Source organism: Henckelia pumila, chromosome 3 (assembly GCF_033568475.1).
Source record: "Henckelia pumila isolate YLH828 chromosome 3, ASM3356847v2, whole genome shotgun sequence".
Classification (NCBI taxonomy): Eukaryota; Viridiplantae; Streptophyta; class Magnoliopsida; order Lamiales; family Gesneriaceae; genus Henckelia; species Henckelia pumila.
The window spans coordinates 144,603,492-144,675,580 of record NC_133122.1 but is presented as its reverse complement, the minus strand read 5'-3'; the positions used below and the strand labels follow the sequence as shown (position 1 = coordinate 144,675,580).

Below are 72,089 nucleotides of genomic sequence, written 5' to 3'. Positions count from 1 at the left end.
ACTATAATAATTATATACTATAAATATATGTATAAATTTATAATAAAGTCATATATATTATTTAGACAATAGCGTGGCTCTGCCGGTTGTTCTAAATAATATATTGTGATTGATCCAACATTTACTTTCTCGCAACTAACATTTACTTTCCACAATTAACATTTACTTTCCGCAACTAACATTTACATTTTCGCAACTAACATTTACTTTATCACATCTAACATAAAAAAGTCATATATTTTATTTAGACGATAGCGTGGCTCTGCCGGTTGTTCTAAATGAAATATGGTGATTTGATCTAACATTTACTTTTATGTAAATTTATATTTATGCACTTATATATATATTATGGGTACCATATATTAATTATCGGTTAATCTGATATTAATATAGTGGGAACTATATTATATGATATATTTGTTTAAATATTTAATTGTTCTTTTATGTTTATATTTATGCATTTATATATACTAGTAAAAGCGACGTGCGTTGCACGTGGGGATGCTTTTTATTATCGATAAATATTGTTAAATAAATGAGTTGAGATGAGAAGAGATAAATATGCAGTTAGTTAATAATTTTCATGATATTTAGTAAATAGTAAATTTAATGTAATATGATATTTACAACATGTATTATAAAATGAGTGCGAAGAATCTTTGTTGCAAGATTTTATATGTTACAAGTTTAATTGAATTTATAGACGTTGTTGCAAATAATAGTTGTAACAAATACTATAATTTTGTATAAATTAGACATTAAGGAAAATATATAATTTTTTTAAAAAAAATATATAATTTGATGTCGTGACATATTTAATAAATAAAATTTAAGAAAAAATATATCAAATAATATATAGTTTTGAAAAATTATTTTACAACTACTGGTTTTGAGAAAATAATAATAATACAAATAATGCATTCTAAATTTTAAATTAAATTACAATGTCTTTTCTTATTTACATAACAATTTTTTTCCTTCTTTCACGATTTTTTGTTTACAGTCCATTTATAAAAAAATTAATTTTCTCATCATCTTTGATAATAATTTTTGTGATATTTGTAATAATATAGAGTACAGAGAGTTTGCTGTTTTACCAAAAGTTATAACTGACGGTGTTGAATCCGATATTTTGGTGATAACAAACAACAACTCATTGTATAGGAATGTGCTGCCAACCATTGTATTTCAGGAATCTACTACAACTTCTACCGGAAGCTTGTCAACCGCCTTTGTCTCTCGACCGGCTGAAGTCACAAGCCTATCGACTGGCTATCAAAACCAGCAGAGGATAAATCTATCTACCGGAAGCTTGTCAACCGCCTTTGTCTCTCGACCGGTTGAAGTCACAAGCTTATCGACTGGTTATTCAAACCAGCAGAGGACAAATATCTCTACAGGTAGAATGCCAACTGCCTATCAGGATATCTCAAGACAAGTACCTGTGACAAGATGTTCTTTGCAAGATCTTTTATTAAAAGCAGAACCGGCGTATCAGAAGATATGTTGACTCCTGCAATCGAGACAACAGGTTGCACCAAAATGGCAAAAACACAGAATGACTACAGATAAAGCATTCGACCGTTTATTCCAGTTTTGGACCCTGGAAGTTGTCTGCAGTGTACGATCTTCATGCAGAATCATCAATGCATTTATGAGCATTAAATGTGCATTCAATGCAGCATCAGAACGTTCAAAATAAAGACGTTGATGATTGACCTATATAAAGGGAAGATTGCTCAAAAAAAGGGGGGTAGACAACAAAGAGAGACAAGCAATTCAGAAAAATCTCAATCAACTCAATCACTTGAATAATATCAGAAGTCCTCATCTGATATACTTGAGCACACTTACAAGATCATTCATTTGCTGCTCAAATAAACCCTCGCCTACAGTTCACATATCTGATCGTCAAGGATCATCCTAGGGTTTTCAAGCCTCTCGACCGCTCTGCAGTTTGAGAAGCTCAACTCAACTATACTCATTGTTGAAGAGAATTGAAGCTACTCTGAAAGCTTCCACCAGTCTGATAAGAACTGAGAATCTTATCTGTGTAAATCTAGGAGTTTCGGATTAGGCATTGGATAAGTCCTAAGTCTGAAGTGGGTATATTACAAGACGTTGTAATAACCAAAGTCTTCTAGTGAATTCCTTCCTAAGTGGAAGAAGGGGAGACGTAGAAGGATTAAGCCTTCGAACTTCCATAAATCGTGCCTTAGTCTTTACTGCTATTTATCTTACATTTTGCTCATACATTGCATTATAAACTTTGCATCACTAAAACCTCTGAACTATTTCCGCACTATTTAATTTGTTCAAACCGTTTTAGAAGTTGAGAAAACAGATTAAGTGAACTAAACCTCACTTGATCATTTTGAAGAAGAAGAAGAAAAGTTTCAGAGTGTATTCACCCCCCCTCTACCCTCTGAACCGATCCCAACAAGTGGTATCAGAGCGGGTTCCTTTCTCAACTGCTGATCTGAAGTTTTAAAATCATGACTTCTTTCAACAGAATTCCTATGTTTTCTAAAGAAGAGTATGATGATTGGAAAATTCGCATGCAGGCACATCTTGCAGCACAGGATGATGACATGCTATATGTCATAACAGACGGTCCTATCAAAATTATGAAGGTCAACCCAGCTCTAGCCGATGGTGCAGGACAAATGATTGAGAAACCAAGAGCTGAGTGGACCACTGAGGACAAAAAGAAGGCCAATCTTGACAATGTGGCCCGGGACATCCTATACAAAACACTGGATAAGAATATGTTCAGCAAAATCAAGTCATGTTCCACAGCAAAGGAGATTTGGGAGAAGCTCACTCAGCTATGTGAAGGGAATGACCAGACAAAGGAAAACAAGCTCACTTTGGCCATTCAAAAATATGACAACGCCAAAATGAAGCCAGGGGAAACCATGGCTGAATTTGATGAACGGTTCAGTAGTATCATCTGTGATCTTATTGCTTTAGGTAAAACTTATACTAACCGTGAAATTGCTGTGAAGGTTATGAGAGCTTTACCCAAAGAATGGGAGATCAAGACAGTGGCCATGAGAGAGTCAAAAGACTTAAGCAAGGTTGAACTGCATGATCTCTTTGCAGATCTCAAAGCCTACGAGTTCGAGCTCAACATGAGAACAGAAGATGAACCATCTACTTCTCAACCAACCAAGGCCTTAACCTCAACCGTGATATGTCCACCGGTCGAGGAAGCTCCAAAGAGATCAGCTGAGCAAATCAGCAATGAAGCCATGACACTCTTTGTCAAGAAATTTGGTAGATTTATGCGTAAAAACAATTCTAAATTTAAAAATTATCATAAATCGGACCATACAAAGGATGGTCCTACTTGTTTTAACTGTGGCAAGTCAGGCCACTTCATTGCAGACTGCACCAAGCCTAAGAACAATGATCAGAAGCAATTCTCCGAAAGAAGAAGGGGTAAGGAGGATAAAAGGACGTTTAGAAAAGGAAGAGACCAAAGGGTTCTAGTAGCAGACGAAAGCAAAAGCAAGTGGGCTGAGTCTGACTCTGACAACTCCAATACCGGAAGCTCTTCAGATGACAGCGATGATGAAAAAGTGGAATGCCTTATGGCCGACATCGAAGAAGAAGCTGAGGAGGTATTTGACTTTGGCTCACCTGAATTTACTCACAGTGATTTAGTTACTGCTTTACACGAAATGGATAATGAATACAAAGCATTATCCAAGGAGTTCGAGGAAGTAAAGGCAGAAAGAGCTGACCTAAAAGATAAGTCGAGCAAATCAAGCTGCATGCAGCAAAAAGAGCTTGATGGTCTTAGGGTCAAGCTAAGTCTGCTGGCTACTGAGAACGACACCTTGAAAAGAGTATTCCAAGCTACCTTGATTGAGAATAAAAAACTACTTGAAACCATTAAGGCTTGGAATAAATCTTCTGTAACCATTGACAAGATTCAAGAAATCCAAAGACCGGTACATGATAAAACCGGTCTAGGGTTTGGAACAAATGAACAGTCTATGGAATCCTGTATTCAGTCAAGCCTGGACAAAGGCAATCTTAACAAAATAAGATTTGTCAGGTCCAGCACGATATATGAACACGATAAGTGCAGCTTTGACAAAAATCAGAAAGTATCTAACGAACGAAGCTCTAAGCATAGAGGGCTGGGATATGTGGATCCCCAGACCTCTAATCAAAGAGGAACTTGGATCAAACCAAAACCTAATGAAAGAAGAAAGGGAAACCAATCTAATTTCAAAAGGCCATGGAATGAGTCTAACTACTCTAAGAAAAGATGGTCAAAGGAGAAGCCTTACCAGTACTTTAATTGCAGGCCAGTTCAAAAGAGGTACAGGCTAACTGATGAAAATCAAAAAGGCAAGCAGCACACAGCAACCTCACAAGCACACACATTTACTGCCTATCGACCGCACAGATTTCTGGACACACACACGGGCAAACCTGTAAGGGTGTTCCAGGTGTGGGTCCCGAAAGGGCTAATCCGACCTGGACCCTACTAGATATGGGTACCAAAAGTTCTTCACTCTTTGCAGGTACTAAAAGTCCAAACGGGCGAGAAAACCACTTCTATCAAGGACACTACCTGGTATTTAGATAGCGGTTGCTCACGACACATGACAGGGAATCCAGAACTTCTAACAGAAGTGGTGTTGTGCAAAGGACCAAAGATCAGCTTTGGAGACAACTCCAAAGGTAAAACCGTGGGTAAGGGTAAGATTATCCATGGTAACATCATTATTAAAGATGTGTTACTTGTTGACAAACTATGCTATAATTTGATAAGTATTAGTCAACTATGTGACAATGATCATTCGGTCGAGTTTCACAAACACACTTGCCTCATAAAAAATGACAAAGGTGAGACTCTTATGACCGGTGTACGAGACCTAAACACCTACAAGGTAAACTGGTCTTGCTCACATATTTCTTCGCCTACTTGTCTTACTGCTCATCATGATAAACATTGGTTGTGGCATAAGCGGTTAAATCATCTAAATTTTAAGTCCATTTTTAACTTGAGGAAGCATGATTTGGTTTCTGGTCTGCCCGAAGGAGATTTTATAAAAGACAAAGTTTGTCCTGCTTGTCAACTAGGAAAGCAGGTGAGAGCAACCTTTAAAAATAAAGGGTGTATGTCTTCTTCCAAATGTTTAGACTTACTTCACATGGACCTATTTGGTCCTATACCAGTAAGAAGCATAGGGGGAATGAGATATGCTCTTGTTGTTATTGATGACTTTTCTCGATTTACTTGGGTCATCTTTCTCTCTTCAAAAGATCAAACTGCACCTCACCTGATTAAGCTTTTTAAACGCTTGCAAAATGAACAATCTACTGTGATAGATAGAATCAGGAGTGATAGAGGGACTAAATTTTTAAACACCACTCTTATTACTTATCTAGATGATCAGGGAATCAAGCATGAGTTGTCAGCTGCTAGATCCCCACAGCAAAATGGGGTGGCTGAAAGAAGGAACCGTACTTTAAAAGAAGCAGCCAGAACTATGATTTCTGATTCAAATGTTTCTCAAAGACTTTGGGCAGAAGCAGTTAACACAGCTTGCTATACTCAAAACAGATCTATGATTAATAAACGATTTAACAAAACTCCATATGAGATCTGGAATGGCACAAAACCTGATATTTCATACTTCAAAATTTTTGGGTGCAAATGCTTTATCCACAACAATGGCAAAAACCATTTGACAGCCTTCGATGCCAAAGCAGACGAAGGAAATTTTATTGGTTACTCAGCCGTTAGCAGAGCTTATCGAGTGTTCAATCAAAGATCACTAACGGTCGAGGAAACCATTCATGTTGTTTTTGATGAATCTACTCTTTGTACAGAACAAACTCAAGGGAGCATAAATGATCTGAGTCATAGACTGGAAAACACAAATCTACAGGAAGAAAGTGACAGTGATCCATATCCTCAAAAGAAGGATGATCCAGTTCCCTCTACCATGTGTGATCAAACAAGGCCAGAAGAGGATCCACCGGTTGATAACGATCCTCCTGCCAATAATGATCCAGTAAACGAGGACGTTCGTCAACCAATTGATGACAACCCTTTAGGGAATTATTTTAGGTGGAACAAAGATCATCCACCTGGGTTGGTCATAGGTGACCCTTCTGCTCCTCGAAAAACACGTGGTCAAATGATTAATGAATTCTTGCATGCAGCTTTCATATCTCAGGTAGAGCCCAAAAAGATAGATGAAGCTCTATCAGATGCCAGCTGGATTGAAGCTATGCAAGAAGAGTTGAATCAATTCACCCGCAACAATGTTTGGCATCTAGTTCCTCGACCGGAAAATCAAAATGTGATTGGAACTAGATGGGTGTTTCGTAACAAGCTCGATGAACATGGCACTGTTGTGCGTAACAAAGCTCGACTTGTTGCCCAAGGATTCAGACAAGAAAAAGGCATAGACTTTGAGGAATCCTTCGCGCCAGCTGCAAGACTAGAAGCAATCCGCATCTTTCTTGCTTATGCAGCCTTCAAGAATTTTAAAGTTTATCAAATGGATGTGAAGTCTGCATTCCTCAATGGTCTACTTCAAGAAGAGGTGTACGTTGAACAACCACCAGGTTTTGTCAATCCTACTCATCCTCAATATATCTATAAACTTGACAAAGCTCTCTATGGATTAAAACAAGCACCGCGTGCTTGGTATGACACATTACTAAAATTTTTACTGGAACATGATTTCCAAATTGGAACGGTCGATAAGACCCTGTTTAAATTTGTAAAAGGTGATCATGTGTTACTAGTACAAATTTATGTTGATGACATTATATTTGGGTCAACTAACCCCAAGTTGTGCTCAAAGTTCTCTAAACTGATGAAGGAGAAGTTTGAAATGAGCATGATGGGCGAGCTAAACTTCTTTCTTGGACTTCAAGTGAAGCAACTTGAAACTGGAATATTCATCAATCAGTCCAAGTATGCCAAGGAATTGGTAAAGAAGTTTGGAATGGAACAATGCTCAACTGTATCTACCCCCATGAGTACATCAATTAAGCTTGATAAAGATAAAGGGGGAATTCCGGTCGAGGTAACCATGTATCGAGGCCTTATTGGTTCACTGCTCTATTTGACTGCCAGTCGACCGGATATCATGTATTCAGTTTGTTTATGTGCTAGATTTCAAGCTGCACCTAAGCAATCTCATTTCATTGCTACCAAACGAATACTTAAATATATTAAAGGAACTACTAATGTGGGTCTTTGGTATCCCAAAGATTCAAATCTCAATCTTATTGGCTATTCAGATGCAGATTATGCAGGTTGTAGAATTGATCGCAAAAGTACAAGTGGCACATGTCAATTCCTTGGAGATAGACTAATTTCGTGGTCAAGTAAGAAGCAGACATCAATTGCTACCTCGACCGCCGAAGCAAAATACCTTGCTGCTGGCAGCTGTTGTGCTCAAATACTCTGGATTCAACAGCATCTTAATGATTATGGGATTCGATCGAGTGAAGCTCCAATCTACTGTGACAATACAAGTGCCATAGCCATCACTCACAATCCAGTGATGCACTCTAGGACAAAGCACATTGATGTCAGGCATCACTTTATCCGAGATCATGTCTTAAAGAAGGAAATCAGGCTGGAATACATCTCTACCGATCAGCAAGCAGCAGACATATTCACCAAGCCTCTACCGGACGCTAAGTTTTCATATTTTCGAAATATTCTTGGCTTAGTAGATTTAAGTTAGTATGCATGTGTTTAGGGGGAATGATTGTCAATATGACATTAATAGATTAGCTGTTACGTTGCCATAAATATTGGCATATCATCCGCCTTTAACTAGTCTCTGACAGGCTTCGTACTAGCAGCTTGGTGCTTTGAACCAAATGACATTAATTGGGCGCCGTGATTATGCTCTTCAAAACTTTTTGAATTTCAAAAATACTTTTCATGACATCACCCTATGGCCCATAGGTTCCTATATATACTTCTTTACACTCGTATATCAATCTTTCACCTTTGCTAAAAGCTTTCATATTGTATTAAACGCATCATCGAATTACTCTCTAGATTTTGCTTACTCTCTGCTCGAGTTCTTATCTACAGCTATCATGTCGATCCAGAAGACTTGCCTCGCAATCAACTTTGATTCCGTTGTTAAGGCAAACAACGCAGGAATATCTGAGGTCTTCACCATGCTTGAAGCCTCTGGACTGAAGAAATTTCTGGAATGCAGCGCCATCTGCGATTTGCCTGTTTTGAAGGAGTTCTTCGCAACCGCTCAAATCGAGCATGGGACTATCAAATGCTTGATCAAGACAGAGGTCTACTCCTTCAATCAGAAGTTCTTCGCCAGCACATTTGATCTGCCCTCCAGGGGTTTGACAAAATGCACGGATCTTCCAGATGGTAACTGCTCTTATTGGTTGAAGGAGTTCTCAACTACTGATGCTCCGATCAAACTGCCGGCCCAGAAGACATCTCTCAAAGCTCCATTCAGGCTACTGACTAATATCGTGGCCAAGAATCTTCTGGCCAAGGCTGGATCTTACGACAAGGTGACGCTGGAGAAATTTCAATACATGGCTTGTATTGCCTCCAAGATCAACATAAACTGGTCAGACATTCTGTTCAATATTCTATGTGAAATGATCAGGGGCAAAGGGCAATCCGAGGGATTTGCTTTGCAAATCTGCCACATCTTGGGCGTCCTTGGAGTGGACTTTTCCAAGACTGAGCCTCTGCATCCCACCAAATGGCTCAACAAGTCTACGATTCTCAAATTCCTGAACAAGAAAGAGACTGCGGTCGACACCTTGCCCTCAACCGCAAAGGTTATTGCTATCCCTCAACCGCTTTCAACGGTTCCGGTCGTGGCCAAACCAGTCCATACCAAAAAGTCTGCCAAGCGTCAACTGATCATCGAATCTGACTCTGAAGATGAATCACGTGAGAATGTTCCACTGATTCAAGCTTTCAGCAAGTCATCCCCTTCGGTCTCCAAAGCAGCTGTGTCATCCACGCCTGCAGGCGAGAAGAAGAGGCAGCACAAGAAGCTAAAGTCTCTTTCTGGACTTGCTCCTACCCTGCCAACGGTCGAGACTACTACCGTTGTTGCTTCTACTGCTCCTCGTCCTACAAAGGGTGTGATAATCCGGGAAGGTGCCTCATCAGCTCCTGAGGTCACTCTAGCTAATCCCAAAGACAAAGGGAAAGGTGTGATGATCTACACACCCAAGGCTCAACCAGCAGCTACGATAGAACTCAATATGATCATCTCTCACGTGCTCCGTACTGTCAAGCGTCATCTACAACGTTTTGACAGATGGCATCACTCCCGCACTCACTTGACACTCGCTCAAATATTTCCTAAATGGAAATCTCTAAACGTCATTGAGCAGAAGATGCTTCTATTTGCTGATACTGAAGACATCGTGGAGGCTCTGGGAAGAAGACATCTCATAGACTTGAAGCTTCGAGGAAGCCTGCTATCTCTGCTAATTAATGAGCGTGTCAAGAATTTCAAATCCAAGAGTCCTACCGCTGCCGATGACTTTGTGATTTTGACTGGACTACAGGATAGTCTACGTCAAATCACTCAACTACTTCAGCACTTCCAAGCTCTCAACAATGTCAAAACACCAGCTTCAGCAGCCTGTTTACAAGCTTATGTGCTGGAAGCACAAGTGATGATGAAAACCTTTCTCACTCAAGATCAGGGTGAAGAAGACGTCTATGCTCTCCCTTCTTCAGATGGGATTCTGACCGATCTCATCACTGCTGACCTCTTTCAATCATCTGCTCTAAGATCGAATGTGGCAGCATCTTCATCGGTCGACCCCTCCTCAACCGCAGTCCAAGCAGTTACTCAACCGGAAGCAGTTGTGATTGCTCACTCCTCTCCAGTGACGACCGCTCACACTTCTCCCGGTCATTCACAAGATGTTTTAGAAGTGGTTGCACAAGAGATACCTGTCACCTCTGTGACAGAGGCTCCTTGCAGTAGTGAAGCAACAGTGCCCCCAACGGAGATATCAAGCACTATTGTATCACCTGCATCTCCAGAACAGCAAGTGACTGATGCTGTTCCAGCACTTCAACCGTCTCCATCTACTGAAAAGTTTATGGAAGATCTCATTATGGATGAACCAAGTGCTGATCCTGGTACTCCACCAACCATATTGGCTGCAGTCGAAACTATTACATCTCCAACTGTACCATTATTGGAAGGTCCATCGGGTAGCTCTCCAGCCAGTTCACCCGCACCACATCATCGTGAGTCTAGCCCGGTTTCACCAAGAAATGACCCAGAAGGGCAAATGCTTCAGACTGATGATTCTTTAATTGAAGCCATGGCCGCAGCTCTAGATCATACCTTGATAAATCGGCTTCATGAGCTCATGCAAACGGTTAGGTCCTTCTCTCAAGACATAACAAACTCATCCTTATCGGTCGATAATTCACGCTAGACGATGATTCGGCATTTCGAGACCGTGTCTCGAGACCTTGCTCGTCTGTCCACAGAGATCACTAATCATCATCGCACTCAAATCAACATGCTCTCTACCGTCTCCGAACAAGTTATCCGATCCGAAAACCGCCTTCATAAGCAGTTGAATGATCGGATGGACACTATGCAAGCCACTCTACTTGCTCAAATCGATGCAAAAATAGACACTATGCAAGCCTGCCTTGGGACTCAACTCACTGAGGTCATCCTTCGACTCAACCAAGGTGATGCCAAAAAGGGGGAAGAAGAGCAACGTAGAGCAGCAGAGGCAAGAAGACGTGAAGAAGAGTCCAGAAGAAAAGAAGAAGCCGACAGAAGAAGAAGAGAAGGCGATAGGTCAGGAGGAGCCAGTTGGTTCAAAAGATGAACAACTTATCTCTTCTTTACTTATCGCAGCTGCATCTTATTTTTTGTCTGTAGGTGTAATAAAAATGCTTATTGTACTTAATGAAATTCATTCTCTCAATGAAGTTCATTTTAATGCTTTCATATTGTTCTTGGAGCACTTAAGTTTTGTCATCACCAAAAAGGGGGAAATTGTTGAATCCGATATTTTGGTGATAACAAACAACAACTCATTGTATAGGAATGTGCTGCCAACCATTGTATTTCAGGAATCTACTACAACTTCTACCGGAAGCTTGTCAACCGCCTTTGTCTCTCGACCGGCTAAAGTCACAAGCCTATCGACTGGCTATCAAAACCAGCAGAGGATAAATCTATCTACCGGAAGCTTGTCAACCACCTTTGTCTCTCGACCGGTTGAAGTCACAAGCTTATCGACTGGTTATTCAAACCAGCAGAGGACAAATATCTCTACAGGTAGAATGCCAACTGCCTATCAGGATATCTCAAGACAAGTACCTGTGACAAGATGTTCTTTGCAAGATCTTTTATTAAAAGCAGAACCGGCGTGTCAGAAGATATGTTGACTCCTGCAATCGAGACAACAGGTTGCACCAAAATGGCAAAAACACAGAATGACTACAGATAAAGCATTCGACCGTTTATTCCAGTTTTGGACCCTGGAAGTTGTCTGCAGTGTACGATCTTCATGCAGAATCATCAATGCATTTATGAGCATTAAATGTGTATTCAATGCAGCATCAGAACGTTCAAAATAAAGACGTTGATGATTGACCTATATAAAGGGAAGATTGCTCAAAAAAAGGGGGGTAGACAACAAAGAGAGACAAGCAATTCAGAAAAATCTCAATCAACTCAATCACTTGAATAATATCAGAAGTCCTCATCTGATATACTTGAGCACACTTACAAGATCATTCATTTGCTGCTCAAATAAACCCTCGCCTACAGTTCACATATCTGATCGTCAAGGATCATCCTAGGGTTTTCAAGCCTCTCGACCGCTCTGCAGTTTGAGAAGCTCAACTCAACTATACTCATTGTTGAAGAGAATTGAAGCTACTCTGAAAGCTTCCACCAGTCTGATAAGAACTGAGAATCTTATCTGTGTAAATCTAGGAGTTTCGGATTAGGCATTGGACAAGTCCTAAGTCTGAAGTGGGTGTATTACAAGACGTTGTAATAACCAAAGTCTTCTAGTGAATTCCTTCCTAAGTGGAAGAAGGGGAGACGTAGAAGGATTAAGCCTTCGAACTTCCATAAATCGTGCCTTAGTCTTTACTGCTATTTATCTTACATTCTGCTCATACATTGCATTATAAACTTTGCATCACTAAAACCTCTGAACTATTTCCGCACTATTTAAGTTGTTCAAACCATTTTAGAAGTTGAGAAAACAGATTAAGTGAACTAAACCTCACTTGATCATTTTGAAGAAGAAGAAGAAAAGTTTCAGAGTGTATTCACCCCCCCTCTACCCTCTGAACCGATCCCAACAGACGGTAATAATGCAACTCAAATATTTTAAACCGCACAACAATCAAGCGTCATGGTTTGATTGTTTTACACAGCAAGGACAATTATTGCACTCAACAATCTTCATTTCACTTCTTGTAATCAATGAGAATCGAACACATGACCTTATGAATTTGGTGTTTCAATATTTTAAGAAACTGAATAGTATTTAATTAAGATTTTTGTGAATTTTTTTTAAAAATATTTGTGAAAAAATATATTCATTTTATCTACAAGAAAATAAAAAATAAAGTCTTTTGATATTTTAATTTTTTTGAAAAATGAATTTTTATATAATATTGCACATATTTTTTCAATTTTGATCTTATCATGATAATCGATTTTTCTTATAAATATTGATCACTTTATCTACAAGAAAATAAAAAAACAAAGTATTTAAGTATTTCAATCTTTTTGGAAACTGAATCCTTATCTAATTTGCACACACCTTGTCAATTTTGACATTATCATAATAATCTATTTTACATATAATATAATATTGATTTACGTTTATGTCATATAACTAAAGTGTTGTTTTTACTTTTATAACCCTATATATTTTTATATGATTTTACTTATAGTGTAAATAAAGGACAACATTGTTATTTCACAATGGTAAAACTTTGACCTTTTATTCACTCTTTTATATAGGTATAGATATTATGGGTACCATGTATTAAATATCGGTTAATCTGAATTTAATATAGTGGGAACTATATTATATGATATATTTGTTTAAATATTTAATTGTTCTTTTATGTTTATATTTATGCATTTATATATATATTATGGGTACCATGTATTAAATATCGGTTAATCTGAATTTAATATAGTGGGAACTATATTATATGATATATTTGTTTAAATATTTCATTGTTCTTTTATGTTTATTCTTATTTTAGTTTCTTTTATTTATTTTTGTTAAGCAATCTTAAATAAACCAACAATGAACCTTTGAAGCCTTGACAATTTTATAATTTGTGTATTTGAAGTTTTATAATAATATTTCCATCTATAATATATCATTGCTAAAATTAAACTTACAGCATCCTCTCCGTGGATCGATCTCATACTCACGAGTATATTACTTACAGACAACCTACACTTGGGTGAATTACAATTTAAATTGTAGCAACAACTAAAAATTAAAAGCAATTAAAATTAAATTTTATCACTAACATGCAAGATTAAAAACTTATAGCGAAGAAATCAATTAAAAACAAGCCTTGGTATCGGTCGACTACACCCTTGAAATTATTCTTTCGATCATCGATTACCTAAAAATAATTAATCCTAATTGAATATTCATCATTGAAAATTTAATTTCTGTTTCACCTTAATCTTAGTTAACTAGACACAAGCGTTCTAAATTAATCCTTACCAATGAATCAACCCAATACAAGCGATTAGATTTAAACTCAAGGCAGCATGCAAACGAGTAAAACTGATGAATCTATACAACACATACACAAGCGGATGTATTTAATCTAGTCAATTGTTGTTCCTACGAATTAACAATTTCACAAGCGGAAGAAATATCAATCGTAGTTGCTTCGCAAATTAGTTGATTCAAACAATTACGGATTTGAATTCTAATTTAGCAGTAGCTTGTATAGCGAAATCCTAGGGTGATCAGTCCAAAAATCTCACATACAAGCATAAAATAATCCAAAACATCTTTTGATACTCAATAATATTTAAATACTGAAAATTCGAATCTCACAAACAAATAAAATCAAGGGCTTGTCTTCCTCAACCAAGTTCTAGAAACTAACCACAACGATTCTTAAAAAAAATGAAAGAAAAATAAAAAAAAGAGAAGAAATCTAAGAAAATTTGGAATAAAACCTAGCCGCCAAACCTTCTTCACGTCTAAGTCTGATAAAAGATACTGAAAATCGGAATTAAAAGACTTAAATATAGACTAGAGTCCTCAAAATAAAAATTTCCTTTTCTTCTAAATTTTTTTCCCGAACTGCGCGGCTCGCTTGATCGGTAGAAGTTGACGGATCGAGCGAGCAATTCTCTGTTCAACTTATCCGCAATTTTTCTTCCCACTGCTCGATCGGTTGAAGTTGGCGGATCGAGCGGCCAAATCTCTGTTCTTAATTCTTCCTTGCTTCAACTCCCTCGCTCGATCGGTAGAGTTTGACGGATCGAGCGACAAAATCTCTGTCCAGATGTTCTTTAAAATGCCACATCCTACAAAATAAACCGGGGAACATGTAATGTAGACACAATATATGAAATACAAACAAAATGTCTAATTAAAACATCTAAATGCATGCAAAACCATGATAAAATGAAAGTAAAATATGCAACACAAACACGACTATCAGGTAGTCTTCCCCGCCAGACTCTAAAGCACGATAGACTCTCAGATCAAAAACCACTGGCATCGGGGGTCGCGCTCCCTCACCATAAAAATACAACGCATCCCCTTCCTCGGGGCAAAACTAGACAAACCGCTGGTAGCAATCCACTACAGTTCTATAGGCAGTCAGAAGGTCGATCCCGATGATGCAATCAAAATCATCCATCGCTAAAACCATCAGGTTAGCACTCAATTGATGACTCTCAAAACCCAAAACACAACCTACCACTAGACGCTTAACCAGACTTTCTGCCCCATCGGAGTTGAAACAGATAACAACACATCTAGGGGAACATATGATAGTGTAAATTTCTTAACGAATTGAGCTGATATGAAAAATGGGATGCACCAGTATCGATAAAACGCATGCAGGAAAACTGCACAAAAAAAGTAACCTGAAATAATGCACTCGTTGTGTAACGCCCGAAATTATTTAATTTTAATCCGAGAATATTTAATTTGGGAATATTTGAAGTTTTGATTTAAATTCTAATATTCTTAAATTATTTAGGATTGAAATTGAATTATTTGATTGAGTATGGACTGAATTGCAAATAAGCAAGATTTGAGGGGCCAAGGTGCAATTTTCATATTTTAATTGGACACTTGTCTTGCACATGAGTTTGAACGTGTATGCTACTCATTTCTATCAGAAAAATCAGAGAAGAACCGAGAGAGAAAGAGGAAAGGAAACTCAAGTTTCATCTTCATCTTCAAATGCCAATATTGTGAGTTCCAGTTATCCGATTTCGATTCCGAAAAGTGTTCTGGAATCCTTACAACGAGGCCTTCAATTTGATGTAAGTTTTATTTTGGTTCATCATGTTTTGAGAATTCGAAAATGGCTGAGATCAGTACGTTGTGTTTTGTTTGAAGTTTTTGAAGTGTTATATCTTGTTATAGTGAAGATGGATTCAGAAATGGTGATTGTATGCTATTGTGATGATTTAGCAGCTTTAATACGACATGCTTAGCATCTGATATGCTGGGTTTTAGTGGTATACAGCTGATATATGTTGTATATGATTGTGAGTTTAGGTAGCTTTGAGTTTCGGTTGCCGACTTTATGCCGTTACGCCGCCGGACTTGTGATTGTGAACTGTTTTGCTATCTTCTTTTATTGAGTTGGGATATGATTGAATTGTATTGATGTTGTTGGATGTATATACTTCATTTCAGATTGTGGTTGAAGTATTTTCAGTTCAAGAACGTCAACGTCAAACCGGGAACGAGTTGAAGCAAGGTTTGGAGTCTATTTTTCCAATAGAATTGGATTGAACTTGAGGGCAGATTTTGATACAGATTTAGTTATGTTGTTGTTCAGATTTGGATAGCTTTTAAGACACCTTGAAACCTCACAATTGAAAGGTAAAAGTGGACTACTACTTGAATGAGATTAAAACTCGAGATGGTTTGTATCGAGTTCCCTAAATCACATACTTAATTGTTACTTGCTCTTATGTGAATTATTGAATGAATTTATGATGTTAATGGATGCTATATTGATGTTTTATGTTGCATTCATCTTGTGAGACTTGTTCTTTGATTTTGAAATGAACGAAAACGTTCGAATAGACGATTTGAGGAACTATATGTGTATGGCCTGGGTGGTTGAGATAGCCTAGCGTCTGATTTACATGTATGGTGGCTTCAAAGTCTAGAGAAGCAAGATAAGTAGCCCCACATCGATCGGGAGAGTCGGTGGTTTAGTTATGATATCTTCTTCTCGGGATCCCAACCGACGAAATGAGAGATTTCTTGAGAGAAGCCTATTTTAAATCATGCATTGTATTTTATTTCTTATCATGAGTTTGATAATTATAATTTGCTATGCATGTTAGTTGCTTTTACTGAGAAATATGTTTCTCACCGGAGTTATCCGGCTGTTGTCGTGTTTGTATGTGTGCATGGCAACAGGTGGTTCAGGAACAGGGCAAAGACGGGCTTGATGAGTCGAGACTTAAGAGATTAGTGTGATGATCCGGTTTAGATGTGTTGTTGTTGTCAAGTTATGCTAAGAACAAGAGTTGGAGTTGTTTAGTTTAGACTTGAACTTGTAATCACATTTGATATTTATGTGTTTACTCTAGACTTGATGTATTAAAGGATATGTTATGGTCTTAGTAATGACTCTTCTACCTTGTTGAATGATGTTTCTTGAACTTGGAAAGGTTGTAGATGGGTCAAGGATAGTATTTAGCAGCAGCTGAGCACCCCTGAATTTTCTAGACGAATAGCCTGCATGCGGGCGAGCCTCTTGCTCGTGCGCGCGCGAGCCACTCGGCCAGGGTGCTGGTTCATTGGCCTGCGCCCGCGCGAGGGGTGAGCTCGCGCGCGCAGGGCAATTTCTTAAAAAAAAAAATTCTTTGTTTGGTTTAGGCTTTTGATACTTAGCCTTGAATATTGAATGTTGTTGTATTAATTGAGATTAAGAACCGGGTCGTCACAACAGGTGGTATCAGAGAAAGAAAAATATGGACTACGATAGATAGTGAGTGGGGTAGATCGAGTCTTCTTCCTTGCTTACTTATTTGATCATGCTATGATTTATTACATGATTGAATTACATGTTGTAAATGCTAGCATGTTTTACTTTCAAGTATTTGATTATATGATTTTGTAATTTTATTTGAAAGTATGGTTTACGATTGTTAAAGACGCATGCTTACTGGAATATCTGAAACGATTGGAGGCATGTGTTCTGTTGTTCTTGACATGCTTACCCGACTATCTTAATTGATTGGAAGCATGTTTGATATCCGTATATTTATTCTTTATTTAAGATTGAATTAGAACCGAGTCTTGATCAGAGGTAAGATGATCAGAGGAGGACTGAGATATATTTGGTATCCTAACCATTTTGATAATCAGATATGTCTCGACGACCAGGACGACCACCTTTTAGACCGCAAGCTCCTACTCCTCTGCCAGAACAGACAGTTGTAGCACCGATAGTGCCACCAACTACAGAAATTCCTAGCAATGAACAAGGAAGTACTTCTAGAGACATGACAGATATGACCGCCACTCCAATGGAAACATTACTGAAAAGATTTCAATCCTATAAGCCGCCAACACTAAAAGGTATTGAGAATGCGGTTGAGTGTGAAGGTTGGCTTGATGATATGGAGATGTTATTTGATTCACTTGATTATGTTGATGAACGAAGAGTCAGACTGATATGGCACCCGTTGCATGACGTTGCAAAGAGTTGGTGGTTCACAACAAAGAAAGCTCTGGAGCGTAGAGGAACAGTACTCACCTAGAACATCTTCAAAACTGAATTCTACCAACGCTTCTTTCCAGTGTTGTACCGCAAAGACAAGGGTGCTGAATTTGCTAATCTGAAGCAGGGAAACTTAAACATTGAAGAATATGTTGCAAAGTTTTCTACCTTGCTACGCTTTGCTCCACATGTTGCTGATAGTGACGAGGCAATGGCTGATCAGTTCATTAATGGACTGCATCCAGATGTATTTACTTTGGTGAATACAAAGCGACCGAATACTTTTGTTGAGGCCTTGAATAATGCTAAAGGAGCGGAAACTGGTTTGATACAACAACGAGGAGCTTCGTATGCCGCTCAGCCTCCGAGGCAGTCACAACCTCCGGTTCAGGTTCCGTAACAACCTCCTCAATTTGAAAGTGGTAGTAGCAGTGGTAAGAAAGGATGTTTGCAAGATCGAGGGAAATAGTTTAAAAAGTCAGGTAGCAGTTCATCTAGTTCCAGTGGCTCAAAACCGAAGTCAGGAATGTTTTGTAACAGTTGTGGTGGAAGTCATCCGACCGATCAGTGCCGAGGTGTATCTGGGAGTTGCCATATATGCCATCAGCCTGGCCATTTTGCTAGGGTGTGTCCTCAAAGAGGTTTTGGAAGATCACGAGGTACAAAGTCATCACGATCAGTGGCTCAACCTGAAAGGCAAGTCTCTTCTGTTCATTCCTTCCAACCATCACATCCACAGCAACAGACAAGGCCGGGAGGGATTCAGACAGGTAGTCAGCCTTCGAGACAACAGGCTCACGTCTTTGCACTGACAGAGGAACAGGCATAGGGAGCACCAGATGATGTGATTGCAGGTAACTGTTCTCTTTATGGTTATCTTGCCTATGTATTAATAGATACAGGTGCATCTCATACGTTTATCTCTGAACGATTTGCATTATTACATGTTGTGCCTGTTGAATCATTACCTGTTGTAGTATCTGTCACTTCACCTTTGGGGAGAGGTCTTATATCCATGCAGATAGTTAAGAATTGTTCGCTACAGTTTGATGGTAATGGAATAGAGATAGACTGTATTGTGCTTGGTTTGTCTGATTTTGATTGCATTATCGGGATTGATATGCTAACCAAGTACAGAGCTACCATAGACTGTTTTCAGAAAGTGGTGAGGTTCAGACCCGAGATGGCTGGAGAATGGAAATTCTATGGTAAGGGTTCTCGTGCTAAGATTTCTCTGATTTTGGTATTATCTATGACTCGACTTTTGCAGAAAGGAGCAGAGGGATTTATTGTCTATACAGTTGATGTTCTGAAAACTAGCCCGAACCTGGCTGATTTGCCAGTGGTTAGTGAATTTGCTGACGTCTTCCCCGATGAAATTCCGGGATTACCTCATTATCGTGAGATTGATTTCAGCATAGAACTGATGCCAGGTACTGTACCAATTTCTAAAGCACCTTATCGAATGGCACCAGTGGAATTGAAAGAATTGAAAGAACAATTGGAAGATTTACTGGCCAAGGGATACATTCGACCCAGTGTTTCTCCTTGGGGTGCTCCAGTATTATTTGTCAGAAAGAAAGACGGTTCCATGAGACTTTGTATCGACTACCGGCAACTGAACAAGGCAACGGTAAAGAACAAATATCATTTTCCTCGTATTGATGATTTGTTTGATCAGTTGCAGGGTTCTGCTGTTTATTCCAAGATCGATCTGAGATCTGGGTATCATCAGCTGCGAGTCAGAGATTCTGATATTCCGAAAACTGCTTTCAGAACCAGATATGGCCACTATGAGTTTATAGTTATGCCGTTTGGTCTGACGAATGCTCCAGCTATGTTTATGGCTTTGATGAACCGTGTTTTTCAGAAATATCTTGATGACTTCGTTATAATTTTTATTGATGATATTCTGATATACTCGAAGAATCTGATCGATCATTCAGAACATTTGAGAACTGTGTTAAAGACTCTGAGAGCTGAGAAACTGTATGCTAAATTGTCGAAATGTGAGTTTTGGCTAAAACAGGTTTTTTTTCTTGGACATATTATATCCGGAGATGGTATATCTGTTGATCCAAGCAAAGTCGAGGCTGTGATTAACTGATCTAGACCAACATCTGTTCCTGAGATACGTAGTATTATGGGTTTGGCTGGGTATTATCGCCGATTCATTAAAGATTTTTCTAGTATTGCAAAGCCAATTACTCAGTTAACACAGAAGAATGCTCCATTTATCTGGTCTGAAGCTTGTGAATCCAGTTTTCTTGAATTGAAGAAACGACTGACCAGTGCACCAGTCTTGACGATTCCTTCAGGTACTGGTGGTTTTACTGTTTATTGTGATGCATCTCATCGAGGCTTGGGATGTGTATTGATGCAGCGAGGGCATGTGATTGCTTATGCCTCGAGACAATTGAAGCCTCACGAGACCAGATACCCGATTCATGATCTTGAATTGGCCGCCATTGTATTTGCTTTGAAGATTTGGCGACATTATCTGTACGGGGAACAGTTTGAGATTTATTCTGATCACAAGAGTCTGAAATATTTGTTTTCACATTCAGAATTGAATATGAGACAGTGCAAATGGCTTGATTTGCTTAAAGATTTTGATTGTGAGATTAAATACTACCCGGGAAAATCTAATGCAGTTGCTGATGCACTGAGTCGAAAGGTATGTTCTCTATCTTTATCGACAATTGGTGTATCCCATTTGATTGAAGAATGTTGTCTTTCTGGATTAGTATTTGACACGAATTGTCAGCCTCTTCGACTTTATCACATTCAAGTTGAACCAGTGTTATTGTTGCGAATTAAAGATGCTCAGAAACTTGATCAGAATGTGCAGAATTCAATTGAGAAAGTCTGATCAGGGCATGTATCTGAATACCAGGTTCGAGATGATCTTTTATATGTAAACAATCGCCTTGTAGTGCCTGATATTTCTGATGTGCGACAACAACTACTGAAAGAGGCGCATTGTAGTCTTTATAGCATTCATCCTGGTGGTAGGAAGATGTACAATGATCTAAAGACTCAATATTGGTGGAAACAAATGAAGTCAGATATCACTGATTTTGTGTCTCGATGTCTTAACTGCCAACAGGTGAAGGCTGAAAGAAAGAAACCGCCTGGTTTGTTGCATAGTTTATCAGTGCCTGAATGGAAATGGGATCATATTTCCATGGACTTCGTTACCAAGTTACCTCGATCTTCTAGAGGATTCGATGCTATCTGGGTGATTATCGACAGATTGACAAAGTCAGCGTGTTTTATTCCTTATCGTATGACTTATAGACACGACCAGATGGCAGAGATTAATGTCCGATAAGTTGTCAGATTACATGGAGTGTCGAAGTCTATTGTATCAGATCGCGATCCTCGATTCACATCACACTTCTGGCACAGCTTACAGAGTGCTTTAGGTACTCAGCTACACCTGAGCACAGCATATCATCCACAGACAGACGGACAGTCTGAGCATACCATTCAGACCTTGGAGGACATGTTGAGAGTTGTAGTGCTTGATTTTGGCACTAGTTGGCAAGATTCACTGTCACTTTGTGAATTCTCGTACAACAACAGCTATCAATCGAGTATTGAAATGGCTCCGTTTGAAGCTTTGTACGGTAAAAGGTGTAGATCTCCTCTTTACTGGGATGATATTTCAGAGGTACTTGATGTTGGGCCTGACATGATTCGAGATATGACTGACAAGGTGAAGTTATTCAGAAAAGAATGAAGACAGCTCAGAACAGACAAGCTAAGTATGCCAATATTCGACGTCGACCTTTGTCTTTTGAACAGGGGGATAGGGTGTTTCTGAAGATTTCTCCGTTCAGAGGCACTGTACGATTTGGCAAGCGAGGGAAGTTGTCTCCACGCTATATTGGTCCATATGAAGTTCTTGAGAAAATAGGCAATCTTGCCTATCGATTAGCTCTTCCTCCATCCTTATCCGGAATACATGATGTCTTTCATGTATCGATGCTTCGGAAATATCTTGCTGATGAATCTCATGTGATTCAATCTGATGAGGCTGAACTCGATGAAACCTTGAGTTATTTTAAAAAGCCAATTCAGATTCTTGATCGTAAGGAGAAGCAACTTCGGACGAATACTATTCCGCTTGTGAAAGTTCAGTGGAGTCGTCATGGTATTGAAGAAGCAATCTGGGAGACGGAATCGGACATGCGACAAAGATTTCCAGAGATGTTTCAATGATGTGAGTATCTTCTTCAGTCTTTCTGTTATTCGTTTTATATGATATGCTGATAGTACTTGAGATTTCGAGGACGAAATCGTGTCTTAGTGGGGGAGAATTGTAACGCCCGGAATTATTTAATTTTAATCCGAGAATATTTAATTTGGGAATATTTAGAGTTTTGATTTAAATTCTAATATTCTTAAATTATTTAGGATTGAAATTAAATTATTTGATTGAGTATGGACTGAATTACAAATAAGCAATATTTGAGGGGCCAAGGTGCAATTTTTAGATTTTAATTGGACACTTGTCTTGCACATGAGTTTGAACGTGTATGCTACTCATTTCTATCAGAAAAAATCAGAGAAGAACCGAGAGAGAAAGAGGAAAGGAAACTCAAGTTTCATCTTCATCTTCAAATGCCAATATTGTGAGTTCAAGTTATCCGATTTTGATTCCGAAAAGTGTTCTGGAATCCTTACAATAAGGCCTTCGATTTGGTGTAAGTTTTATTTTGGTTCATCATGTTTTGAGAATTCGAAAATGGCAGAGATCAGTACGTTGTGTTTTGTTTGAAGTTTTTGAAGTGTTATATCTTGTTATAGTGAAGATGGATTCAGAAATGGTGATTGTATGCTATTGTGATGATTTAGCAGCTTTAATGTGACATGCTTAGCATCTGATATGCTGGGTTTTAGTGGTATACAGCTGATATATGTTGTATATGATTGTGAGTTTAGGTAGCTTTGAGTTTCGGTTGCCGACTTTATGCCGTTACGCCGCCGGACTTGTGATTGTTAACTGTTTTGCTATCTTCTTTTATTGAGTTGGGATATGATTGAAATGTATTGATGTTGTTGGATGTATATACTTCATTTCAGATTGTGGTTGAAGTATTTTGAGTTCAAGAACGTAAACGTCAAACCAGGAACGAGTTGAAGCAAGGTTTGGAGTCTATTTTGCCAATAGAATTGGATTGAACTTGAGGGCAGATTTTGATACAGATTTAGTTATGTTGTTGTTCAGATTTGGATAGCTTTTAAGACACCTTGAAACCTCACAATTGAAAGGTAAAAGTGGACTACTACTTGAATGGGATTAAAACTCGAGATGGTTTGTATCGAGTTTCCTAAATCACATACTTAATTGTTACTTGCTCTTATGTGAATTATTGAATGAATTTATGATGTTAATGGATGCTATATTGATGTTATATGTTGCATTCATCTTGTGAGACTTGTTCTTTGATTTTGAAATGAACGAAAACGTTCGAATAGACGATTTGAGGAACTATATGTGTATGGCCTGGGTGGTTGAGATAGCCTAGCGTCTGATTTACATGTATGGTGGCTTCAAAGTCTAGAGAAGCAAGATAAGTAGCCCCATATCGATCGGGAGAGTCGGTGGTTTAGTTATGATATCTTTTTCTCGGGATCCCAACCGACGAAATGAGAGAATTCTTGAGAGAAACCTATTTTAAATCATGCATTGTATTTTATTTCTTATCATGAGTTTGATAATTATAATTTTCTATGCATGTTAGTTGGTTTTACTGAGAAATATGTTTCCCACCTGAGTTATCCGGCTGTTGTCGTGTTTGTATGTGTGCATGGCAACAGGTGGTTCAGGAACAGGGCAAAGACGGGCTTGATGAGTCGAGACTTAAGAGATTAGTGTGATGATCCGGTTTAGATGTGTTGTTGCTGTCAAGTTATGCTAAGAACAAGAGTTGGAGTTGTTTAGTTTAGACTTGAACTTGTAATCACATTTGATATTTATGTGTTTACTCTAGACTTGATGTATTGAAGGATATGTTATGGTCTTAGTAATGACTCTTCTACCTTGTTGAATGATGTTTCTTGAACTTGGAAAGGTTGTAGATGGGTCAAGGATAGTATTTAGCAGCAGCTGAGCACCCCTGAATTTTCTGGACGAATAGCCTGCGCGCGGGCAAGCCTCCTGCTCGAGACGTGCGAGCCACTCGGCCAGGGTGCTGGTTCATTGGCATGCGCCCGCACGAGGGGAGAGCTCGCGCGCGCAGGGCAATTTCTTAAAAAAAAAAATTCTTTGTTTGGTTTAGGCTTTTGATATTTAGCCTTGACTATTGAATGTTGTTGTATTAATTGAGATTAAGAACCGGGTCGTCACACGTTGTCAGCCTGAGCCTGCTCCTAGTTAAGCTCAAACACTTGCCTTTGGACACAAGGGCGCAAAGTAGAATGACCACGAGAAGAAGTCTGAGAATATTGTTGCTACAACTGTTGCTGCTGAACGATAGCCTAAGAACCTCTGCCACTAACAGAACCACTCTCTTCCCCAACACGGTTAAGATAGTCTCTCTTCAAATGTCTCATATATATGACCATAGAGAAAACAAATGCCAGAAGAACAACAACACTGGCCTGAAGGGTGTCTCCTCCTACACTGCTCACAAGGAGCCTCGCCCTTTTAACGACCAAAATGGAATACACCGCCAGATCCAGAATAAGAAGAGGAAGTAGCATCCTGCTTCTTAAAATACTGAGCACGCGAACCCAAGAAACTCGAAGGTCGAGAAAACTGCAACTCCCTTGCTTGTCTCAAACTGATATCAGCTTGGAGACAATGTGTAGTGATCCGCACCGTGATCACCTACTAATCAGAAGCTTAAGCATGAAATTAAACAATAAATAATATTAATCAGAGTAACTGCAAAATCTTAAAATAAAAGTATACCAGGTAAGCAAAACCTAGTAGTCAACCCTGCTATCCAGCCTTGTTCACCACCTAATCTCCCTGTCCCCATGAGAACTACATGCATCTGCCCCATGGAAATAGGGCATCCAGCCAACATAAAACAACCGAAAGTGAGCCTAACACGCTCAGTATAAGAGTATGAGTATGCACTATTATATGCGCATGAATGCAAATGAACTGGGTACCAAGACACTCAGGTCAAGAAACTAGCTCATAGACCGGGTCCAGGGTATATAACACGCTGCGCCGTCGCCTCAGGAGGTGGCTCCTATACCCAGTGGATAATGGTGACCTGATACTAGTACAAGTGTCCAAACATCATGGTGACTTGACACAGGACTTACGTATCCAACCATCCACAAACTTGTAGGGTGAGCACCCTACCACAGGATATCTCAAGGATATGAAAATCAATATGCTCATGTATGCAACATACAGTCGTGTCATGATGTATATAAAGGCATATAAAACATGCAATCACATAATCCATGAAACACATAATACATACATACTCAATCTGGATATCTCGAATAATACTTCCGTACCTTACTAAGGCAGATCCTAGAAGCTCTTCCTCTAGATCCTCGGTTCGGACGGTCCGATCTCTGCATGATATCCACTTTGCATGCATGCAAGTTCGAACGGTCCGATCCCTCTTTGGATCGTTTGATCTCTTACGTCTGATACACATGTACAACCCTTCTTGCCACTTGTCCTGGTGACACATCGGACGGTCCGATCTTTGCCTTCGGATCGTCCGATCCAGCCATGTGGCATCAGCCATGACGTCATCTCATACACGAGATTGAGACACCTGTCCCTGGGTGAGTCGGACCGTCCGATCCCAAGATCGGATCATTCGATCTCACCAACCTCCAAACTCCATACGTGTCTCCAAAGTCCCTTGGGTGCGGACCCTCCGAACTGCCTGAGCCCAAATAATCCCATTAAGCTTTTCCAGGTATTCTGGACTCAATTCCTTGGTTCGGCTGATCGTATTCAAATCTCTTAATCATATCTAAATATGATTATCAACTTAATCTTGTAAAATGGAACCGGGCTACTACACAACGGTTCACCAAGCCCGTATAGTACGTAGGAACGTCGCAAACAGTGACTCTGTCAAAGATATTCTGGTTCAGACCTTGGAGAAAGTGGCCATACTTCGCCTCGAAACTGGCACCAATATGTGGACAATAGGAAATTAGATGGAGGAAAATACAACTGACGGAACAACTTGCAAAAATCGACCCACGAAACATTACCTTGCACCTGAAGAGTCTGAGCAGACACAGATCTTCACCATTTACGAGCTCGGCGCTCCTACAGGAATGTAGCGGCCTCCATCTTTTGCTCCTCCGAACAGTCAAAAGCATGGAAACGTACAGTACTCCATCCGCTCGAGCCAATCCTCTGTTGCCTCAGGAGTCTCACCTAGGGGTGTGCAATTGGTCAAAACCGAACCGACCAAACCGAAATTAACAAAACTGAACCGACCGAAATCTTTTTTTGAACAACCGAACTGATCGATATTTAGCATGAAAACCGAATTAACCAAACCGATTAAACATAGGTTATTTTGGTCGATGACCGTAATAACCGATGTTTTTTAAAAAAAAATTAAAAACACTTTGAAAATTCGATGTAATCCTCAAATCCATTCTTTCAAATTATTGATGCTTCGACTTTCCCACAATTAAGAGTGCACCACACATCAATAATGCCACTGGGTAAGCCACATCATGAACTAAATCGATAAGAAACAGTTGGTTTGAAGATGGAGAAGATTTACCTCTTTTCGAAAAACAAAAATCGATTTACCTATTTTCGAAAAACAAAAACGGATTTACCTCTAACCTTTTGAGTCCATTGGTTCAAAGAGGAAGAAGTTGGATGAACACTTTGACTATGACCGAGCTAGTGTTTAGATTCGGTTTGGTTGAGCCAGAATCCGTGGTACTGGTCAGGACTCCGCTCTGTTTGAACGAACCGGAGTTGGAAGTGGCCGGTTCTTGGGAAGACGGTGGTGGTGTGACGACCAGGACCGGGTCGTGTGTGCATGTTTGTGAAAGACAAAGGGGCTAGACTCCTGGAGTGCACTCACGCAGACATAATGAGAGAAGAAGATGACGCCACGATGCAATTGGGGTTGGGCTAAGGTGAGTTATCTTTTTTGGTTTTTGATATAATGTTTAAAGCCCACTAGCCCAGTATAAATAATCTTCATTCAAAGGTAAAATCAGGTTCAATAATAATTTTTTATAAAAAAATATTATATTAAATCGGTTTAATCGGTTTAACCGATGTTTTAAAATTCAAAATCGAAATCTAACCGACTAAACCGAATTGACCAAATTTTTTTTAAAAAAATATCGATCAAACGATCAAACCGAACTGAATTGCCGATTTAATTCGGTTCGGCGGTTATTTCGGTTAAACCGATATTTTCCTCACCCCTAGGCTCACCTCCCACCAAAGGCTTAGGCCCGGTCTGAACAAACTCATGCAATTTGAATTGACGTCTACCCTCTCTAAGATGGCGATGCGCTCGCTGACGTCTCGGAGGCTCCTCATCACCCCTAGAGCCATCAAAACGGGTCGGGCCCGTCGGGCCAGCCCGCCTCATCATGAAAAATTGACGGGTTGGGTTGAGATTTTATTGGCCCGTTTGGAGACGGGCCCAAATGGGCCAACCCAAACGGGCCGCAGATTGAGGTGGGGTGGGGTGCCAGTTTTTTAAAAAAAAATATTTTTAGTTTTTTTTTTAATTCTGGGCATAAAAATAATTATTTTTAAATTATGTGGTTTTAAAATTTTAAAACTAGTATTTGAAATATTTTTAATATCTTAAATTATTATTTTTTATGGTTAAATATCTATTTATATTATTCATATTATTTGAAAATGCGATTTTTTATCCGAAATACAATAGTTAATATCAAAATTTTATATGATTTGTTTAATTGTCATTTATTATTTGTTATTGTTTAATATTGTTGATATATTTTTCTCAATCTCAAATACTAATTTTAATTTTTGAATTTTTTTATATTTTAAAATTTTTGGCGGCTTAGCCTGCAACCCGGGGCGGGGCGGGGCGGGTTGGGGTTTTTATGGCCCATTTGGAGGCGGGCCTAAACGGGCCAACCCAAATGGATCGCGGGTCATGGCAGGGCGGGCTGGTCCGTCTGACAGCTCTATTCACCCCAACGTCAAACGCTACCCTGACTCTCGAAGTCTCTATCAACAATGTGAAAGAATTAAGGTACATTAAAACCCAAAGAGCCAAACCTAAATCTCAAGAATATACTATTGATAAGTGTGTTTAGTATGCATTATTTTATGTCATTTTATATTTATTTTGCATGCATTTATTTTATTTTTGTGAGTTTTATTAGTGTTTTATTTTATGTGTATGCATTATACTCTCCTGGTTGAATTTTGTAGGAAATAAGAAATTTTTGGGAATTTCTGTGCGGACAAGCCCCGCGCGCGCGAGCCTCTTGCTCGCGCGTGCGCAGAAGGAATCTCCGGTGGCAAACAGGCCAATGCGCGCGCGGGCGAGCTCCTACCCCGCGCGCGCGCAGAAGAATTGTCCAGAGAAGTTGCAGGGAAGTCGCGCGCGACCAGGCCAATGCACGCGCGGGCGAGCTCCTACCCCGCGTGCGCGCAGAAGAATTGTCCAGAGAAGTTGCAGGGAAGTCGCGCGCGCGCGAGGCGTTCTAGAGGACACTGATTTTTAAAGCTACGCGCGCGCAAGCTATGCCATGCGCGCGCGCGTGTTCGTGAGATGCAATATTCGAGAATTTGAGTTTTACAAGGATTCTAATTGGCGCGGACCTATAAATAGAAATTTTATGCTTTTTTTACAGACTTTTTTTCTTTTTGAGTACGCGCGAAGCATACGGCGGCTGTGGAACAAATTTCTTCAGATTTTCTTCTACTCTCGTATTTTCTTTAGTTTATGATTTTAGACTTGGTTTAATTAATTATGTTTATTAGTGAGTAGTAGTTTTTACTCGATCAAGGCCGCGTGATTGGGCCAGACAATTTATATATAAAACTTGATTTGTTTATTTGAGATTTTCAGACTTGATTTTATTTTATTGATCGTTGAATTTATATTTGTCTTGTGAATTTCGTGGCCAGTTATTTGCTTGTATGTTAATTGATTCCAATTCGACAGAGGAGGTTTCGATTTTTATCGCTTCAATAATCAACATAGTGTAAAACTGACTAGAAATAGAATTCGGTTTCATTATGCGATTTAGGTGTTTACTGAATTTTCACAGTTATTCATGCATTCAAATTTGATTAGAATTACGAAAGATTAGTTCATCAATATTTGAATAGGTTTGATTGTTCTAGAAATAGTCCTTCGAACAAATTAGGAAAATTCTCGTGAATTAAGATTAAGTATAATGTCTTAGATCGACTGCTTGTTACATGAATTGTCTGGTACCTACGTGAGTCCTTGATCGAGCTTTTCCCAAATTTGATTTAAATCTAAATTTTCCAGCTGCGTTTTATTTAATTTAATTTTAATTACAACTTTTTATTATTAGTTAAAATCTGAAATCACTATTTTTGATTAGTCTAGAATAAGTAGAAATAAATATATTCTGGTAGTCATAATTATACAGTCCCTGTGGGTTCGACATTCGAATTTTATTCACTATCTATTATTTGACATGGTACGCTTGCCAGTTGATTTTTAATCACACCGATTTAGCCGGTCAAGTTTTTGGCGCCGTTGCCGGGGACTGTTTGATATCAGAATTTTTATTTCTCTTGAGATTAGACCTTATTTATTTTCTTAATTTCTGACTATAATTTCTTGGTGATTTTCAGGTACCTTCTGTTGTGCATGCATAACATTCGATCAAGGAAATTACTACCACTTGATTTGGAGATCGAACACACGCTTAACAGGATCCGAAAAGCCAATAAATTTATCAATCTTGAACTAGAGTCAGAATCTGAATCTGAAATAGATATGGAAGACAACCGTATTGTTTGGGATATTATCCGTCCGCCAACTGAAGGCTATGGATCTAGCATAGTTCGCCCCGCTGTTGAGGCAAACAATTTTGAGCTAAAACCCTCTACTATTCAACTGATTCAATTGCAAGCTAGATTTGGGGGTACATCTGTGGAAGACCCCTACGCTCATCTGGAGTGTTTTTTGTCGATCTGCAACACGTTCAAGGTGAATGGGATAACATCTGATGCAGTGCAACTGCGATTATTCCCATTCTCTCTACAAGGAGAATCTGTTGAGTGGCTAGACGATTTTCCTGCTGGATCAATTACTACATGGGATCAACTTGTTCAGACCTTTCTGAATAAGTATTTTCCCCCTATAAAGATGGCTAAACTGTTCTCCGATATCATCTCATTCAGGCATAAGGAAGCTGAATCTTTACATGCTGCTTGGACTCGATTCAAAAAGATGTTGAGGATGTGTCCTCAACATAATCTTACTCAGAGCCAGCAGACTCAGACTTTCTACAATGGGGCTTATCAATCTGTTCGATCCATGTTGGATGCCGCTGCTAATGGAAGCCTATTCAGGAAAACACCGGTAGAGGCATGGGAAATCATTGGAAATATGGCTGAAAGCAACATTGGATGGCCAGATGCTAAAAAAGAGAAAAAGACTAGAGTACTAGAAGTCGATGCACTAACAGCACTGAATGCCAAGATCGATGCTCTTACTCATCAGATGGCAGTTATGCAGACATCTTCAGCCAACCAAGTGCAAGTTCAACAGCCTGACGAACAGCAAGTATTTGAAGTTGATGCTGCGAATTTTATGGGGAATCAAGGGAGACAGCAGTACAATCCCTACAGCAATACTTTTAATCCTGGCTGGAAGAACCATCCAAACTTCTCTTGGAAAGCTGCAGATCCGACAGCTAATACATCGAAGCCAGTCGAGAAGAAGCCCTCTTTTGAAGAAATCATGATGAAATATGTAGCTGGTACTGAGACCCGTCTACAAAATCAGGAGGCAATGTTGCAGAAGTTAGAAACACAGATGAGCCAGATAGCAACACAGCTGTCTACTAGGCCAGCAGGATCGTTGCCTAGCAATACTGAGAGGAATCCCAAGGATGTCAATGTTATTCTGGCAGTGACTATATTTCAAGCAGATACTGTGGAGAAAAATACTGAGGATGAGGAAGCAAGCGAGCTAAGCAAGGAAAAAGGGCTGGAGGAAGTGCCAAACCATTCAGACTCGACGCCTACGAGCAAGAAAGGTAAGTCCTCTCACCCAATTATTAATGAGAATATTGATTTGAGTAAACTTCCCTTCCCCCAAAGAGCAAAACAACTGCAATTGTATAATCAATTTGCAAAATTCTTAGAGATTTTCAACTTCATATTAATATTCCCTTTGCAGACGCTTTGGCTCAAATGCCCAGTTATGCAAAATTTTTGAAAGAGATTTTGTCTAACAAAAGAAAACTTGTAGATTTTGAAACTGTGAAGTTGTCGGAGGAATGTTCTGCTATTTTACAAAATAAACTCCCTCCAAAACTTAAGGATCCCGGCATATTTTCAATTCCCTGCACTATTGGAAAATCATTTTTTAACAAGGCTTTATGTGATTTAGGTGCAAGTATTAATCTTATGCCTTATTCATGTTTTGAAAAGCTAGGAATTGGTGAAGTTAAGCCAACTACTATATCCCTGCAATTAGCTGACAGATCTATAAAATATCCAAGGGGGATTGTAGAGGATGTGTTAGTTAAGGTTGATAAGTTTATATTTCCAGAGGACTTTATTGTGCTTGATATGGAAGAGGATCGTGAGATCCCTCTTATTTTGGGTAGACTGTTCTTAGCCACTGGAAAAGCATTGATTGATGTGCATAAGGGAGAGTTGATGTTGCGTATGAATGATGAGAAAGTTATATTTAATATTTTTCAGGGCATTCGATATCCTGCAAACAATTCTGATTGTTTCAGAATTGATATTACTGATGATTTGGTTGAGTGTTCTCTGCAGGAACAGTTGTCTGTGGATCCATTAGAAATATGTTTGACAGGTACAACGGATGAAGAGCATGTCAGTGAGGAAGTTCATGAAGTAGCACGGTATTTGGATTGGAGTTTGCCCTTAGACAGACTCATCAATACCAAGATGGAAGAGCTTAACCATACTCCAAAACCACTGATGTAGTACCCCGTACCCGAAATCAGTAATTAAGGGATTATCATAATTACTTGAATAGAGTTCGGAAGCTCCGAAGGTAGGTTCGGAAGTTCCGAACAGGATCGGAAGCTCCGATGCAGGATCGGAAGCTCCGATCATATTACGTCAGGCATGACGATTGGCTAGATCGGAAGCTCCGATCAGGATCGAAAGCTTCGATCACCCCTATCCGGAGTCAACAAGTGATATTTTGACACGTGGCAGATCAGGATCTTCGGAAGCTCCGATGGCAGGATCGGACGTTCCGATCGAGGTTCGGACATTCCGATCAAGGATCGGAAGTTCCGATCGTTGTCTATAAATAGAGGGCCGAGGCTTCATTTCCAATTGCCAATTCCGAGTATTTCCCTCTCCTTTCTAGTCTATTCGAGTTGTTCTAGCCTTCCTAGGCTTGACCCGGCGGTCGGCAAGGCGTTCGGTAGTCGTAGCGGAGTTGTGCCCAAGTTCTAGAGGCATCGACATCAAAGGGCTAACGACAGACGAAGGTATAGCTTTTGCTTCCTATAAATATTTAGGAGTATGCAATAGCTTAGTTAAGGCTTTTAGAGCACTTTAATGATAGTAGTATCATTTGGCAGTGTAGAGCAGACTATAGGCGTGGACCTAGAGTTGGTAGAGCTTGCACTGTTTTGAGGTACGAAAGTACTGTTCGAGATATCCTGACTGAGTATGCATGTATTATGTGACTGCATGATTTATATGTCATGATATTATGCTGCATTCATTTGCATCTTGCTGTATCTCTTTCGAGATGTCTGTTAGTAGGGTTGTACCCTATCCTGTTAGTGGATGGACTTCCATCGATTTGGGTCCGGCGTATCCACGGTTATCTCGGTATGGGAGCCACCTCCTGAAGCGACGGCACAGCGTGCTACATACCAGGGCCCGGTCTGTCTTTGTTATCTGATCCTTGACCTCGAGTTTTTAGGGAGTTCACTTTGCATGCATGTAGACTCATACTCTCGTACTGAGCGTTTTATGTTCATGTCTCGTACTTTGTGTTTTTGGACACCCTATTCCATGGGGCAGGTTTGCGATTGGACGAGGAGGGTGGATCTAGGAGGGGCTAGTTAGTGGTTGACCAGCTGGAGCTTCGTCTAGGTTTTATTACTGTTGTTTAGGTTGATACAGCTATTCGATTTGGTTGTATATTATTTGGATAAATTACAGATTCCTTTACGTGGGATTGTATAATGTTTATGGTTTCCGCAGTTTTATTCTGATATCTGTTTAATTAAGTTAATTGCATGCCTAAGTTCTGTTTAGTAGGTGATCCGGGTAAGGGTCACTACATTTATGGTATCAGAGCATGCAAAAGAATTCTTGGGATTTAGTCTCATCATGAGGTATTTTTGTAGATGGCAAATCGTGACACTCGGAGTTCTCATGGCAGTATTGGTGGGCGTTGGGGTGATGCCGACCGGGAGCCTCGTCGAGAACGGCGTCATCGTCATCATGACGACGAGCGTTTCACTGTGCGTCGATTCTTAGCTATGGGTCCTAAACCCTTAGTTGGAGGTGAGTCTTCGAAGGATGCGGAGAACTGGTTAGACCGCATGGAGATGACTTTTCAGACTTTCCACTGCACCGAGGAGCAGAAGATGGAGACCTTTGGCTATCTTCTGGATGGGCGAGCCCGTAGGTGGTGGAGGTTTACTTCTGCACCCTTTATTGCGGCGAGATGAGTGGCCACCTGGGCCGAGTTCCCCATAGCTTTCCAAAAGCGGTATTTTCCTCCTGCACTCCGCCAGTCGAAGGCAGGCGAGCTACTGAGTCTGCGATAGGGAGCCATGTCTATTGATGAGTATCAGCAGAGGTTCTTTGATCTGCTATCCTATTGCCTCGAGATTGCTGATAGCTCAGAGATGAAGTATAATCTGTTCCTTCAGGGCCTTAACCCTGAGATCCATGACCGTGTGGCGGTTGGCGACGACATTTCCTACGAGGGTTTGGTGAGCCGTTGTCACCAGGCGAAGGACAGCATTCGGCGGAACAGGTCTTTCCCTCAGTCGAGGCCTGCTAGTTCTTTGGGTCCCCGTGCCCAATCTTTCAAGAAGTCTGGATCTACTTCTTCTTCCTCTGGCTCTGCTGGTGTTGTCCGTTACGGTAAGAAGGACAAGTGTGATCATTGTGGGAAGAACCATCCATCCGACAAGTGTCGTAGAGCTTCTGGAGCTTGTTTCCGTGGGGGAGAGACAGGCTGAGGGACCGGAGTTTATCCAGCAGGCGATAGACATTGTTGATCAGATCAAGAAACGGATTAAGACTGCACAGAATCGTCAGGCCAGCTATGCTAATATCAAGCGTAGACCTTTGCAGTTCGATGTCGGGGAGAAAGTGTTTCTGAGAGTGTCACCTTTCCGCAAGATTCTCAGATTTGTCCTTAAGGGCAAGTTATCTCCCAGGTTTATCGGTCCGTTTGAGATCTTGGAGAGCATTGGCGATTTGGCTTATCGACTAGCTTTGCCACCGCATCTATCCAGTATTCACGACGTGTTCCACGTATCTCTGTTGCGATGGTATGTGGCGGATGAATCTCATATTCTGCAGCGGTCTGAGGTTCAGGTGAACAAGGATTTGACTTATGTTGAGAAACCTATTCGTATCCTGGATTATAAGGATAAGGTTTTGCGGAACAAAGTCATCCCTCTTGTTTTAGTTCAGTGGCAGCGCCGAGGCACTGAGGAAGCTACTTAGGAGCTTGAGGACAGGATGCGTGAAGACCATCCTGAGTTGTTTTGATTTCATTCTTAAGTTGTATTCAGTTGCAAACTCTGTAAACGTTTAATTTGAATAAAGAATGTTTCTGATTTCTGTATTGCATTCGGTACTTAAGATCTGATTTCGAGGACGAAATATCTTAAGTGGGGGAGAATGTAGTACCCCGTACCCGAAATCAGTAATTAAGGGATTATCATAATTACTTGAATAGAGTTCGGAATCTCCGAAGGTAGGTTCGGAAGTTCCGAACAGGATCGGAAGCTCCGATCATATTACGTCAGGCATGACGATTGGCTAGATCGGAAGCTCCGATCAGGATCGGAAGCTTCGATCACCCCTATCCGGAGTCAACAAGTGATATTTTGACACGTGGCAGATCAGGATCTTCGAAAGCTCCGATGGCAGGATCGGACGTTTCGATCGAGGTTCGGACGTTCCGATCAAGGATCGGAAGTTCCGATCGTTATCTATAAATAGAGGGCCGAGGCTTCATTTCCAATTGCCAATTCCGAGTATTTCCCTCTCCTTTCTAGTCTATTCGAGTTGTTCTAGCCTTCCTAGGCTTGACCCGGCGGTCGGCGAGGCGTTCGGTAGTCGTAGCGGAGTTGTGCCCAAATTCTAGAGGCATCGACATCAAAGGGCTAACGACGGACGAAGGTCCTATAAATATTTAGGAGTATGCAATAGCTTAGTTAAGGCTTTTAGAGCACTTTAATGATAGTAGTATCATTTAGCAGTGTAGAGCAGACTATAGGCGTGGACCTAGAGTTGGTAGAGCTTGCACTGTTTTGAGGTACCAAAGTACTGTTCGAGATATCCTGACTGAGTATGCATGTATTATGTGACTGCATGATTTATATGCCATGATATTATGCTGCATTCATTTGCATCTTGCTGTATCTCTTTCGAGATGTCTGTTAGTAGGGTTGTACCCTATCCTGTTAGTGGATGGACTTCCATCGATTTGTGTCCGGTGTATCCACGGTTATCTCGGTATGGGAGCCACCTCCTGAAGCGACGGCACAGCGTGCTACATACCAGGGCCCGGTCTGTCTCTGTTATCTGATCCTTGACCTCGAGTTTTTAGGGAGCTCACTTTGCATGCATGTATACTCATACTCTCGTACTGAGCGTTTTATGCTTACGTCTTGTACTCTGTGTTTCTGGACACCCTATTCCATGGGGCAGGTTTGCGATTGGACGAGGAGGGTGGATCCAGGAGGGGCTAGTCAGTGGTTGACCAGCTGGAGCTTCGTCTAGGTTTTATTACTGTTGTTTGGGTTGATACAGCTATTCGATTTGGTTGTATATTATTTGGATAAATTACAGATTCCTTTACGTGGGATTGTATAATGTTTATGGTTTCCGCAGTTTTATTCTGATATCTATTTAATTAAGTTAATTGCATGTCTAAGTTCTGTTTAGTAGGTGATCCGGGTAAGGGTCACTACAACTGAAGTCATCCACCGAGGAGCCCCCCACTCTTGAACTTAAACCACTCCCTTTCTCATTTGAAATATTTGTATTTATTAAAGGATGCTAAACTGCCAGTAATTTGTTCATCTTCTTTAACAGGTTGTGAGGAGGAAAAATTGTTGCGGGTGATTCGAGAACACATAAAAGCCATCGGATGGAGCTTGGCCGATATCAAGGGGATTAGTCCAACCATGTGCATGCACAAAATATTGATGGAAGCGGAGCACAAGACATCTACTCAACCACAGAGGCGACTCAACTCGGCGATGCAAGAGGTAGTGAAAAAGGAGGTAATCAAGCTCCTTGATGCAGATATTATCTATCCTATTTCTGATAGTGAATGGGTGAGTCCAATTCAAGTAGTGCCTAAAAAGGGAGGGATGACTATAATCGAAAATGCAAATAATGAATTGATTTCTACTAGAACTGTTACGGGGTGGCGGGTTTGTATTGATTATAGGAAATTGAATGATGTCACCCGTAAGGATCACTTTCCCCTTCCCTTTATTGATCAGATGGTTGAGAGACTTGCAGGGCATGTGTTTTATTGTTTTTTGGACGGTTATTCCGGATATATGCAAATTCCTATAGCACCTGAGGACCAACATAAAACCACTTTTACTTGTCCTTATGGTACTTTTGCTTATAAACAAATGCCGTTTGGTCTCTGTAATGCCCCTGCCACTTTTCAGCGGTGTATGATGGCTATTTTTCATGATATGGTTGAAAAGTTTATAGAAGTGTTTATGGATGATTTTTCTATGGTTGGATCGTCGTTTGATGCATGCTTATTTAATTTGAAAAAAGTGTTGCAGATATGTGAGGAGAGCAATCTTGTGTTGAATTGGGAAAAATGCCACTTCATGGTGAAAGAGGGCATTGTTTTAGGACATAAGGTGTTTGAGGTAGGTGTGGAGGTAGATCGAGCAAAACTTGAAGTAATTGAAAAACTTCCACCTCCCACAAATTTGAAGGGCATTAGGAGTTTTCTTGGGCATGCGGGTTTCTATATGAGATTTATTAAAGATTTTTCTTCTATTGCTAAACCCCTTACTAATCTGTTAATCAAAGAGGTGCTTTTTAATTTTTCTGCTGAGTGCTTGCAGGCCTTTTAGATTTTGAAGCAGAAATTAACAACTGCACCAGTGATAGTAGCTCCTGACTGGAATCTACCATTTGAGTTGATGTGTGATGCCAGTGACACTGCATTAGGAGTCGTGCTTGGACAAAAGAGGGACAAAGTACTTCATGTGATTTACTACGCCAGTATCACCCTGTCAGCCGCCCAACTGAACTATGCAACTACTGAAAAAGAACTTCTCGTAGTCGTGTTTACCTTGGATAAATTTAGGTCTTATTTGGTGGGAAGCAAAGTCATCGTTCACACGGACCATTCGGCATTGAAGTATTTGATGAGCAAAAAGGATGCTAAACCCAGGTTAATTCGTTGGGTTTTGTTGTTGCAAAAATTTGATTTGAAAATTATTGACAGGAAGGGCGCGGAGAATAAAGTTGCGGACAACCTTTCTCGTTTGGAAAATCAAGGAGCTGAAACACAAGTGATTCATGATGATTTTCCTGATGAACAGCTGTTTGAGGTATCTAATTTACCATGGTATGTAGACATCGTTAACTATCTGTCAAGTAAGTTTCTTCCCTCGCATTTAACTTATCAACAGAAAAAGAAATTTTTCTCTGAATTGAAATATTTTTTGTGGGAAGATCCTTTTCTGTTTAAGATATGTGCAGATGGTATCATTCGTAGGTGTATTCCAGCGGAAGAGGTAAGATCTATACTCTCACATTGTCACACAGGTCCGACTGGAGGTCACTTCGGCGCGGGTCGTACCGCTGCTAAAGTACTTCAGTCGGGATTTTATTGGCCTTCATTGTTTAAGGATGCATATGCCTATGTGATTACTTGTGATGCTTGTCAGAAAATTGGTAATATTTCTAGGAGACATGAGATGCCCCTCAATAATATTCTTGTTTGTGAAGTTTTTGATGTATGGGGTATAGATTTCATGGGGCCGTTTCCTGCGTCTGAAGGGAACAAATATATCTTGGTTGCGGTCGATTATGTGTCTAAGTGGGTTGAAGCACTTGCATGTAGGACAAATAACTCTAGGGTGGTTGTTAAGTTTTTGAAAAAATTCATATTTTCTAGATATGGTACCTCTAGAGCCATAATTAGTGATGGAGAAACCCACTTTTGTAATCAGCAATTTGATACACTTTTGACAAAATATGGTGTCACTCACAAGGTGGCAACACCTTATCATCCCCAGACTAATGGGCAAGTTGAGATTTCTAATAAAGAGTTGAAAAGAATTTTGGAAAAACTGTGAATTCAAACAGGAAGAGTGGTCGAATAAATTAGATGATGCGTTATGGGCCTATCGAACTGCTTTTAAAACACCTATAGGAACTTCTCCCTTTAAGTTGTTATATGGAAAAGCGTGTCATCTTCCTGTTGAACTTGAGCATAAAGCACTATGGGCTACTAAATTTCTAAATTTTGATGTGCAGGCTACTGGTGAAGAACGTTTGCTACAGTTGAATGAACTTGAGGAGCTTAGGTTGGATGCCTATGAAAATGCCAGAATTTACAAAGAAAAGACCAAGAAATGGCATGATCAGCGCATTGTCTCACGTGAGTTCGAGGTAGGCTAAACTGTTTTATTATATAACTCACGTTTGAAGCTCATGCCAGGAAAGCTACGTTCGAGATGGTCAGGGCCATTTACTATCAACCAAGTAATGTCGTATGGTACGGTAGAAATTTATAGTCCTGCCACAGGAGCATTCAAAGTTAATGGGCAAAGGATAAAAGTTTATCGAGGTGGTATCGTGGATCAGACACAGACCACCGTCGACTTGCAAGACCCGATAAATTAAAAAAGGAGGTACAGTCGGGCTATAGACTATAAATTTAGCGCTATCTGGGAGGCAACCCAGTGTTTATTTTTATGGTTTGTCATTTTTATTTTAGTTTTGTTTTTAGTTTTTTTTCGTTTTTAATATTTAAGTATTTTTGTTGGGTTTTAATTGTGTTGCAGGCCGAAGTTCTGTCATAATGCACTGCGCACGCGCGAGGTCCCTTCCTCGCGCGCGCGCAGGCTAGTACTCCAGAGACTCGCTAAGGGGAACGCGCGCGCGCGAGCCTCTTGCTCGCGCGCGCGCAGTACAAACATCCAAAGGCACACTTAAAGTCTCGCGCGCGCGCGGAACGCAGACAGAAAAAAAAAAAAAAAAAGAAACGGGCTCCTCTTTTCTCCCATTCTCCTCTTCCTCTTTTCCTTCTCACCTCCCATAAACCCTAAATCGCCAATTCTTTCATCTTAAATTCCTCCATAAATTATTGACATACTTACCCATATATTGCAGATTTTTGGATTCTATCATCGCGCTTCAAGTTCGGGTCCATCAATTTCTGTCAGAATCTTCATATTTAGCGCTCCTCATCACCGCGCCGCCACTCAACACCGTCGACCGCCGCCCCCAACTGCTAATTCCGGCCAACCACCACCATGTCAGCCAAGCATTTCTGTTCTTCCGGCCCTATCGTCGCTAGCTCCTTATCCTCCGCGGAAATCTCCAATAGGTTCGTCTCTCGGGAAGCCCAAGAAAGGTAAGAACATGCTCGCCTCAATCGCAATCCTATTGCTGAGCGTGGGATAAATATGGATTGTAATGAATTTGTTGCTTTGGGGATTATTAAGAGAAAATGGACTGTATTTTGTCAAGTGCCCGAACCCGCCATTGTTCCGGTGGTTCGGAAATTTTATGCTAATGCCCCTGCCTGAGAGGACTCGAAAGCTTTTGTCCGAGGAAAACCTGTATTGTTTGATGCCAAAACATTGAATAGGTTGTTTGATACTCCTGCTGTGGATGATAGTCAGTTTAGGAGTTTTAAGGCAAATCCGGACTATTCTTTGATGTTGAGATAGATGTGTTATGCGGGTGTTCAATGGCATGATCCCCTCCGGTTCACTCATTTCCCGAAGCATTTTTTGAAACTTGAGCCGGCTTTGTGGTATGCTTTCATAACCCGACGAATTTTACCCATGCTCCACACAGTTGACGTGCGGGCAGATAGGGCTATTCTTGTTTATGTTATCACGAAGAGGTGGCCGGTTGATGTGGGCACTCTTGTCCACGATTCCATTCTTTATTCGATGCGGACTCCGACGGTGGGCCTCTATTTTCCCCACACCATCACAGCCCTATGTCGCCAGGCGGGTGTGCAGTTTAGTCCCGATGAGGAGTGGCTCCCGCCTTTCAAGACCATGGATGAGAAGCTTGCCGCTTTCAAGCAAGCGAAGCGCAATTTGGAATTCTATAGCGGTCAGCAGCATGTTGGGAGCTCCTCTAGCAGTCGACCAACGCCTCAGCCCTCTCCTCCTCGCCGCACCACGCAGGACATGGTCGTCGAGAGCTTCGCTTTTCGACCACTATGCAATGGATTATTTTCAGGCTACTTCCACTTATCTCCGTAATGTGGAAGACATGATGCGCAGCATGGCGACGCAGTTGGGACTTGATACATCGGGCTTTCAAGCGGCACCTCGTTATCCACCTCCATTCCCATTCCAGTCTACCGTACCACCCCAGTTCGCTCTGGTCTCACCACAGGATCCCTCCATTCCAGATGAAGAGGACGAAGATTAGTCACCAGGGGAGTTTTTTTGTTTCACTTTTCGTTGTTTCTTTTGCATTTGTTTCTGTTGTCGTTGTTTGTATTCTGAAGCATTGAGGGCAATGCTTTGGATAAGTATGGGGGTGTTTAGTTGTTTAGTTATCGTGTGTTGTGTTCATTCTGTTTGCATTCGTTTTGTGTCGTTAGTTGCATCTAGTCGTATTCATAGCATTTCATTTTGATGATGTTTGTATTATCGATGCGAGTTGAATTAAATATGTTAGCCAATGAAGATTGAGTGGAAAAGAGAAACTGTGTTGAAAATTTTTGCTAAATTTTTGCTCTTGATTACACATGAAAAGCTGTCAGTCGACTCGTGAATAATATTAAGCACGCATGTTAGACTAGTGTAGTGTAGCGATGTAATTGATGAAGTTCGTGTTTGTTTGACCATTTCACGGCAATAGGTGTTTGTGGATCATGATAGTGTCTTTGGATTCTTGATGATTTTAGACATTACATGTATGATCTTGGGCGTACCTATAAAATTTTTTGAAAAACTTTTGTTGAAAATTAAGTTAACTCCATCCGGGTTACGAGCAGAGATTGAAATCCTAATCTCTTGTTCTTGATTAAGTATGCGGATTCCATGGGGTTAATAAATTTAAAATTTTAAAGTAACAATTCCATTCGGGCTTGGACAATGATTGAAATCCTAATCTTTGTTCCATAGCTAAGTTTGCGGGTTAAATGGGATTGATGCTCCATCTGGGCTATAGACGAGGGAATTGAAATTCAAATCTTATCTTAGTTATAGCTAAGTTTGCGGGTAATTATTGGGGCTTATTAAAAATACCGGTGCAAAATCCGGAGGTATGTAATTAATCTCAAGAAAGTGCATGTTTTTGTTTGGGATTGTTGAGATGATGGAGTGCTGGATTGTGATACTTGCATTGAATTGTCATAGGTAGCTAAGCATTCTTAGGACAGATTCTTTTGAAGTTGCATGAAACTAGAATGACATGGCACACACACACGTTTGCGTTCAACTGACAGTGTATTGTGGACGATCGAAAGTTGTTTTAGTTTTTGGGAAATCGGCTTAGGACTCGTCTCTGAGGCTATTTTGAACATGACTCATTCATATTTGTATCTTTGCATTTTGTTGTTGCATGTCTTGCTCGAGGGCGAGCAAGGTTTAAGTATGGAGGTGTTGATAAGTGTGTTTAGTATGCATTATTTTATGTCATTTTATATTTATTTTGCATGCATTTATTTTATTTTCGTGAGTTTTATTAGTGTTTTATTTTATGTGTATGCATTATACTCTCCTGGTTGAATTTTGTAGGAAAATAAGCAATTTTTGGGAATTTTTGTGCGGACAAGCCGCGCGCGCGCGAGCCTCTTTCTCGCGCGTGCGCAGAAGGAATCTCCAGTGGCAACCAGGCCAATGCGCGCACGGGCGAGCTCCTACCCCACGCGCGCGCAGAAGAATTGTCCAGAGAAGTGCGCGAGGCATTCTAGAGGACACTGATTTTTAAAGCTACGCGCGCGCACGCGTGTTCGTGAGACGCAATATTCGAGAATTTGAGTTTTACGAGGATTCAAATTGGCGCGGACCTATAAATAGAAATTTTATGCTCTTTTTACAGACTTTTTGTCTTTTTGAGTACGCGCGAAGCATACGGCGGCTGTGGAACAGATTTCTTCAGATTTTCTTCTACTCTCGTATTTTCTTTAGTTTATGATTTTAGACTTGGTTTAATTAATTATGTTTATTAGTGAGTAGTAGTTTTTACTCGATCAAGGCCACGTGATTGGGCCAGACAATTTATGTATAAAATTTGATTTGTTTATTTGAGATTTTCAGACTTGATTTTATTTTATTGATCGTTGAATTTATATTTGTCTTGTGAATTTCGTGGTCAGTTATTTGCTTGCATGTTAATTGATTCCAATTAGACAGAGGAGGTTTCGATTTTGATCGCTTCAATAATCAATAGTGTAAAACTGACTAGAAATAGAATTCGGTTTCATTATGCGGTTTAGGTGTTTACTGAATTTTTACAGTTATTCATGCATTCAAATTTGATTAGAATTACGAAAGATTAGTTCATCAATATTTGAATAGGTTTGATTGTTCTAGAAATAGTCCTTCGAACAAATTAGAAAAATTCCCGTGAATTAAGATTAAGTCTAATGTCTTAGATCGACTGCTTGTTACATGAATTGTCTGGTACCTACGTGAATCCTTGATCGAGCTTTTCCCAAATTTTATTTAAATCTAAATTTTCCAGCTGCGTTTTATTTAATTTAATTTTAATTACAACTTTTTATTATTAGTTAAAATCTGAAATCGCTATTTTTGATTAGTCTAGATTAAGTAGAAATAAATATATTCTGGTAGTCATAATTATACAGTCCTTGTGGGTTCGACATTCGAATTTTATTCACTATCTATAATTTGACCTGGTACGCTTGCCAGTTGATTTTTAATCACACCGATTTAGCCGGTCAACTATGCATGCTCTGATACCAATAAATGTAGCGACCCAACTTGGATCAACTACTAATCAGAATTAATTAAGCATGCAATTTAAATTAATAAAAACATAATCAGAAATAAAAACAAAAATTAATAAAATCTCAAATACACCACAGTCGACGAAATACAACCGACACTAAAACCATAAATAAAATCAGTATAATACAACCAAATCGAATGGAGTATCAAATCTCCAACAACTTAGGGAAACTCACTGGCCCATGTCCCCTGGTCTCCATTCTACCGCTATCCTCCGACGTCGCCCAATCTGAAACTTGTCCCGTCGAATAGGATGTCCAAAAAATACATAAATTATCGAACGTGGGCGACTACGCTCAATACGAAAGCATAGATATATAAACAAATATGATGCATGCAAATACTGGTTTAAAATTATCTGCTTAGGGGCGTCAATCGAATATGTAGTACTGGCTGGAAGCTACTCTACAGGGTACATCCACATACTCGTCCTATCACCATAGCGTCAATTCCCGCCATCGCGACGTCTCTTGGTGATAGACAAAACACAATAAATATAATGTTGAGCCTTCGTACCGATATGATTCATCTCTACGGAGATACGAGTCCAATATGATCATGCATGTGCAAAAAATAGTAAAACATGACACATAAAATGTAACATATAAATGTATATATTATGTCAGCTATCTCGGACAGTACTTACGTACCTCAATACCAGAATCTCTAAGACCACAAGTTTAGATCCGAGCCTACAAGACAATATTAACCAAGTCACTAATACTGCTCTACAAGCCTTAACTAGACTATTAAATACTCCCTAATAAGTATATTAGGAATTTAAAGTTATACCTTCATCGGTCGTCAGACTTTTGCTGTCGAAAGTCCCAACTCCTGAGCACAGCTCCGCTAAGACTTCCAGAACGTATTTCCAACTCTCGGGGTATGCCTAGAAGGTTAGGAATTGCCCAAATGTACTAGGAAGTAGGAGGAAAGAAATGGGAAAGGTGCAAGAAAATGAGGATTCGGATCTCATATTTATAGAGCATGATCAGACGGTCCGATCCCCACCTTCAGACCGTCTGATCTCCACCGATTGTCACGTGTAATGAAATTGTGGCATTTGTCCGAACAGCACATCGGACGCTCCGATCTCACACTTCAAATCGTCCAATCCCAGACGACGTCACTTTGCTGACGTAATCTGGACACTTGGATGGAATGAGTTCGGATCGTTCGAACTCCTTGATCGGACCGTGCGAACTCCCTGTCCTTCCGAACTACTTCAGGGCTTTCGAACTCAAGCAGATGGGATCTTCTGATTCTAGATCGGATCGTCCTAACTATCCCAAGAACTCGAACTTTAGAATTATTATCTTAATCCCAATTAAGCTCTCGTTTTACTAATTAACATTCCTTGATCAGCTTTAGTCACTTAATCACTTTAATTACGATACGAGTTACTACAAATATACTAACTAGTACCGAATTGCATGTGTTGCTTGCTTATACAATGTATTTTTTATTAAATAATTGTAGAAAATAAAAAAATATTAAATCATTGTAAAAAAAAATTAAACAAAGAGATCACACTAACGTACCAATATGGTGTGGCCACATACTTAATATAATAGAAGAGATAATTGAGTGCACGCATTACATATTTGTACAGTTCGTGTTTGATTGAAAAAAATACAAAAATTACTTTTTCATAAATACTAATCCACCAAAGGCAAAGAAAGAGGAAAAAATGACATTATTGTAATTAAATAATCATCAAATCAAAGGATTAAAAAGCAAGAGGTAAGTATACCAACATATCAACCCCTTACACTTAATAAAAAAATAAAATAAAATAATAGAGAAACATTAGCAGAGATGTAGAGATTATAGTGATAGAGATAATCATGCACGATATTTAAACTAATGCTAGCTATTATCGGCTAGTTAGTAGTTACAAACAAGAGATTCTGGTTATCGTGTTAATGTTAGTAATGGATTTAGGGGTGTAATCGAGTCGAGCCGGGCTCAAGTAGCATACTACTCGAGCTCGAGCTCGATTCATATTTTACTACTCGAACTCGAGCTAGATCGAGTAGTAAATTTTGTACTCGAGCTGGAGCTCGAGCTTGAAAATTATATATATATAAATAAATAAATAAATATTATATATATTATATTTATATATATATTTATATTATATTTTTTATATATGTGTCTTATCGAGTAGCTAGCGAGCTACTCGAGCTCGAGCTTGAGCTCGATTGTATGCTCTAGCTCGAGCTCGAGCTCGGTCAAATCGAGCTCGAGTCGAGTTTTGACCGAGCTGCTCACGAGTAGCTCGGCTTGTTTGCAACCTTAGTAATGATACAAACTTTTGTTGGACCGTACGTATAAAACGTTAGTACTTTCTTATAAAAATATTTTTTATAAAAAATTATTTCAAATTTATTTTAGGAATAAATATATTTTTGGACAATTTATATAAAAATGTTTTTAGAATTGTAAAGATGTTTGAACAACTGTGGTGACCTCGATTCTAATCATCTAACGAGAATAAATTCTATCGAAGCCAAGGAATAAGCAACATAAAAAAAAATTATTTACTCAGCCACAGGCCTCGCTCGATCGGTAAAGTATTACCGATCGAGCAAGCAAAACTCTGTCCAAGCTGTCCAGGACCTCTCGCTCGATTGGTAAAACTTCATCGATCGAGCGGACAAAACTATGCCAAAATAAAAAGCAGTACAGGAATCCTCGCTCGATCAGTAAAACTCAACCGATCAAGCGAGAACAAGTCTGTACAAAAACAGAATTGCTCAGAGCTCATTTCCAATATAACAACAACTCAACATGCACGACTCACTCCAATCAAATGCATAAACCAATAAAAGGTAGTTCTAGAGTTAAACAATCTCGAAACTAGTAGAACATGCTTCAGTCTAGCTTATTCAATACAATACATAACGAGTTCGTATACAATCTAAGTTCGATTACATAATCGACTTCTAAAACATCAAGTCCTCACTTCTATCAACTCAACCATCTAGCCATGCGATCACTGACTCGGTCCTGCCCCACCTGTCGCCAAGCACACATACAAAGACAAGACAACAGCCGGATAAATCCGGTGAGAATACAATTCCCAGTAAAAGAGACAAGCATCCTATATCTAATAGGCATCTCAAAAATGAAATACATCAACTTCCAGATATTCAAAATGAGAGTAAATGAATGCATGACTTCAAAAGTCTAGATTATCAATCCGGATAATCAAAAGGTAAATCGATTCCTCGATTCTTTGGTTGGGATCCCGAGGATGAATATCACAACAATCACACCGAATTCCCCTTTCGAGGTGGATGATGTATACTTCAATCCTCCAGACTCCGGAGCATTCAATAGAGAGTTGATCGGCCACTGTATTGCTTACCAGTGCCACTCGACTATAATCCCCAGATCATCTAATTCAAATGAAACGAATCGTTCGGCTCAATATGAATGCATATGAAAAACTAAAATATTCAATCATGTAATTCAAGTAATTCACATATACATGCAAGTATGTGATTTTTCTAGGACACTCGAATCAATCCGGATTCGAGTTAATCGTCATATTCCATCCATTGTCGTCTTATACCTTTCTCGATTCAGTTGAAGCTCCAATCTGGAAAACAACAGCGATAATCAACAATGACCCAATCAATCTCACAAACACACTAGGTAAAACTCATTACCAACTCTGTCCCTTCTTCTTCAGTTAAAAATCATGTCGACTCTAAATCCAACGACTTTCAGTCAATCTGAAAAGAAGCCAAAAAGATCAATATCTACATTCGAACTCCAATCAATTCACGGTTCGATCGATTCAAACGAAACGATATCCAAAACTTAAACGGCGACATAACGGCTATATTCTGATCAAACCGGAAACACAAACAACAGTATAATATCGATACCAACTCAAATCAATTTCAAATCATCAATAAAGACTCAAACCCATCAAATCTCAAAACTCCAAATCTCGAAAATCATAAGAAAATTCGTAACAAATTCGAACGACGTTCTTTTCCAATTCCGACTGAGAATAAACGATAAGAGCTAGTTCAAGAACATCATATTCGAAACTCGGTCGATTCTAAAAACATCCGAAAATAGAAATAAAACTGATCGGAGAAATAATTACGATAGAACGAAACTCTCGTTGTCGGGATCGCGAATCTGCCCTCAGAAATAAATTCTAACGGACGAATCGAGCAGAAACCGGAATCACAAAGCTTGAAGAACTTGGGAGGCGTCTCTAATGGAGAGAAACGTTGGAGGGGATGAAGTGGTGAAGTAGGAGAAGACTTAGTCAAGTCCAATAATATAACAATCCCTCAATTTGCATTTTAGTCCCTGAAAAATCCGAAAATTGCAAAATAGTCTCTGATCAAAATCAAATCGATCCTCGAATTCTATAATCTCCGATTATCTCCAATAAACTCAATTAAGATAATTCTGGGACGTTACAACAACTATTTTAAAAATGATTTTATAGTTACAAAATAGAAAAATTTTGTTTTTTTGTTATGTATATTTGTCTCTTTGCGATTTTTGTCATTTATGTTGTCAGATTTTAATTTTAGTCTGCTATCCGTTTTTTTTTTTACAATTTTAGTAATTTTCCTGACGTAAATGCAGTGCTAATGTGAAATTGATGTGTGGAGCGTCACATCAATATTTTTTATGATAAAATACTAAAATTTACAAAAATCAAAATATATATGACAAAAAATGAAATATAAAAAAATTTGAAATATCGAAATCACAAAATAGCAAAATAACAAAATTATTAAACCGAAATTGCAATTTTCCTGTATTAAAAAAATATTTGTAAAAATATTTTACCAAAATATTATCCAAACACATTATTTGTTTCACAAGACGTTTTTAATGCAAGTATTTTAAAAAAAATTCCGACAATTTACTGAAAATTAACAATAAATAAAATGACACTGGACGAATGTGTGCTACAATCGGTGCAAAGCCTGTAAGCAGTGCGATGCCACCAAGATTCTGTAAGGATGATTAGCCGTGTTTTTATTTGACTTGATTTTCGAGTGTAGCTTTGATGGTTGACCTGATTCTGAATGTTATTCGTAGGTGGATTCTGTGGTTCTGAATTGAGATTTGATCTTAGCATCACTTACTTTTTGTTTTCGTTTTTGTTTTTCATTCATAAGGTGTTATGAAACAGGGATTTCATGCCTATAACGTGCTTGATAAAATGTTTGCAGATTGATAATGTATGAATTGCTTTTCATTTAAACTATCGACTAAATTTGGAAGGCAAATTTGAATTTCTTGTGTTGAATGGGGTATATTTTGACGGTGTCATGATTCTTTCTGGAAAATAGTATACTCCTCCATTCTCCAGGTGGGATTTCAGGGGGCTACCGGGGCATTTAGCAAAGAAAAATGTTGATTTCTTTCCATTGCCCATAGAGTCTCTCCCATCTGGTTCAGCCAAAATCTTTGCGACGATATGCATGGTTACATACCCAGATTCGCTGAGGTTTTCTTTTAAATGACGACACTTCTGAATTTTTTGTTCATGCACATTTTTGGCACGTGTAATTCTGTTCTGTTCCCTATTACCCTTGATCATTGCCCGAATATTTACGATAAAAACTTGCTGCTCCTCTCATGGACCCTTGACTATAATAAATAGAATTTAAACCATTGGATATGATTTTACTTGCCGCCTAATTTCTAAATGAGTTGCCTATTGCACATATCTGATTTATTTGCTAACTCTGGCACATTCAAGTCTCTTCTGTCGTCGTCCTTTATGTTTGTAATTCCATCTTTCATTGTCACACCACTTGTTTAAAGGTCTCTCATATTCTTCTAGATGGGATTGTGGATGTTCTAGATAATGAGCTAGTGAATTCTTCCACTCCCGGGGTACTTATATGTTGGAAGAATTTTTCATATACTGATGATACGTGGATCACGAATATAAGTTATGCAAATCCATTAAACCAGTTCTTATGTATTCCATCATATATTTGTGCATTAAATAAGTCTTTACCCTCTAATTATATGATCCGTGTGTCATGCAATTATATCTTTCTATATTTTTTATGTTTTTGTTCTTAGCCAGGTTTTGAATAACTCAGGAAAGAGATGCTCAGAGCATTTTGGAAATCTGCTTCTAAGAGAGGCGTCTTCAACTCTAGCTTTTCCCAGTTTAATTACCAAGTGGGTTACATTTTGTTGGGATACAGTTTTGAAGATGTGCATCCAATATTATATATTAAGTTTTTGTTGTTTATACGACTTAACTGTCCCGATTTTTTTAATTGTGTAATTTCTTAGTGCTCATATTTAAGTTCAGCGGTATGTGAACTTGTGAAGTAATATTACAGTCATTAATCCATGTCGATGGAAAATCATGTGATCCTAAGTAGTCATTGAAATCAAAGACTAAAATTTTCAATTTTCTTTCATTTTTATATGATCCTCTAGAGTGACTCTTTTGTTCCTCTTTTTTCAATAGAGACAGATGCATACTAGGAATAAGAAGGCACTGGAGCTCATAGCCAAAGGGTATAGTGCTTTGAAAGAAGTTGACAGAGTTATTGATTATTGCGAGCTTAAAGATAAGCGTCTCATTCCTTTGCTTAGGGTAATTTTAATCCTTGAATATCAGATGAATTAGCGATGGGGCAAATGTTTTATTTCTGTGAAGTTTCATTCCAGCAACATAATATAGTTGAGTTTAAGTGAGGGCTTGATTTAATACAGTGTTAATTAATTTGAGACCATATGCAAGTAAATGCATGAGTTACATTAACAGTAGACCATGGGCTTTCTGATGCCTCTAACTTCACTGTCACCGCATTACAATTTTGTACCAATGAACTCCATTTCAGTAATAGTTAGCTGAATTCAAACTTACTCCGAAAATTTTGTTGTTCCTCTTCTACGATTTTTATGAAAAGAGTTCATTTCCTAGCTTGTCTGTTGATATTCTCATCATATAATAGGGCGGCAATTTATGCAAATATATGATCCTGGAATTATGACTTTTCCTATATTTATTAGTTGCTGACTATGCTCGGAAGGAGTTAGAGCATCAGATCGGAGGATCTATCCTTTTGGCACGCCAAACCATTTTAAAATGATTATATATTTTATTTTAGCTGCATGCATGGTTTCAGTTCTACATTTCAAAGTAAATCTTAGTCTGACTAGTAAATGGCGATCTCTTTCTTTGGGTGGCTGATGTATATCAGACAGCGAAGCAGCATTTTGAATTGGCTCTCGAAGCTGACAACTCAAATACTCATGCTAGGTATTGGTTATCCAAACTGCATTTCAAATACCATGTCCCTGGTGCAAATAAAGCCATGTAAGAGTTATTTTCTATTCTATCATAACTTATCTTTGTACCACATTCCTACATTTTTGCTTTATGATACCGGTGATACCGTGATATGCATAAAAAGTTTAGGCTTTCTTTCCCTTCCCTTTTTTGCATCCATAAAACATTTTTTTCTGTTTCTCTATCATTAATATTTCTAGCATTTGACATCTATCTGAATAAGTCAATTTCGACTGTGATTAATATTTGGCATGTAGACATTATTCAGTACTTTATCTAAAGTCATTGCACTTTTTACCTTTATTTGTATACCAGAGGGGCTGCATTGCTAGTGGAAGCTGCTGAGATGGGTGACCCAGATGCTCTGTATGAGCTGGGTTGCCGCCTTAGAGTTGAGGTTAGACTTTCTAATGAAATAAATAATCATAGATGTGTAGTTTGAAAATCTATTGATGCTCTGTGTAGCTAACTGAAAACATGGAAGTGCGGAAAAAGATTTGTTCATCTATGTTCTGAGAGGAAACTATAGCTTCCCAGTTCCCAGATAATTTATCACAATTGATTTAAATAGTAGTTGCAATAATGTATTTTTTTCATCAATGGGTAGGGTTGTGGGGTTTTGAACCCAAGACCTCCTCCCATAGTAGTTGCAATAATGTATTTCAGCAGTGAGCATAAACGGAAATGATAATGTTGTGGAAGCTGTAGTTTATATAAGTTATATAATTTGTTTTGGAAACATTGTAGAAGTTGTATTTTGTACTGTAGAGTGTTGTCTATCCTTTTTGGTCAGATGCATAAACCTGTTATCTTGTATAGTTGTATATGATGTTACGTCCAGGATAAACCTGGTAACTTCAGTATGTGGTCAACAGGTACATGTAAAGCACGTGTGAAATCTTTTTTTCGGAGAAATCAATCCAACGTGCTTGTCTAACAACATTATACATGGTTTTTACCAGGATTAAGTCACAAATTGACCTCATCTTCACATCTTCAATTTCAATATCCTACTTGGTAAAATTTCGTAATGCGTGTTCATGTTGTCCTTTTGAATCTCCTAGGGTTTGGACCAAAACATTTCCCAGATTTCTTGTTCTTTGAAATTGCACTAATGGAAATACGACCACTGGTTCACAAGTTGTAATTTCACTCTCTTTATTTATATAATATTAATATTGTTTCCTATCAAAAAAAATTTTTGAGAATACAGATCAGAAGCTTGCCAGTTAAAGGGTTTAGATTAATGTGAAAAGTATTTCTGCCAAGTAGATTTTTTACTGTTGTTGGGAAACATGATCTCATGGCCTACGATGTTTTTTGTATTTCATTATATTGTTGAAGGAGGATATTTCTCTTCTGAGTAGCATGCTAACTTCTGTTTTTTTTTTTTTTTTTATATTCTTGCAGAATGAGTATGTTCAATCAGATCAGCAAGCTTTCTATTTTATAGAACAGGCAGTTGATCAGGTATTTCTTCGTGGATGCACACATTTTGACATAATCTATCAAATTGTCACAATCTAAATAGACTTTTCATGATTTAGTTGCATCCAGGTGCTCTCTACCTTTTAGGTGCTGTGTACTTGACTGGGGATTGTGTGAATCAAGATGTATCCTCTGCTATATGGTGTTTCCACAGAGCATCTGAGAAGGTAGTCTAATCTTCATTTCTACAGAGATTTTACTTGAATGATATTTCAAGCAATAGGATCGCTAATTAATTTCTATGGTACCGTGGTCTGTGTCTTGTAAAAGTTGCTGAAATAATCCTATAGATTTATATATATGTACTGTTTCGCTATTTGAAACAAAATGGAATGATTAGTTGGGACTTGAGAGTGCCCGAGTACTCAAAATTGCTTTCAGGGGAAAATTTTCACAAAAGAGCTTTCACACTCTGATTTTACCCAGGGACATGCTGGTGCTGCTATAGCCTATGGATCACTTCTTCTTAGAGGTTAGTTCTATTCTAGAAGAACTATTTGTTGTTTTAAACTTCTTGGTAGTTGAGAGAATTTTAGCACGTTACTTTTTTCGGACGGGTGTATATATATTGAATAGATGAAAATTTTCAGTCTATTAAGGTGTAACAATAGAAGGAAATAAATTCTATTAAGGTTTAACAATAGAAGGAAATATATTTCAATAGAAGGGATATATACTCGATCGCCAATCTAATGAAAAGACATGATAAAACACAAAGTTTGCTTCAGGCTTATTCAGTAGAAAAATTGCAGAATAATTTAAAAGGAAGAAAATCGTTGGGAAGAATTCTGAATGTTTTTTGTCACAGTTTATTACATTGAGCAATCCTTCCTTACTTAAAGAACTTGTTTGAAAGATTGAAAAGTTGGTTATTATTTATCTAGAACATTATAGGTACCGTGATTTTAAGGAAAGTCTGAAATACCCGGCGGGACTGAATCCAAGATCATGTTTTAGAAACCCAACAATTCTGATGGGTTGACTTCATTACACTAGTCGTGGTTAGAAGAGCATGTCACACAATGTTTTCAGTTGGCTATTTAGCCATTAACATAGAAAACACCAAAACTGAAATTCATACGAGATATGTAAATTTTGTTGCTTTTTCAGGATTTTTTTTATCTGCATGATTTTGTGAGCTTATTCTTTGAGCAAAAAGGTGTGAAAAATAAGTCGGGTACCCTGTGAAGGCATGGAAGCTCATTTGTTATAAGCAGAAGAATGAAGAAAATATTTCTTTTGTATGACCTTGTACTTGCAGCATGATAAATGAAAGTGGAATAATATATTTTTCGGCGTGAATTCTTAACTTGCCCAATAATGGATAACCATCCATATATTTGTCATAAACCAGCCAATTCACCAAACCCAGCAACACACAGAGACACACACAAATAATATTTCAGAAGAAATGGATAAGCTAAAATTGACGAGACGTGTAAACTTTGGGCGAATGTAAGGCAGACATCTAGCATGTCCAGGATGCTTGTCTTTCTTCACCCTTGCAATCCAAGATGGACTGTTATTCCTCTTTTGTGAGTTGATGTCTTACTTGAGAACTGGTTTCAGGTGTTGAAGTTCCTGAATCAATAACCAGGTTCAATAGGAAGAGCAGAATATCAATGAAGCTTGATGAGTCCAATAATCCACTTGAGCTGGCGACACGACAATTCGAGCGTGCTGCAAAAGCTGGGAATGAACTTGGATTCAAGTGGTTAAAAAGACTCGAGGAAGAGAAAAACTTGTTGGATTCTTGATTTACAAAAATATGGGCATTGGTAGATTAGATTATTTATGAATTTTAGTGAATTTGTAAAATCTTACTAGTCACGATTTTCAGTTAACTTTATGAAAATAGGGGAGGAAAAGATCGTGGTGATCTTGTTTTTTGATAAAATGATGGTGTTATTTTTACTGCCGCACTTCCAATTACAATTTACAACACTTGAGTCGTTTTAAAAACAAGCTGTGTAGTTTATGAATTAAATGAACAACGTTTTGGTAGAATGCATTTGGATGGGATTTGATTTGTAAATATCATTTTGATGTTTGGCAAAAAAGATTTTAGATCATGACTGGTATTGGATGAAATGTTATGGGGTTTAGATGAAATTTTATAAAATTGATAGGAGTTTTGGGATTTGAGTTTAAAAAACAATAAAATTATTTTTAGTATAATTTTAACCTATTCATAAATTTTAAATCCTCTTTAAAAATATTACAAAAGATCATTTATTCAAAATCTATTTTACTGATTCACACTATTATATTGTATATATAAATTTTTGAGAAAATCAAATAACAATTTTTTATTTTAAAAAAATTCTACAAATTATTTCTTTAAAAAAATAATTTATTTTTAATGCTAAAAACTTAATTTATCAAAATTTAATAAATTTATTTCTAATTTCATCTTAATAAACTTCATATTTTTTTCCATTTCTTACAAATTTATACAGTAAAAATACTTTAAGTTTTACATGTTTAAAAACAATCTTTTGTTCTTGATAGATATTATGAGTATATATTTAAGTATTATTACTAAAAATAATTTTAAAATTAAGCAATAATTTTTTTAAATATAAATAATTTGATTTTTAATTTTCAAAATCAAATTACAAATTATATTTTAAATTATAGTAAACACCCAAGTGAAATTCTAATTCCATAGATTTAAAACCCAAATTTCAATTCCAATCACATTACGTGTTATATACAAATATTATATTCACCCTTATTTTTAAAAAAAAAATCACAAAATTATTAAATTTCAAACAAAAATCATATTAAAATAAAATACTATAAAATATAAATCTATATTAAATACAGACAAAACATAATATTTATATATAATATTACATACACAACACGGTGTGTTACTGCTAGTTATTATAATGCATGAGGTGTACATAAAAACTATTTTGATATTTTTAAATGGTTTTTCATTTTTATCCATTTATTATTAAAACTACAAAAAACTGTTTATATTTATAACAGAAACTTATTCCCAAACACAATAATATTTGATTATCATCATCATCACCATCTCATCATCATCATCATCATCATCTTATTATTATTATTATTATTATTATTATTATTATTATTATTATACATGAGAACCCGCGGCTGCCATCTTTCGATGTGCACTGAATTAACGTGACAGTCTACAAACTACGCAGATAAACAAATTTTTATTTCACTTTTTAAGTTGTTTTAAGAGTTAATTTATAATTTATTTATACGATTTTAGTCAACATTCTCCCGGAAAAAAAAAACGAATATAAAAAATTTCTTTTAACCTAAACATCTATTTTTTTACCCCAATTTGTTATATGGTATGCTGCGGTATTCAACAAATATCTCATATCGTATCGAAAATTTCGGTATGACATAAATTTATACCGTTTTTACCGAAAAATTTTGGTATACCAAAATTCGGTACGGTATCGATATGATACCGTGTATACCGATATTTTAAATATTTTTTAAAATTATTTTAAATACTTATTTATGTGATTATTGCAACACATTTTGGAATTAACATCATTCAAACTACTTCAATCGTTCGAATGGAACGCATAAAGAGTGTAATATTATACTCCTTTCATCTCAATTATATAGTCCACGTTTTTTTTTGTTTATCTCATATATATAGTCATATACCATATTTAGTAATATTTTTACACTCATTTACTAATATATCTTTGTTAACTACACTTTGAAAATTATAGAATCATTTTTTTAATACATTAAATAGGGATAAAATAAGAAGTTTGTATAAAATTTACTTTCTAAATAATTTTTTCTTAATCTCTGTGAAAAAAAAAAGACTATATATTTGAGACGGATGGAGTATTAAATTTTTTCAAATGAATCGATTTCTTCTCAAAATTAAGAAATGAGCAAATTTTTGGCAACATTAACTTTAGCCACCATCTAGTCAACGTTTTCAAATAAAATAAATAACATTTTAGATGAGTCGAAATAATCGAAATTCTAAAGTTATTATACTAAATGACAAGCTACTGGACCAAAAAAATTCTGAAGTTATTATACTAAATGACAAGCTACTGGACCAAAAAAGTTATTTAAACACGAAGAAATTATTTGACTGTTTTTATAGTGACTTTAATTTAATTTAATTTAATTTAGTGATCAATATATAGCCCAAACTTCGAACCCAATTAAACAACGAGCCCTTTTATCTTCTCCATATGACCTAATTACTTGTTCCATTCAACAATCTGTTCGGTTCCCCGTAACTGTTTAATTTTATTATCGTAAATAATATATAATGCACATATATATATCACTTTTCCAAGATCATCAATTAATATGAAATCAATATTTTCTTAGAGTATTCTTCTTCAATTTTCAATTTCACCGATGAAAATTTATAATGTATAGTCTTTTAGTTCATGCATTGACCATATTTTTACACGCAAAAAAGTTGCATTCACACGCAAAGAAAAGCTCTTCTACAAATTGATGCTATTTTTAGCCACACGATAGAAATTGTTTTGAGTCTCCATCTCTCAAATCACTTGCCATAAAACACACACATTTAATAACTTTGAATTTTTTCCCCAAGATAAAAGAGAAACAAAAAGCACAGCTGCCTCTCGAGTCTCAAGTATGAACATGCACTCTACTTAATTCAAACTATTTCTCTGTTTTATCTCATTTGTATAATTTGAAATTTGATAAAAATCACAATCTAAAATCGAATCAATCCGTTGCAACACAATATGATAGTAAAGTCTCTTTAATTAACTATTTTCTAATTAATTGGTGAAGCCTGAAAAGAATCTACACTATATCATAACTTAATTTACAACAAAACTAAAACTTTTAAGTAAATTAATCATTTCTTATGGTTTTCTATCCTTTTCCCTTTAATGTTGTCTTACTTGTCAAAATGATATACACTTTATGTCATTTTCTTATTTACGAAAATGTCATTCACATTTGTAAAAGAAAATGTATCTATTACGTTTATTTGTATTTTTAAAAAAATTTACCTTTGAGTTCATTTAATAAAAAAAAACAGATGGCATATGTACATAACATGTACACCAAAATCTTAGCATATAATGAAAGTTACACAGGAGTATATCTTATCTTATATTTAAAATTACGAAACTATATCAAATACAGTAATGAAAAAAATTATTCTCTTGAGACAATTTTATAATTTAATAATTTCAACAATTAGGTTTTGAAATAGTTTAATAAATTAAAAAATAATATCATAAATAATTTCATAGAAAAGTAAAAAAACTAACTGAAAGTAGTAGTGGGGGGAACAGGAATCAAAGGAAGCCTGCAACTTCCGTATTTGCTTTCTTTGTCATTTGAAAAACTTTGCAAAACCCTTTGCAATCAATCATTTCCGTATTTCCAGCTCCTCTTCCGGTGCTTTTCCATGTCGCTTCCGTGGTTTTCCGGCGGCTCCGCCCGATCTTCTTGGGCTCCGTCGCACCGCCGTCACCAACCTGACTTCACCGTCACCATTCCCGCCACCCGCCCTTATCGTCCCCGACAACGTCAAGTCAACCGCTCGTCGTTTGATATTTGTGAGAAGTTTGACGAGCTTGAGGTCTTACCGGAAGAAGAAAGAGAAATACTGGGGAAGGAGCCTGTGATCGTGAACAATGTCGGAGCCTATGATGACATGAAGGTGGAGGTGACGGGGGCTGACGTCCCGCCGCCGGAGACGTCGTTTTCTGAGATGGGTTTCTACAGTAGAGCGTTGGAAGATAACATAAAGAGGTGCAAGTACGTCAACCCTACTGCCATACAGAGGTACGCCATTCCGGTGGCCATGGCGGGGAGGGACTTGATGGCGTCTGCGCAGACTGGGTCTGGAAAGACGGCCGCCTTTTGCTTCCCCATTATCAGTGCTATTATGAAGCACAGGCAGACGCGCAGTTTTGTGGGTAATATGAATAACCGGGTCACTATTGCTTCTCCGCTCGCTCTCATACTGGCTCCGACTCGGGAGCTATCTTGTCAGGTCTGCTGGGAAATTTTCCATCTGCAGTTTGAATTTATTTGCGTTATTCTTTGTTTTTTTTTTTAGTGCAGTATTTTTCTCTGTTTTTTTCATCGTTTCCTCTCATGGGCTGCCGTTTCTGTAGCATAATGTGTTATTTTCTGAACTTTTCTGTTTATCTGCCTGTATGAGACAAAAAAAAAAAAAACCAAGTGAATATTCGCGTTAAAAGAGGTTGTATCAATTTATCATGTGTTTTCACTTCGGTTTTTCTATGATTTGCCGGTTCTCTCTCGCCTCATAATCTTCTCTTCCGATATTTGACGACGGGATTTGGTTATTCACATTTACCGGGAGCATTTTCGCTGTTGGGCTCTCTAATATGGGGAATGCCTATTATATTATTGGAGTTATTGCTATTTATCTTTTCGGTTTCTCCCTTGTTTTTGCTCTAATTTTTTGATGGTTGAACTACTTTAGTTTTAGCTTCGATAGAGTTCTAATGGTGCTGCTTGTCTGTTAAGATTTTTGAAGAGGCGAGAAAGTTCTCGTATCAAACAGGAGTCAGAGTTGTTGTTGCTTATGGTGGGTCACCGATTGTTGCTCAGGTTTGGATTTCATTTATTGCCCATTTGATCTAAGCTGTTTTGGACTGCAGTTTTAACGATTTGGCTCTTACAGTTACTTTTCTTTGTGGTAAAAAGTGGGTTATCTGTACACTACAGATATATTTTCATAATCATCTTACAGATGCTGTGGGATCTGAATATTGGCTTTTTTATGTTGTTAGAGTTTATCTTTTAGGATGTTCGAATGATGTGCGATTGAGTTACTGTTATTGAATGTTTGTATTGTTTCTAGATTAGTTGCTCTGATTTTCACTGATTTTACACATGTTTGCTCATATTATCTTGTGTGATACTGTAGAATGTAAACATTGGGTTTGCTACTCATCTGTAATTTTCCTTTGTTTCACTTCGATTTTGAATAATGATGTATTAATTGGCTCTTTGAACATGTTTCATGGTATTGTATACTGTATTAGCTTTAGCAGCCTCATGTCACTCCCTTGTAATTCTTCTTCTGTAGTTGCGAAATTTGGAAAAGGGCGTGGATATCTTGGTAGCCACTCCTGGTCGCTTGGTGGATATGATAGAAAGATCAAAAGTTTCCCTTAGAAATGTCAAGTATTTAACACTGGATGAGGCTGACCGCATGTTGGATATGGGCTTTGAGCGTGACATCCGGAAGATCGTTCAGCAAATGGGAATGCCTCCACCAGGTTCTAGGCAGACAATGCTTTTCAGCGCAACATTTCCCGATGAAATCCGGGTTTGTCCCATGAATCCTTAACTTTGTTCGTTAAATCTTATTCATTTGTATAATATATAATAAAATGCCATTATTTCAGTTAGCTTGCAGTACTTATTTCTGCCAACATGCTTAATCGTCTGTTAGTCTTTCGTGTTAGCTTTGAGGTATTACTTGTGTACAGAGGTAGAAGAGAGGTTGTCTAAAAACGTTGCCAAAAACATAAAGGGCAATGCACATGTTTACTGGCACTGCATGTTATAACTGGCTTTAGTCCGGAAAGGGGTATTGGTATCTATTGCTTGGTAAATGTAAAGCAAGGGTGATTGAGTATTTAAGGTTATAAAAGATGATTTATACTTTAAAACTTTATGCATGGAAAAATGAGCTATTTTCTGAAATAAGGCCAATGGATTTTCAACAGAATATAAGTCTCCGGTTAAAAGCCAAAGACTTGGCTTTGTAACATTATGTGCCTTCAACTGCTCAAGTGGTTTGATATCATCACATTCTTGTTTCGATTTTATTGCCTGCAGAGGCTCGGGTCAGATTTTCTGAAAAATCATGTATTTCTATCGGTGGGAAAAGTTGGCTCCAGCACCAATCTCATTGTTCAAAGGGTTGAATTTGTTCGCGACATGGACAAAAGGGACCATTTGATTAATCTCCTTTGCTCCCAAAAAAAGGCAAATAAGTTGAGCCCCACAAAGGTTCTTCATTGGCATTTTTGTTTCTTCACTTGCTATCTTATCAGGTGCAATCATATTGATTTTGAAACATTTTTGGTCGATATGTTGGTCACATGCAGAATGCTTTAACCCTAGTCTTTGTGGAGACAAAAAGAGGCGCGGATGCACTAGAAAAATGGTTGTGCAGAAATGCTTTCCCCGCTGCTGCCATTCATGGTGACAAAGTGCAAATGGTTGGCTGTCATCTTTATTCTCCTTGAAGAATCTCTTCATGTAGTGATAATTTGAGGATCTTATCTCTTGGAATATTGCATATTATTGTGTTATAGATTTGACTTGAAAGGGAGCTTTGAACGGTCATACCCAATTACTGATTCTAATTACTGAATATACGGATGAGTTCTCGCACAAATATATATCATAGATTCATACTCGGTAGAAATTCAAACTAATTTTAGTACTGACTTCTGTTAACATGTTGCAACCCTTTTTTACACTCGTCTTTTAATTGATGTGCAGGAGAGGGAGAGAGCACTAAGATCATTCAAGAATGGCCGAACACCGATTCTCGTGGCTACGGACGTTGCTTCACGTGGACTCGACATTCCACAGGTTGCCCACGTCATAAACTTCGACTTGCCGAAGGTAATAGACAGCTATGTGCACAGGATAGGCCGAACTGGTCGTGCAGGCAAATCTGGCTTGGCAACTGCATTTTTCAGTGAACAAAATGCACCCCTTGCAAAAGAATTGATTGAACTAATGCGGGAAGCAAATCAAGAAACTCCTGAATGGCTTGTTCAGTATGCGAAGACATCTCACGATGGTGGTGGTAATAATCGCTATGGTGGTCGTAAATATCATGGCAACACATATGGAAGCAGTTTTTATGCAGATTCCCACAATGACGACTACTCAAGCCAATGTGGTGACAAAGCTGCAAGTTACTATCCTAACGCTCCAACCGGTGGCGTGTATAATGGTTATTATTTAGACTCGTCTGGTGCTATTGCTCAGGCTGCAGACAACCGTCCTGATTCTGATTCATTTGGTGCTCATTCGCCTGCTTACGAGTACAACTATGATCATGTAGTTGCTAGTGGTTGGGATTAGCTCGACACCGTTGGACGGGAAATCATAGTTCTTTTTGGTAAATTGTCGCAGGTTTTGAGCAAATGTTGCAGATAGGAACGGGGAATACAGGTAAAAAAAAACACTTGGTGGAATATTTTCATTTTTTGAGTTACGGTGTTGGCCCCGTGCAATGCCTCTGGGCTGCTATGCATGTAACTTTGTATTGTGCCCCATTTTGATTTTGTGTTGCTCAAAAGTTGGTGCTGTGATAACCTGACATTGAAGTTAATGCATTTGTTACTTTTTAAGTTTTTTGTTTATTTTTCTCAACCAAAGTTCAAGCTCATGTTTTTCAATTTTTTTGTAATGGGTACATATAATTAATGCATTTGTTTCCAGACGCGAAAGATTGTAAAAAGAAAACGTATTTTTCCTCATGGTTCGTGATTTGTTGAACTTTTTGTTTGAACCTTAAGTATACCCGCAACAATTTGAATCATAAAATAACAGGCAATGGAAGTTTCCAAGGTTATGAGAATGTGAAAACATCGCACCATAAACACAGGAAAAAAATTAACGAAAATCAGAGATATGTAACCACATTTTTCCCTAGATTAAGAAAATACCGTTGAAAATTCCATGTGAAAGTCCTATACCATTGCAAAGATGACTATCATTTCGATTTTCCTTTACTCAGAGACCCCTTTTTCGATGTTTTCTTGAAAGATTTCTTCTCTAGCTTCGATTTGTTCGAGGGTGATTTCTTGAAAGATTTCCTCTCTGGTTTCAACTTGTTTGAGGTGTTTGATGTTCCACCTCGTTTATATTGTCTCTTCTCCTTCTTCACATTGTACATGTTCACAGCCTACACCCGAAAACACCAAATCATTTAAGAAAAGAGTTAACTTAACGACAGACAACGGGAAAACAAGATAACAGCAAAGAAACCTCACCTTTTCTACATTGAGTATCTCGTGAGAATTTTTGGAGATCAAACTGTTCAGAATTTTCTCAGTTTGCTGCTTTTCCAAGGCACCCATTCCTGATCCTTCCACAACCGGTAAGAACTGCATGCAAAAATGTAGATCATCAATAGTCATTAATATTGAACTTAAAATATATTAAGCTTAAGGACTTCATGGCAGTAGCCCGGACCTTTCTGTATTTCTTTTCATGCTTTGGGGGCTTTTCTCCTGGCAATTTCTTGTCAAATTTTCCACCACTTGCTGTCGCAGTTGAAGCCAATCCAGCAACATTCTGTAGCTCGTCCTTGCTAACTTTCTTAGGCATTGACTGGGTTCCAGTAATAGGTAAAGCTGTGGCAGCAAGTTGAATGTGGCTGCAGCCATTAAGAAACTCATATTTAGTGTTGCGATATCATTGCAGCTCCTTGGCATCAAAGTGTATCTTTAAAGAAAAGACATGTTAAACATAGGGATGATAATCCAATTTTCAGTTATTAAACTAGTTTATTTGTTTTCATTATTGTTCAACAGTTTGCATGCATCATAGTGCAAGTTGCCCTTGTGATAATTTTATTTTAACCACTCATAGTTGCCCCCCATCCCCCCCCCCACCCAAAAGGTGTTGCATCTGTTGGCATGTGAAATATTTCTACAACTTAAAAGTTTACATGAAAATGCACTATAAGAACGCACTTCTGTAAACATTGTTTATGACTACTTTATATGATGTTCCATAAGTCGGCAATATCAACATTACTAGGACCAATCTTTCAATAAACAGTGCAACCTCCAAGACCATGTTCTTCTGTCAGCCCCATAATCAAGTCCATTCCATTATTTCCTCTCTCTCCAACATTCGCATTATTAAATTCACAGTCGAGTCAATCCAAACCCAGTCTTGTAATTCATGATTTACTTATCACAACCAGACTTCATCGCCTATGGAACATCAGATAATAACTCCAGACACCTGTCTTTGCCTTGGTTAAAGATAAGGCAAATACTCACACACCATATCATGATATCAAAGTCCTCTAAACAGACATTTTGCAACTGTTCTTCCCCCCTTCAGATGACCAATGTAAGCCATTCAACTAGTACTAATCAGCAGCCATTCTAAGGATCTACAACTTGCATTGTTGACAGAGGCAATGAATTCATATAGCAGTAATTCCTCCCACTCATTGACCTCAAAGGTCTATAAACTTGTGCTAATTTTATAGATCTTAAAGGTAAATATATTAATATCATTATCTGTATGAGTGATGCCTTTTCTAACTGACACGTTGTGGACTTGTGGTTCCGAGTGTCCACATTCAAACCATGAATCTAATTAATGGAAAAGAACTTTTCCTAATGTCAATTAGGTATTTGAAGAAGAGTGAAAATAAAACCTTGGTAAGGCACCAACTTTCGCCACTTGTTTCAAGTTGTGTAACCGATTTTTCTCCTGTTTATCAACTCTGCCTTTCTTCTCTTTCCGTCTCTCAGCAAAGGGATCTTTACCCAGTTCTGTAAAATTAAAAAATGTAAATATTCATGATGACGACTATTACTACCATTCAGAACTAATCTCCTAAAAAGCATGATAAAACGAGGAGTAATATCGTGAATCATCCTACAGAAAGCTTTCAACCATAGATGCTGGTTTGATTATAGAAAGTTAAACAGCTTTCACCAGATACTGCCTGCAAGTTTGGGGCTAGTTTTTAAGCTGAAACTTGGCAAGTTAAATAGTAGTGGACCAGATTGCTCCATCACTTTCAGCAAAGCATGGTTGAACTTGAAAAGAGCAAGAGAAGATATTGATTATAAAAATATATACCGTCAGTGGCTTTAGCCTCGATGATTGGTATATCGTTGTCATCATTTACTCGATCATAGCCGTGGCGACGCTTCCAAGTGACAGTATTGTCATCAAAGACCAGTTTTTCTTTCTTGCGATTTTGTATACCTGCATGATGATATTAGTAAGGAATAGGTTAAACCCAATACAATATCAAACAACTCACGCCACAGAGCTATTGGCCAGGGCCAAACAAACTCATCTCCTTTTCTACATTGGTTAAAACATCCAATAACCTTTCTTTGCAGCAAACAATTCCCATTTTGTCGGAGGCTTAGGCTTTGGAAACTGAAACCACATAAAAATAACAAATAGTGAGTAGAACAATTTCTTAAGAAGCATGTTACAGGTATAGATCAGACAAACACTATGATTATACTATCTGAAGCATTAACTGAACACTGCAATAAATAATAGCGCTGAAGATATGATGAAAAACTTTCCATTAGGATAGGATTTCTACATTTAAGGGGGGAAATCATTCTATAAGTCAGCAATCTTGCTACTAGTCTCACTACGTCTTGAATGTATTGAGGTAGACAAAAGTGATCAGGCATAGAATGCAGGAGAAAAGACTGCCACCATTTAACAGTTAGGCCTTTGGCTTTTCTTCATGTGTATCCTGAATCTTTCTTCATACAATAGTTATGCCAAAGAAACACCAAGTGATAGCTCTTTAAGTTTTGGGAATAAGATAAACAATTCCAGATAACAAAATGTCCAAAATTTCACGTAAAACCTTAACCGGCTATTTGCTTAATCTCTGGAAACTACTGCACTTGACATAGTACTCGGTTTACTTGCCGAAAGTGAACATATGTTCTATTTCTCTTTCAAGCTCTCTACTTTTCTGCCTCCTGTAACAGGTTTCTTGACTTCCACTAAAATTCCCGAATAGAGGACAGCTCACCAGCTTCTCTCTTGGTACTGCTGCAATTTCAAGGTCACGACCCACATCCAACCAATAAGATCACCAATCATAAGCAGGAGAGTTACACTTAGGTAGGTATCATAAAATCCTGATAATTTGATCTAGTTTCAGTTTCACCTCAATTCCCTTCCTCTTTCCTCCTATCTAACAAGTACCTTCAATTCTATTACTAATATTATATTCTTTTATAAAAAAAAAACTCTAACAAAGAGATTACTTTCTTTTCATATTCTTTCCCTCAAGTTCTCTACTTGTATGCCTCCTGTAACAGGTTTATTGACTTCCACTAAAATTAGCGAATAGGGGAAAATAAGATAAGAAAAACAACTCACCGGCTTCTCTCTTGGTAATCTGGTAGTTGGTTTAGGCAACTCTACAATGGGACCAGCTGGGTCTTCAGTTGAAGGCAAACTGAAGAGGGCGTCCACAACCGCTTGAGCTAACCTCGTGCCCTCTTCAAGGACCTCCTTCACCACATCCTCTCTGTACAACAATAACAGCTATCAACAAATAGAACACTAGAAACAAATACTGAAAAGTAATTCAACCAAACAGAAGACTTAATAACCAGAGACAGCAACCTGGAAGAGGTAGGAGAGACAAAGTGGTAGTGTGGGTCGAACGCCATAAGGTTTCCTAGGTCGATTTGGAATTGTTTCTCCGGCATATCCTGTAGGAAATCAGCCATGACGATAGGCTAGGATGGCGGCGGCGCAGGCACAGGGAACGGCGTGGGTGACGACTGAGAGATGGCCGCAGCAAGACTAGGGTTTTAGCGTTGATGGGTATGTAGGATCGTGAAACTGAACATTCATTTTGGCCCAAAACTTTTTGTTAATTGGTTTGTCTTCCGAATCCGATATCTCGTTTCAAATATGGTCTTTTAGTTCAACATCCGGCTCTCGTTTTCTACTAATGATTTTAATTGTGTTTCTTACCCAAAAATATTTAACTAACGCTATGGAATTAACACGAGATTACGAGTGCGTTTGAATTAAGAAGTCAAAATAGAAAAAAAAAATTTAAATAAATGCTTTTATTGTTTTAAATGTGTTTGGATAGATTTGAAGTTCTTTAAGAATACTTTTTTATCGTTCTTTATAAGCATTCAATTAATCCAAAATAAGTCTTTTTTTAAAGCTCATATTTATAGTTTTACAAATGTTTTTTTTAAAACTCAACTTAAAAAAAATGATTTCAATCTATTTATCCAAACACAAAATTATTATAGCTTTAACTTAAAAAAATACTTTAAAATTTAACTTAAAAATGCAATTTTTTTAAAGTAAAATACTTTTATATCCAAACTAGCTCATGTAATCATATTGATGATGTTAATAAAATTGTAGTTGAACAAATTAATTATAGAAAAAAATTGAAAAAATATATAATTGACATTGACAATAAACACATGTAATCATGAAAATAAAACAAGCAAAATGAAATATCAATGATATGCATTGTTTATATTGATATGAAATCTTTTATACTAAATTTTAATATATAATGTTACGATCGATTTTGGGAGATTTTTTTTAGCTACAATAGCTCGTTCTTGAAATATTAAACACCGATGAATTAAATCGAGTTTGGTTTTCAAACCAAAACACTCAAAATAATCATTCGTAGAAACCGATTAAATATTTTGTAATCATTTTAAAGATATGCAAGATTTTGGTATTTGAAGAACACATAAAATGATTCAACAATGCATCTTAAAAACAATAGCAAAAGTAAGTAACACGATAAATAAATGAGGCACGAATTTGTTTATGGATGTTCGGAGACAAAACTCCTACGTCACCACTTCTTCCACGAGGAAAGGATCCACTAGAAGACTTTGGTTTATACAACGTCTTGTATACAACTCACTCCAATCGTAGGACTTATCTCATCGCCTAAGTCAGAACTCCTAGCACTTTCGATTGTAGGCATCAACCTCACAACCCGCATAATGTTTTACGTCTCTTATGTCAAGATTACAAGCACAATCTTTAATGTCTTTGTGTGAAGACTCTCACTCAAATAATCTTTACAAATCATCTTTTATATGTGTGAGAGTGAGTTAAGATGTGAAGAACTAGACTGCGAAGGCTCGAGAAATCTGTTGTGTTCTTCACACCAAGGGCAAACTCTCAAGTAGCTTATATATTTGTTTTGAACGTCCCTTATGGTGTATATTTTTTCATTTCATTTGATCTTCTTTATATAGGCTACTCATGCATTTAATCCTCATGAAAAGTAGTTATTTGTTCTTCCCAATGTTGTATTTATGAGCAATTGTTTGATCTTCTCAATGTTGTATTTATGGACTGTTGTTTGATCTTCTCAATGTTGTATTGGAACTGATTATATGATATGGTTCTTCAAATGATCTCGCTCAACTGGTTCGCTCAACTAGTTTCGATATCGATATCGGTATGAATTTTTTTCATATCAATATTTTTGATACGGTATACCAAAATATCCACCCCTAGTTATTTATGCTCCGATTCAGACATCTACTTGTGAAGATGATTTGTAGATCAAGTTCTTATCTTTGCAACACATAATGAATCATTCCATTTGGATAACCAAGCTGTAAGATATGACCAAAATACCAGAGATGGTCTGTCAAACTGTTTGTTGTCATCTTATTCGTCCAGTTCAATGTTGAGGCTGTTGGAACATGTGTCGCTCTCACGATCAAATCGATTTGATACCCGGTGCAGCGGAAGTTTAAAAATTTTATATGGAACAATTCCATATCATGGATATCAAATCCTAACGATTAAATTATGCAAGTAAAATAATAATAATAATAATAATTAATATTTTACCTCTTCAAGCTAAGTCTTGATTATGGACTCCAACAGATTTAATCTGTTCTTGTTGTAAATCCCGGGAACCGATGACTCGCTCGATCAATCTCCGGAATCAGGTCCACGAATAGAAAACAGAAACCCTCTGATTGATTGCACTAGAAATTAATCAAATGTTTATCGTAGAGAATAAACAGATTTGATCTGTCAATTCAGAAAGTGACTTTTCAGAAAAATCACAGACTGAATTTTCTCAAAAGGGAGAGAGGATTTTCGAAAAAACCCTCTTATTTTATGTGATTTTCGAAAATACCAAGTAGGAATTAATGTAGTGTTTTTGAAAACTTCACATGTATTTATATATAATTTCTAGACTGGATTAAGTTATATCTCTATTAGGACTCTAACTCCTTAGGGCCCATAATCCATAACTTAAGCCCAACAAGCCAAGCCCGTTATTATAGAAATTAATATAAAATTCATCATGGCTCCGATTGATAAACCGATTTCACCAATGTGCACAAAAACCATTTCTGCATCTTTTAAAGTCAAGATAATTTTTCTGAATCCGAATTCAGTGATTTCCAAAAATGTCCATCTCTATGTCATTTTAGGAAATTTCACTCCCTTTAATTAAGAAGTCCAACTTCTCTTTCGTTAAATTTAACTCTTTAAATTTAACTATCTCAACGGGGTTTAGTAATCCATTACTTGTGTGACCCTCAATGGTTCAGGGATACAGCTAGCCGTGGGCTCACAACTCCTTGTGACTCGGAACAACAATTTTCGACTTACCCATCGAATCATGGTAAGAGCGTCTAGCAACATCGCCCCATGATTCCCTAGGTATCACTGATAGTGCCTGCAAGAACCAGTAAGTTTTGGTTAGCGTACAGTACAGTCCCTTCATCCATATATCCCGATCGAATCAAAAACCTTTGGTACATCGAGAGTCGTTCGAGATTTAATAACTATGCAATGCATCTTGAAGATCAAATAGTGACATCGCATGTGCTACTAGGAAACCAAGTAACCTAAATCACATCGAGTACTCTGGCCAGAGATTTGTCACACTAATATATCCTCAGATCGCATAGGATATCCACACTCGCAAGCGTGTGGTGAATCCTTGACAACAAAGCATCGACTCCTATATGTGTCGTAACTGTACCCAATCCTGACAACTGATGACCCCCATAGAGTTGGTAAATGAGTCAAAGTATAGTACTAGCATATAGAGTCTCAATGATGTTTCAAATAGTAAGGACTAATGGTGTACAACCAAAACCGCGGACTTATCCACTCAAATAATAATAACCACTTGGAAAGTCCGAATAGGGTAGTTCGATCATTCATCATATGAATATCCATTTGCATCCTTTGAACATCTCCATGTTCATTACCAATGAAACGTGGTACTTGGCATCACAAATGCTAGTCTCAATCTCGAGCGATCCTTATCCTTATTAGCGGATGGCTCAATTGACTAGGAACTGTTTAGAATATACAGTGACTATAAGATGTGTTTCATAATAGTGATCTCTCTTTATTCACTATCTCATCTTACTTACACTATAGTATATTCAAGGTCTTTATCAAAACAACAATAGTATATCACAATATAACAATATGAAGAAAGATAAAGAAAATGCCATTAATGAATGTAAATTATATTAAATAAAGATTGTTTATACATAGAGTCATAAAAGCCCTTAGCCACAAGTTGGCTAACCGGGCACCCACTCTTTCAATCTCCCACTTCCCCTAAAGCCAACTAGTCATACTACGTAATCTCATTGCTTCGCGATGTTTGTCAAACAATGGTCCTGGCAAGGGCTTAGTAAGTGGATCAGCGATATTGTCTGTAGAGGTCACTCTCTCGACAGTGATGTCTCCTCTTTCCACAATCTCCCGGATGATGTGGTATTTTCTCAGTATGTGTTTGGATCTTTGATGAGACCTTGGTTTCTTTGCCTGAGCAACGGCACCAGTGTTGTCGCAGTACACCGGGACTGGACCAACAGCTTCATGAATTACGCCCAACTCTTGGACGAAATTCCTCATCCAAACGGCCTCTTTAGCAGCAGCTGATGCTGCAATGTATTCTGCCTCAGTGGTAGAATCCGCTGTGGTGTCCTGCTTGGAACTCTTCCAAGAGACAGCACCGCCATTGAGCATGAATACAAATCCAGAGGTTGACTTCGAGTCATCCACGTCGCTTTGGAAGCTAGAGTCGGTATAGCCTTCTAATTTCAATTCTCTTCCTCCATAAACCATGAATACATTCTTAGTCCTTCTTAAGTACTTAAGAATATCCTTCACGGCTTTCCAATGCATTTGACCGGGGTTGGCCTGATATCTGCTCGTGACACTCAGAGCAAAGGCTACATCCGGTCTGGTAGATATCATCTCATACATAATACTACCTATGGCTGACGCATATGGTATGTGTGTCATTTTCTCTATCTCTTCATCAGTCTTGGGACACATAGACTTGGATAGAGAAACTCCATGACACATAGGTAGATGTCCTCTCTTGGACTCATCCATTGAAAACTTTTTCAAGATAGTGTCGATGTAGGTTGCTTGAGTGAGTCCTATCATTCTCTTAGATCTATCTCTATAGATCTGTATCCCTAGAATATAGGAGGCCTCACCCAAATCCTTCATCGAGAATCTACCTGATAACCATATCTTTGTTGACTGCAACATCCCTACGTCATTCCCAATGAGTAGGATGTCATCAACATAAAGCACTAAGAACGTCACCGCATCCTTAACTACTTTCTTGTACACGCACGGTTCTTCCGGATTTTTGATGAAACCAAAGTCCTTTATTGTTTCATCAAATTTCTGGTTCCAACTTCTTGATGCTTGTTTGAGACCATATATTGATCTCTGAAGCTTGCATACCTTATGCTCGCTTTCCATAGATGTGAATCCCTCGGGCTGCATCATATAGATCTCTTTCTTAATGTTTCCATTAAGGAATGCAGTCTTCACATCCATTTTCCATATCTCATAGTCATACCAAGCTGCTATGGCAATAAGGATTCTTATGGACTTGAACATTGCAACTGGTGAAAAGGTTTCATCATAGTCAACTCCTTATCTTTGAGTATAACCTTTTGCGACCAATCGTGCCTTGTAGGTCAATACCTTATCATCAGGCCCAAGTTTTCTCTTGTAGATCCATTTACACCCTATTAAAACTATTTCATCGAGAGGATCTACTAAAGACCAAACTTGGTTTGTATGCATCGAGTCTATTTCCGACTGCATAGCATCAAGCCATAAATTCGAATCCGCATCAGAAATTGCTTCCTTGAAGTTTCTTGGATCACATCCAATGTCGGGTTCACTTTGATCCCCTTCAAGAAGAAGACCATATCGTATAGGAGGTCTAGAAGTCCTCTCGGATCTTCTAGGAATAGGCATGTCAATCAATGGATCCTGAGGTGTAGGATCGTTATTTTGTATCTCGGGTTCTTCTCGAATTTCTTCGAGTTCCATCATCTTGCCTTTCTTATCAAGTAAGAACTCCTTCTCCATGAAGGTGGCATTCCTCGAAACAAACACTTTTGTTTCATTAGGATGATAGAAATAATATCCGATTGAATTCTTCGGATATCCTACAAAATAACATAAGGTGGAACGACTATCCAACTTATCTCCCACTGTCTGCTTCACGTAAGCAGGACATCCCCAAATCCTTAAGTACGAATACTTAGGAGCTTTGCCATTCCATAACTCATATGGAGTTTTATCCACTACTTTAATGTGGACATTGTTCAACAACAATACCGCCGTTTCAAGCGCATAGCCCCAAAACGAAGGTGGGATCTCAGTGAAGCTCATCATGGATCGAACCATGTCCAACAAAGTTCGATTTCAACGCTCCGAAACACCATTGAGCTGAGGTGTCATAGGAGGAGTCCACTGAGAGAGAATCCCATTCTCTTTTAGATAGTCCAAAAACTCGGTACTTAAGTATTCTCCACCTCAATCCGATCGAAGTGCTTTAATACTTTTTCCTAGTTTGTTCTCTACTTCAGCCTTGAATTCTTTGAACTTTTCAAATGCTTCAGACTTATATTTCATCAAATA

At 38.1% G+C, this 72,089-nt stretch overlaps 3 protein-coding genes across 5 annotated transcripts; 2 read left to right on the top strand and 1 right to left on the bottom strand.

Annotated features, from left to right (window-relative positions):
* Positions 1 to 48,456: 48,456 nt before the first annotated feature.
* LOC140887266 (uncharacterized) lies at positions 48,457 to 54,329 on the top strand. 3 transcript variants are annotated; one of them, XM_073294405.1, is made up of 9 exons: positions 48,457 to 48,567; positions 49,656 to 49,753; positions 50,052 to 50,180; positions 50,791 to 50,906; positions 51,195 to 51,276; positions 52,290 to 52,349; positions 52,427 to 52,534; positions 52,794 to 52,839; positions 53,937 to 54,329. In XM_073294405.1, exons 2-9 carry the CDS (start codon positions 49,679 to 49,681, stop codon positions 54,122 to 54,124), a joined length of 804 nt encoding a protein of 267 aa, XP_073150506.1. In that variant the 5' UTR covers positions 48,457 to 48,567; positions 49,656 to 49,678; the 3' UTR covers positions 54,125 to 54,329. The 3 variants fall into 3 exon arrangements, with proteins under 3 accessions (XP_073150506.1, XP_073150505.1, XP_073150507.1); XM_073294404.1 differs by having other exon boundaries at positions 48,474 to 48,567; positions 49,652 to 49,753; positions 53,937 to 54,328; XM_073294406.1 differs by lacking the exon at positions 48,457 to 48,567 and having other exon boundaries at positions 49,104 to 49,753.
* A 3,351-nt stretch (positions 54,330 to 57,680) lies between these two features.
* Positions 57,681 to 61,723, top strand: LOC140887592 (DEAD-box ATP-dependent RNA helicase 52C-like). The gene is made up of 6 exons (XM_073294935.1): positions 57,681 to 58,386; positions 58,890 to 58,973; positions 59,455 to 59,697; positions 60,213 to 60,386; positions 60,485 to 60,598; positions 60,885 to 61,723. Exons 1-6 carry the CDS (start codon positions 57,796 to 57,798, stop codon positions 61,476 to 61,478), a joined length of 1,800 nt encoding a protein of 599 aa, XP_073151036.1. The 5' UTR covers positions 57,681 to 57,795; the 3' UTR covers positions 61,479 to 61,723.
* A 192-nt stretch (positions 61,724 to 61,915) lies between these two features.
* On the bottom strand, positions 61,916 to 66,034 carry LOC140891287 (ribosome biogenesis regulatory protein homolog). The gene is made up of 8 exons (XM_073299708.1): positions 65,763 to 66,034; positions 65,514 to 65,664; positions 64,487 to 64,538; positions 64,230 to 64,358; positions 63,799 to 63,916; positions 62,595 to 62,778; positions 62,393 to 62,506; positions 61,916 to 62,304 (listed from the first exon to the last, which is right to left on the bottom strand). Exons 1-8 carry the CDS (start codon positions 65,867 to 65,869, stop codon positions 62,113 to 62,115), a joined length of 1,047 nt encoding a protein of 348 aa, XP_073155809.1. The 5' UTR covers positions 65,870 to 66,034; the 3' UTR covers positions 61,916 to 62,112.
* Between the last annotated feature and the right edge of the window lie 6,055 nt (positions 66,035 to 72,089).

Excerpts from the sequence above, each read along its gene's own strand:
- LOC140887266 (XM_073294405.1), top strand. The coding sequence starts at position 49,679 with ATGCTCAGAGCATTTTGGAAATCTGCTTCTAAGAGAGGCGTCTTCAAC. Across the intron at positions 49,754-50,051 it reads TTTCCCAGTTTAATTACCAA|AGACAGATGCATACTAGGAA; the intron begins GTGGGTTACATT and ends TTTTTTCAATAG. Across the intron at positions 52,535-52,793 it reads TCCACAGAGCATCTGAGAAG|GGACATGCTGGTGCTGCTAT; the intron begins GTAGTCTAATCT and ends GATTTTACCCAG.
- LOC140887592 (XM_073294935.1), top strand. The coding sequence starts at position 57,796 with ATGTCGCTTCCGTGGTTTTCCGGCGGCTCCGCCCGATCTTCTTGGGCT. Across the intron at positions 60,387-60,484 it reads ATAAGTTGAGCCCCACAAAG|AATGCTTTAACCCTAGTCTT; the intron begins GTTCTTCATTGG and ends GGTCACATGCAG. Across the intron at positions 60,599-60,884 it reads ATGGTGACAAAGTGCAAATG|GAGAGGGAGAGAGCACTAAG; the intron begins GTTGGCTGTCAT and ends ATTGATGTGCAG.
- LOC140891287 (XM_073299708.1), bottom strand. The coding sequence starts at position 65,869 with ATGGCTGATTTCCTACAGGATATGCCGGAGAAACAATTCCAAATCGAC. Across the intron at positions 65,665-65,762 it reads GTCTCTCCTACCTCTTCCAG|AGAGGATGTGGTGAAGGAGG; the intron begins GTTGCTGTCTCT and ends ATTGTTGTACAG. Across the intron at positions 64,539-65,513 it reads GATTACCAAGAGAGAAGCCG|TTTCCAAAGCCTAAGCCTCC; the intron begins GTGAGTTGTTTT and ends ATGTGGTTTCAG.